General features: G+C 45.2%; 2 protein-coding genes and 1 long non-coding RNA gene across 4 annotated transcripts; 2 read left to right on the forward strand and 1 right to left on the reverse strand.

Annotated features, from left to right (window-relative positions):
• The first annotated feature begins 18,824 nt into the window (after window positions 1-18,824).
• Window positions 18,825-22,377, forward strand: LOC127293724 (protein LOL3). 2 transcript variants are annotated; one of them, XM_051323363.2, is made up of 7 exons: window positions 18,825-18,886; window positions 19,145-19,276; window positions 20,990-21,103; window positions 21,532-21,641; window positions 21,743-21,820; window positions 21,917-21,988; window positions 22,085-22,377. In XM_051323363.2, exons 2-7 carry the CDS (start codon window positions 19,159-19,161, stop codon window positions 22,124-22,126), a joined length of 534 nt encoding a protein of 177 aa, XP_051179323.1. In that variant the 5' UTR covers window positions 18,825-18,886; window positions 19,145-19,158; the 3' UTR covers window positions 22,127-22,377. The 2 variants fall into 2 exon arrangements, with proteins under 2 accessions (XP_051179323.1, XP_051179324.1); XM_051323364.2 differs by having other exon boundaries at window positions 20,993-21,103.
• A 10,195-nt stretch (window positions 22,378-32,572) lies between these two features.
• LOC127347131 (uncharacterized) lies at window positions 32,573-33,808 on the forward strand. The gene has a single exon (XM_051373355.1). The coding sequence runs from the start codon at window positions 32,573-32,575 to the stop codon at window positions 33,806-33,808; it is 1,236 nt and encodes a 411-aa protein (XP_051229315.1).
• An 18,271-nt stretch (window positions 33,809-52,079) lies between these two features.
• Window positions 52,080-52,643, reverse strand: LOC139830901 (uncharacterized). Its single transcript, XR_011744418.1, has 3 exons — window positions 52,430-52,643; window positions 52,216-52,350; window positions 52,080-52,142 (listed from the first exon to the last, which is right to left on the reverse strand). It is a non-coding gene; the product is annotated as an uncharacterized lncRNA (long non-coding RNA).
• Between the last annotated feature and the right edge of the window lie 19,446 nt (window positions 52,644-72,089).

Genomic DNA, 72,089 nt, shown 5'->3' on the forward strand with positions numbered 1-72,089 from the left:
TCCGCAACTACAAGAAAGTAATTAAGAATAAATCTAACCACAGCCTTAAGCTCTGAGATCCTGCGATCCCTCCTGCATCGATATACCAACGGGGGTTTAGGTTTCTGTCACTCCGGCAACCCCGCAATTAGCAAACGAATACAAGATGCATTCCCCTAGGCCCATAAATGGTGAAGTGTCATGTAGTCGACGTTCACATGACACCACTAGAAGAATAACACCACAACTTAAATATCACACCATTGAATATTACTCAACCATAATTCACTACTAACATTTAGACTTCACCCATGTCCTCAAGAACTAAACGAACTACTCACGAGACATCATATGGAACATGATCAGAGGTGATATGATGATGAATAACAATCTGAACATAAACTTGGTTCAATGGTTTCACTCAATAGCATCAACAACAAGTATAGATCGATACCGGGAGAGTTTCCCCTATCAAACAATCAAGATCAAACCCAGATTGCTACGGTGGTGACGGTGTCCAGCGGTGATGACGGCGGTGATGATGGTGGAGATGATGATGATGGTAATGGTGATGATGTCCAGCTTCACGTCGGTGACGATGGCGTCGATTTCCCCCTCCCGGAGGGAATTTCCCCGGCGGATTCCTGCCCGCCGGAGAGCTCTTTTCTCTCTGGTGTTCTCCGCCCCGCAGAGGCGGCTGTAACTCTTCGTGAGGTACCCCTTCTGGCTTCCTCCGTCATCTTGAAAAATAGGATTTTTGGTATAATTTCCTTCCACAGGTGATCTTCCGAAATATTGCCTTCTGACGGTGCTTTTTCCAGCAGAATCCTGGCTCCGGTGCTTGATCCTCCAATAATGATGAAACATGCAAAATAGATGAAATAACATAAGTATTGTGTCCCAATATGAAATATATCAATGAATAACAGCAAATTATGATATAAAATAGTGATGCAAATTGGACGTATCAACTCCCCCCAAGCTTAGACTTCGCTTGTCCCCAAGCGAAACTGAACTCGATAGACATGACCACATGTTTATGGAGTGAAGAGTCGATAACCAAAATACGGACAAGAAACATCATATTCATTCACACAGGACATTATAGTAAACAATCTCTTATAACTCATATTGAAACAAGTATAAGGTAATCACAAATAAAGGTGCACAAGAAATCATCATTGGTGATGGCAAACTTCGTTCTTGGTCAGAGAACAATTAACAGATTATATTTATCTCATTGAGCAGCGCTCTCATGTTAAAGTTTATAAGGCACAACTTGCATACTCAATCATAATGGTCTCTTCATAATCATTGGCAACTTACAAAGCTATATTCATTCAGATAAAACTTGTACTAAACAAGGAAGAATAAAAGACATGATGTAGCAAATCACAATATATTGGTTTGATCACAACTACTCAAATGCTTGCTTGAGATGGAGAGAAATAGGTTTACTGACTCAACATAAAGTAAAAGACAGGCCCTTCGCAGAGGGAAGCAGGGATTAAATCATGTGCTAGAGCTCTTTCAGTTTTGAAATCATATAGAGATAATAAAAGTAACATTTTGAGAGGTGTTTGTTGTTGTCAACGACTGGTAGCGGGTACTCTAACCCCCTTGCCAGACAACCTCCTAAGAGCGGCTCCCATAATATTTTCATTTTGTGTGGCACTCCTTCCAACCTTTCTTTCACAAACCATGGCTAACCGAATCCTCGGGTGCCTGCCAACAATCTCATACCATGAAGGAGTGCCTTTTTATTTTAGCTTTATGATGATGATGACACTCCTCCCAACCTTTGCTTACACAAGCCATGGCTAACCGAATCTTCGGGTGCCGTCCATCAATCACATACCATGGAGGAGTGTCTATTTAGTTTAATTAACTTGGGACTGGGAATCCCATTGCCAGCTCTTTTTGCAAAATTATTGGATAAGCGGATGAAGCCACTAGTCCATTGGTGGAAATTGCCCAACAAGATTGAAAGATAAAACACCACACACTTCCTCATGAGCTATGAAACATTGACACAAATAAGAGATACTAAGTTTTGAATTGTTTAAAGGTAGCACATGAAATATTTACTTGGAATGGCAGAAAATACCATGTAGTAGGTAGGTATGGTGGACACAAATGACATAGGTTTGGGCTAAGGTTTGGATGCACGAGAAGTATTCCCTCTCAGTACAGGTCTTTGGCTAGCAAGGTTAATTAGCAAGCATGAGAGTCGAGGGAAACAAACAAATATACATATGATAGAAACAATCATGCATCTTCCTTGTAACACAAACAATCTTAACTTCAGAATAATAAGCTATGAGCTAACAAGAAAGACAATGAAACATCTACATGTATTTCTCTTTTCTATTTAAACTTCAAAGTGTTGTTGCTATTGACCAATGCTAAGTTTGCCAAAACCAAATAGATTTATTCAATGCTCCCAAAGTGATACCAATACTAACAACAAGATAAATCATAGAGGTTGCAAACTAAAATAAGATGTGCAATATGTAAATGATAAGACTTCTCATTAATATTCCATATCGATAACTCACACCAAGGGATACATAGACAACTAAAGGGGAGATACTTCCAAACGCAACCCATCTTATACGATAACTTCCCTACTCATGATATGACACTACTTGACAATAAAAGTAAAAGGTAGTGATAATGTGATACCGCGGCACTCCCCCAAGCTTGGAACAAACCAAGGGGATGCCAATACCGATGATGAATTACTCCTGCGGAGATGGTGGTGATGAACTTCTCCCGCGCTTCTTAATAAGCTCCTTCAACTTCAGTTTCTCAGCTTGACAATTCTGCACTAAGATTCGAAGAGATTCATTGTTATCTGAAGTTGGCGATGACGACCTTGTGATGCGAATCGAGTGGTATTCAATCAATCTTCGGAGACGGCAATTCTCCTCCTGGAGTATCTCCACTTCTCTTCTCAGAGCCCGATATTGATCACAAAACTCATCGGTGATCCGTAGAACTTCTTCCATCATGGGGAAGGAGTCGAGGCTAAGAGCGGGTGGTAAAGGTCCCTGCAGGTTATGAGAAAAAGAACGTCGAGTGTCAACAGATCCCACCAAGATTTGCTTGCTCCCTCCGGCTCGCTGCTCTTGTCTTGATGACACCTCCTTCACTTCTTCCTCCGAAAGCCCCTTGCCCTTGTTGTTGGAGGCCATGGTGCTTCTAGACTAAAAACAGATCCTGGCAGAAACAGCTCGAAACAAAACACGTCGAAAACACGATATACGGACCTCCAGGGGTCCAGGGGATTATATAGCAAAACATTTCTCGACAAAAGGAAAGTACCAGATCGAACCAGAGTCGGAAAGGGGCGACGGGGTGGCCAAACCCTAGGTCGGCGCGGGCCCTGGCTAGGCCGCGCCGGCCTATGGTGCCACGCCCTCGTGCGTCCTTTCCACTCCGTTTCGAACTCGTAATTTCTCATATTTTCCAAAAACAGCGAAAATATTGTTCGGAAAGTAAATTGCGTACTTTTCATTACCAGTACTGTTACCTATTCAAAGTCGAGTTCTGGTGGACTGTCAATTTGTCCTTTGATGAAAGCTTCCGGCGTTTCCACTTGAATAATATCAACATCAACATTATAAGAATCACCCGAGATATAATGCTTGAGTCTTTGTCCATTCACCACTTGCGTAGCATTGCCTTGGAGAGAACTAATCTTGATTGCTCCTGAGCGATACACCTCCTCGACAACATATGGTCCTTCCCATTTCGAGAGTAATTTCCCTGCAAAGAATCTGAGACGAGACCGATACAATAGGACTTTATCCCCAATATTAAACTCTCTTTTGATGATCCTCCTATCATGCCATTTTTTAACTTTTTCTTTAAAGAGTTTAGCATTTTCATAAGCTTCACTTCTCCATTCATCTAGAGAACTTAATTGTAGCAACCTCTTATCACCGGCAAGTTTAGGATCTTTATTTAATTCTCTAACAGCCCTATAAGCTTTGTGTTCTAGCTCTAAAGGTAAATGACAAGCTTTTCCGTAAACCATTTTATAAGGTGACATTCCCATGGGGTTTTTATAAGCAGTTCTATAAGCCCATAGTGCATCCTTCAATTTACTAGCCCAATTCTTTCTGGTTTTATTAACGGTCTTTTGCAAAATAGATTTAATCTCTCTATTTGATAATTCTACTTGACCACTAGTTTGAGGGTGATAAGCGGAAGCAATTCTATGATTAATACCATACCTAGCAAGAGTTTTTCTGAAACCTCCATGAATAAAATGAGAACCTCCATCAGTCATAATATATCTAGGTACTCCAAATCTAGGAAAAATAATATCTAAAAGCATTTTTAAAGAGGTCTCACCATCAGCACTTTTTGTAGGTATGGCTTCTACCCATTTAGTAACATAATCAACAGCAACAAGTATATGCGTGTTACCTTCTGAAGAGGGAAAAGGTCCCATGAAGTCAAATCCCCAACAATCAAACGGTTCAATAACAAGAGTATAATTCATAGGCATTTCATTGCGTCTGGAGATATTACCAACCCTTTGGCATTCATCACAAGATAGAATAAACTTTCTCGCATCCTTGAAGAGAGTTGGCCAATAAAAACCTGATTGTAGAACTTTTTGCGCGGTTCTTTCTCCGGCGTGATGTCCTCCATAAGCACTGCCATGACATTTACTCAATATCTCTTGTTGTTCATATTCGGGAACACATCTTCGCATAATACCATCCACTCCTTCTTTATATAAGTGTGGGTCATCCCAGAAATAATGCCTCAAATCATAAAAGAATTTCCTCCTTTGCTGAGCTGAAAAGGTTGGAGGCAAGTACTTGGAAACAATAAAGTTAGCATAATCAGCATACCAAGGACTGTCTCGCGAGCTCACCTTTATCACAGCCAATTGTTCATTTGGAAAACTATCATTAACAGGAACAGGATCATAAGCAATATTTTCCAATCTAGACAAATTATCAGCAACAGGATTATCAGCACCTTTCCTATCTACAATATGTAAATCAAATTCTTGCAAAAGAAGTACCCATCTAATAAGCCTCGGCTTAGCATCTTTCTTTGTCATTAGGTATCTAATTGCAGCATGATCAGTATGAATAGTAACTTTTGAATCAACAATATAAGATCTAAATTTATCACAAGCAAAAACTACAGCTAATAATTCCTTTTCAGTTGTAGCATAATTTCTTTGAGCAGCATCAAGAGTTTTACTAGCATAATGAATAACATTCAGTTTTTTATCTACTCGTTTGTCCAAGAACAGGCGCCTACAAAGAAAATCACTAGCATCACACATAATTTCAAATGGTAAATTCCAATCAGGAGGTTCAACTATAGGAGCAGTTGTTAAGGCTTTCTTAAGAGTTTCAAAAGCTTCCTTACAATCATCATCAAAAACAAATGGTAAATTCCAATCAGGAGGTTCAACTACAGGAGCAGTTGTTAAGGCTTTCTTTAGAGTTTCAAAAGCTTCCTTACAATCATCATCAAAAACAAAAGGTACATCTTTTTGAAGAAGATTAGTAAGAGGCTTTGAAATCTTAGAGAAATCTTTAATAAATCTCCTATAAAATCCAGCATGACCAAGAACACTACGAATACCTTTAACATCCCTCGGATAGGGCATCTTCTCAATTGCTTCAACTTTAGCTCTATCAACTTCAATACCTCTCTCAGAAATTTTATGTCCCAATACAATTCCTTCATTAACCATAAAGTGGCATTTCTCCCAATTAAGAACAAGGTTAGTTTCTTCACATCTCTGCAAAACTTTATCAAGGTTTCGCAAGCAACTATCAAAAGAATTCCCATAAACGGAAAAATCATCCATGAATACCTCTACAATACTTTCACAAAAACCATGAAAAATAGCAGACATGCATCTTTGAAAAGTAGCAGGAGCATTACATAAACCAAAAGGCATACGTCTATAAGCATAAGTTCCATAGGGACAAGTAAAGGTGGTTTTCTCTTGATCTTTAGCTTTAATAGCAATTTGTGAAAATCCAGAATAACCATCAAGAAAGCAAAAATGAGTATTTTTAGACAATCTTTCTAGCATTTGATCAATAAATGGTAAAGGGTAATGATCTTTCTTAGTAACTTTATTAACTTTTCGAAAATCAATGCACATTCTATACCCTACAACCACTCTTTGAGGAATGAGCTCATCATTATCATTAGGCACAACAGTCATACCTCCTTTCTTGGGAACGCAATGTACAGGACTAACCCATCTACTATCAGCAATAGGATATATAATACCAGCTTCAAGAAGTCGTAATACCTCATTCCTTACCACTTCCTTCATCTTCGGAATTAGACGACGCTGAGGTTCAACAACAGGCTTTGCATCATCTTCCATATTAATAGCATGTTGGCAAATAGATGGAGAAATCCCCTTCAAATCATCAAGAGTGTAGCCAATAGCTCCTCGGTGTTTCTTCAATATTTGCAATAATCTTTCTTCTTCAAACTCTGTAAGCTTAGAACTAATAATAACAGGATATATTTTCTTATCATCAATATGAGCATATTTAAGATCATCAGGTAAAGGCTTTAAATCAAAAACAGGATCTTCCTTTGGTGGCGGTGTTGTACCCAAATCTTCCACCGGTAAATCATGCTTGAGAATAGGTTGGCGAAGAAAAATTTCCTCAAGCTCATCTCTTTCTTTCCTAAAAATTTCGCTCTCACTATCCTCCAAATGTTGCTGCAAAGGATTGTTAGGAACAAGAACAATAGATGCACACTGCTCCATTTTAAAATCATTACTAGGCAAATCAGCTTTATAAGGAGTTTTAGTAAATTTAGAGAAGTTAAAATCATAAGATTCACCAGCAAATTTAGTCAAAATTTTCTCTTTCTTGCAATCTATAATAGCTCCACAAGTATTTAGAAAAGATCTACCAAAAATAATAGGACAATAATCACTAGCAGCAGAACCAAGTACCAAAAAGTCAGCAGGATATTTAATCTTACCGCATAAAACTTCCACATCTCGGACAATACCAATTGGTGAAATAGTTTCTCTATTAGTCAGCTGAATAACCACATCAATATCTTCAAGTTCACAAGAATCAATTTCGTGCATAATCTCCGTGTAAAGCTCATATGGAATAGCACTAACACTTGCACCAATATCACATAATCCATAATAGCAATGATCACCAATTTTAACAGATAGCATAGGAACACTAGCTTGTTTGGGTTTATTAGGATGTGAAACAATATTAGAAGCATCTTCACAGAAAATAATATGACCATCCTCGACATTTTCAGTCACAAGATCTTTAACAATTGCAACAGCAGGTTCAACTTTTATTTGTTCTGCAGGTTCTCTAGGTTTCTTTTCACTTTTATGAACCGCACTATTTATAACAGAGTACTCTTTCATTTTAGCAGGGAAAGGAGTTTTTTCAATATAAGCTTCGGGAATAACACGATCAGCAGTTTCAATTACAACACACTTATTAATAGATGAATCTATTTTATCTTTATATGGTTCATGATACTTATCAAAATTCTTCTTAGGCAATTCATAATGAGAGGCAAAAGCTTTATAAAGATTTACAGCAACTTGGGAATCAAGACCATATGTAGCACTCATATTACGAAATAAATCAGTATCCATAAAAGCTTCAATGCATTTATAATCATAAATTATACCTGATTCTCTATCCTTGTCGTTCTCCCAACCTTCAGTATTTTCTTGGATTCGATCAAGAAGGTCCCTTTTAAACTCTTCTTTGTTGCGTGTAAATGATCCAGAACAAGAAGTATCCAGCAAAGTCTTGTCTTGAAAAGAAAGTCTTGCATAGAAATTATCAATAATAACATTACCAGGAAGCTCATGAATGGGGCATTTGAGCATTAAAGACTTCAATCTCCCCCAAGCTTGGGCAATACTCTCTCCATCATGAGGCCAAAAATTGTATATGCGATTCCGATCCTTATGAATTTCACTTGGAGGATAGAACTTAGAATAAAACCGGGGCACAATATCATTCCATTCAAGAGAATCCCCATTATCCAGTAATTTATACCAATGCGCCGCCTTACCGGACAGCGATAAAGAGAATAATTTCTTCCTCACTACATCCATAGCAATACCTGCACATTTAAATAACCCGCATAATTCATGCAAAAACAGTAAATGATCACCGGGGTGGACAGTTCCATCCCCTTCATAGCGGTTATCCATAACACGTTCAATAATTTTCATAGGTATTTTATATGGTATCACTTCCTCACCTGGCGCCTCATCTACTACCGTTGCAGTAGTAGTAGATTTCCCAAATAGAAATTGAAGAGAAGAGCTCTCCATAATGACTTATGGCAGCAGGCAGAAATAAAATCAGCACAACAGTAAAGGTTTTCCTTACCAATTCCACTTACCAATAGCGCTTCACTCCCCGGCAACGGCGCCAGAAAATAGTCTTGATGACCCACAAGTATAGGGGGTGTATCGTAGTATCTTCGATAAGTAAGAATGTCGATCCCAACGAGGAGCAGAAGGTGTTGGCAAGCAGTTTCGATGAAGGTTTCACTGTAAATGCTCACAGACAAGTATTCAGGGGGTTTTGATGTAACAGATGAAATAAGTACGAGTAAGTAAAATGCGAGAGAAATAATTGCAGCGAGTGGCCCAATCCTTTGTAGCACAAAGGACAAGCCGGTTTGTTTACTTATAATGACCAAACGTTCTCGAGGACACATGGGATTTTAGTCTAGTGCTTTCGCTTCATACGGCTAAATAATCTTCATTGTTATGATAAGTGTTGTGTGGGTGAACCTATGCTAATGTACCGCCCTTCCTAGGACTAATACATACTTGTGATTATACCCCTTGCAAGCATCCGCAACTACAAGAAAGTAATTAAGAATAAATCTAACCACAGCCTTAAGCTCTGAGATCCTGCGATCCCTTCTGCATCGATATACCAACGGGGGTTTAGGTTTCTGTCACTCCGGCAACCCCGCAATTAGCAAACGAATACAAGATGCATTCCCCTAGGCCCATAAATGGTGAAGTGTCATGTAGTCGACGTTCACATGACACCACTAGAAGAATAACACCACAACTTAAATATCACACCATTGAATATTACTCAACCATAATTCACTACTAACATTTAGACTTCACCCATGTCCTCAAGAACTAAACGAACTACTCACGAGACATCATATGGAACATGATCAGAGGTGATATGATGATGAATAACAATCTGAACATAAACTTGGTTCAATGGTTTCACTCAATAGCATCAACAACAAGTATAGATCGATACCGGGAGAGTTTCCCCTATCAAACAATCAAGATCAAACCCAAATTGCTACGGTGGTGACGGTGTCCAGCGGTGATGACGGCGGTGATGATGGTGGAGATGATGATGATGGTGATGGTGATGATGTCCAGCTTCACGTCGGTGACGATGGCGTCGATTTCCCCCTCCCGGAGGGAATTTCCCCGGCGGATTCCTGCCCGCCGGAGAGCTCTTTTCTCTCTGGTGTTCTCCGCCCCGCAGAGGCGGCTGTAACTCTTCGTGAGGTACCCCTTCCGGCTTCCTCCGTCATCTTGAAAAATAGGATTTTTGGTATAATTTCCTTCCACAGGTGATCTTCCGAAATATTGCCTTCTGACGGTGCTTTTTCCAGCAGAATCCTGGCTCCGGTGCTTGATCCTCCAATAATGATGAAACATGCAAAATAGATGAAATAACATAAGTATTGTGTCCCAATATGAAATATATCAATGAATAACAGCAAATTATGATATAAAATAGTGATGCAAATTGGACGTATCAACTACCGCCCCTTCCTATGAAGCAGTCCATGGCAGGCGGTATAGCACTGAGGGAGTGCAAAATTTCTGACCCTACGCTCCTATGTGCTGAAATGAGCCTTTGGTCATGTAACCTAGCTTACCCCACAAGTTACCCCTTTGGTCTTGGACTATATTTATGCATCTTCCCTTTAGGCAGGATAGAATGGATATATGATCATGCATTAGGCTTAGAGCATCCCCGCTCGTCTCCCCGACGAGGTCCCCGAGCGACGTTTTTTCCATCCGGACGGTGAAATTCGTCCCAGTCGCGGCCCCGGTTCCCCGTTTTCGTCCGGATTTGGCCCTTCATCCATCCGGCGAGCCCACGCCAACCCCGGTCCCCCGGGGATCTATCGGGGAGTCCGGACGAGTGAAAAGCGAGGAAGGGCCCGATCTGTCGGCGACTCGACACACGAACCCTACCGCCACCTCGCTCAAAATCTCCCCCACCCCTCGTATCTCTCTCGCCGCTGGCACCATGATGGCGTGTAACTCACACGTTCGTTGGGAACCCCAAGAGGAAGGTATGATGCGCACAGCAGCAAGTTTTCCCTCAGAAAGAAACCAAGGTTTATCGAACCAGGAGGAGCCAAGAAGCACGTTGAAGGTTGATGGCGGCGGGATGTAGTGCGGCGCAACACCAGAGATCCTGGCGCCAACGTGGAACCTGCACAACAAAACCAAAGTACTTTGCCCCAACGAAACAGTGAGGTTGTCAATCTCACCGGCTTGCTGTAACAAAGGATTAACCGTATTGTGTGGAAGATTATTGTTTGCAGAGAAAACAGTAAAACAAGTATTGCAGCAGATTTGTATTTCAGTATTAAAGAATGGACCGGGGTCCACAGTTCACTAGAGGCGTCTCTCCCATAAGATAAAAGCATGTTGGGTGAACAAATTACAGTCGGGCAATTGACAAATAGAGAGAGCATAATAATGCACATACATGTCATGATAAGTATAGTGAGATTTAATTGGGCATTACGACAAAGTACATAGACCGCCATCCAACTGCATCTATGCCTAAAAAGTCCACCTTCAGGTTATCATCCGAACCCCTTCCAGTATTAAGTTGCAAAGCAACAGACAATTGCATTAAGTATGTTGCGTAATGTAATCAACAACTACATCCTCGGACATAGCATCAATGTTTTATCCCTAGTGGCAACAGCACAACACAACCTTAGAACTTTCTGTCACTGTCCCAGGTGTCAATGCATGCATGAACCCACTATCGAGCATAAATACTCCCTCTTGGAGTTAAGAGCAAAAACTTGGCCAGAGCCTCTACTAATAACGGAGAGCATGCAAGATCATAAACAACACATATGTAATAACTTGATAATTAACATAACATGGTATTCTCTATCCATCGGATCCCGACAAACACAACATAGAGTATTACAGATAGATGATCTTGATCATGTTAGGCAGCTCACAATATCCAACAATGAAGCACAATGAGGATAAGACAACCATCTAGCTACTGCTATGGACCCATAGTCCAGGGGTGAACTACTCACTCATCACTCCGGAGGCGACCATGGCGGTGTAGAGTCCTCCGGGAGATGAATCCCCTCTCCGGCAGGGTGCCGGAGGAGATCTCCAGAATCCCCCGAGATGGGATTGGCGGCGGCGGCGTCTCTGGAAGGTTTTCCGTATCGTGGTTTTTCGCATCAGGGGTTTCGCGACGGAGGCTTTAAGTAGGCGGAAGGGCAGAGTCGGAGGGCTGACGAGGGGCCCACACCATAGGGCGCCGCGGGCCCCCCTTGGCCGCGCGGCCCTATGGTGGCGGCGCCTCGTCGCCCCACTTTGTATCCCTTTCGGTCTTCTGGAAGGTTCGTGGCAAAATAGGACCCTGGGTCTTGATTTCGTCCAATTCCGAGAATATTTCGTTACTAGGATTTCTGAAACAAAAAAAAGCAGAACAAAGAATCGGCACTTCGGCATCTTGTTAATAGGTTAGTTCCAGAAAATGCACGAATATGACATAAAGTGTGCATAAAACATGTAGGTATCATCAATAATATGGCATGGAACATAAGAAATTATCGATACGTCGGAGACGTATCAGCATCCCCAAGCTTAGTTCTGCTCGTTTGGCGAGGTAAAACGATAACAAAGATAATTTCTGAAGTGACATGCCATCATAACCTTGATCATACTATTTGTAAACATATGTAATGAATGCAGCGATCAAAACAATGGTAATGACATGAGTAAACAAGTGAATCATAAAGCAAAGACTTTTCATGAATAGTACTTCAAGACAAGCATCAATAAGTCTTGCATAAGAGTTAACTCATAAAGCAATAAATCAAAGTAAAGGTATTGAAGCAACACAAAGGAAGATTAAGTTTCAGCGGTTGCTTTCAACTTGTAACATGTATATCTCATGGATAATTGTAAACATAGAGTAATATAACAAGTGCAATATGCAAGTATGTAGGAATCAATGCACAGTTCACACAAGTGTTTGCTTCTTGAGGTGGAGAGAGATAGGTGAACTGACTCAACATAAAAGTAAAAAGAATGGTCCTTCAAAGAGGAAAGCATCGATTGCTATATTTGTGCTAGAGCTTTTATTTTGAAAACATGAAACAATTTTGTCAACGGTAGTAATAAAGCATATGAGTTATGTAAATTATATCTTACAAGTTGCAAGCCTCATGCATAGTATACTAATAGTGCCCGCACCTTGTCCTAATTAGCTTGGACTACCGGATCATCACAATACACATGTTTTAACCAAGTGTCACAATGGGGTACCTCCATGCCGCCTGTACAAAGGTCTAAGGAGAAAGCTCGCATTTTAGATTTCTCGCTTTTGATTATTCTCAACTTAGACATCCATACCGGGACAACATGGACAACAGATAATGGACTCCTCTTTAATGCATAAGCATGTGGCAACAATTATTATTCTCATATGAGATTGAGGATATATGTCCAAAACTGAAACTTCCACCATAAATCATGGCTTTAGTTAGCGGCCCAATGTTCTTCTCTAACAATATGCATGCTCCAACCATTAAGGTGGTAGATCTCTCTTACTTCGGACAAGATGGACATGCATAGCAACTCACATGATATTCAACAAAGAATAGTTGATGGCGTCCCCAGAAACATGGTTATCGCACAACAAGCAACTTAATAAGAGATAAAGTGCATAAGTACATATTCAATACCACAATAGTTTTTAAGCTATTTGTCCCATGAGCTATATATTGCAGAGGTGAATGATGGAATTTTAAAGGTAGCACTCAAGCAATTTACTTTGGAATGGCGGATAAATACCATGTAGTAGGTAGGTATGGTGGACACAAATGACATAGTGGTTGGCTCAAGTATTTTGGATGCATGAGAAGTATTCCCTCTCGATACAAAGTTTAGGCTAGCAAGGTTATTTGAAACAAACACAAGGATGAACGGTGCAGCAAAACTTACATAAAAGACATATTGTAAACATTATAAGACTCTACACCGTCTTCCTTGTTGTTCAAAACTCAATACTAGATATTATCTAGACTCTAGAGAAACCAAATATGCAAACCAAATTAGCAAGCTCTAAGTGTTTCTTCATTAATGGGTGCAAGGTATATGATGCAAGAGCTTAAACATGAGCACAACAATTGCCAAGTATCAAATTATTCAAGACATTTTAGAGTTACTACATGTAGCATTTTCCAATTCCAACCATATAACAATTTAACGAAGAAGAAACTTCGCCATGAATACTATGAAGAGCCTAAGGACATACTTGTCCATATGCTACAGCGGAGCGTGTCTCTCTCCCACAAAGTGAATGCTAGGATCCATTTTATTCAAACAAAACAAAAAACAAAAACAAACCGACGCTCCAAGCAAAGTGCATAAGATGTGACGGAATAAAAATATAGTTTCAGGGGAGGAACCTGATAATGTTGTCGATGAAGAAGGGGATGCCTTGGGCATCCCCAAGCTTAGACGCTTGAGTCTTCTTAGAATATGCAGGGGTGAACCACCGGGGCATCCCCAAGCTTAGAGCTTTCACTCTCCTTGATCATATTGTATCATACTCCTCTCTTGATCCTTGAAAACTTCCTCCACACCAAACTCGAAACAACTCATTAGAGGGTTAGTGGACAACAAAAATTAACATGTTCAGAGGTGACATAATCATTCTTAACACTTCTGGACATTGCATAAAGCTACTGGACATTAATGGATCAAAGAAATTCATCCAACATAGCAAAAGAGGCAATGCGAAACAAAAGGCAGAATCTGTCAAAACAGAACAGTCCGTAAAGATGGATTTTATTAGGCCACCAGACTTGCTCAAATGAAAATTCCCAAATTGAATGAAAGTTGCGTACATATCTGAGGATCATGCACGTAAATTGGCTTAATTTTCTGAGCTACCTACAGGGAGGTAGACCCAGATTCGTGACAGCAAAGAAATCTGGAACTGCGCAGTAATCCAAATCTAGTACTTACTTTACTATCAAAAACTTCACTTGGCACAACAAAACTCAAAACTAAGATAAGGAGAGGTTGCTACAGTAGTAAACAACTTCCAAGACTCAAATATAAAACAAAAAATACTGTAGTAAAAAACATGGGTTGTCTCCCATAAGCGCTTTTCTTTAACGCCTTTCAGCTAGGCGCAGAAAGTGTAACTCAAGTGTTATCAAAAGGTGGTGCATCTACAGCGGGGTTTGGAGTTTTCTCAACCATGCATAGTATATTGGATACATAAGTTTCAGCATCTCCCTTCTCATTAGTCTTGGGCTTGCTACTCTCATCAAACAAATTTTCAGGAACAAGCCAAGCATAGTTATTTTCTAGTGCATCATTCATAGCTAGGAGTTTACATGGTATTGGTGCTTTGATCTCCCCACCATCATTAGAATTATTAGTGTACCTTATTCTATTCATGTCCATTTTTTCAAGGAGATTAACAAAATTAGTATGAGAACCAAGCATATTAAATTTAGCGAAGACCTTTCTAGCCTCTCTTGCTAGACCACCAAATTCTCTAAGAAGGGTTTCTAAAATAAAATCTTTCTTTTCCCCTCTTCCAAATCACCAAGTGTAAGAAACATGTGTTGGATTATAGGATTGAGATTAACAAATTTAGTTTACAACATGCGAACTAAAGCAGCAGCAGCAATTTCATAAGTAGGAGCAAGTTCTACCAAATGTCTATCTTCAAAATCTTTAACGGTACTAACATGACTGAAGAATTCTTCTATATTGTTTCTCCCAATGATAGACCCGCGTCCTACCGGTATGTTTTTTGTGGTAAAATTAAAAGGAAACATGATGAATCAAGTAAAGTAAATGCAAGTAACTAATTTTTTTTGTGTTATTGATATAGCGTGCAAGATAGTAATTAAAGTAAAGCTAGCAACTATTTTTTTTGTGTTTTGATATAAGTGCAGCAAACAAAGTAGTAAATAAAATAAAGCAAGACAAAAACAAAGTAAAGAGATTGAGAAGTGGAGACTCCCCTTGCAGCGTGTCTTGATCTCCCCGGCAACGGCGCCAGAAAAAGAGCTTGATGGCGTGTAACTCACACGTTCGTTGGGAACCCCAAGAGGAAGGTATGATGCACACAACAGCAAGTTTTCCCTCAGAAAGAAACCAAGGTTTATCGAACCAGGAGGAGCCAAGAAGCACGTTGAAGGTTGATGGCGGCGGGATGTAGTGCGGCGCAACACCAGAGATCCCGGCGCCAACGTGGAACCTGCACAACACAACCAAAGTACTTTGCCCCAACGAAACAGTGAGGTTGTCAATATCACCGGCTTGCTGTAACAAAGGATTAACCGTATTGTGTGGAAGATGATTGTTTGCAGAGAAAACAGTAAAACAAGGATTGCAGCAGATTTGTATTTCAGTATTAAAGAATGGACCGGGGTCCACAGTTCACTAGAGGTGTCTCTCCCATAAGATAAAAGCATGTTGGGTGAACAAATTACAGTCGGGCAATTGACAAATAGAGAGAGCATAACAATGCACATACATGTCATGATAAGTATAGTGAGATTTAATTGGGCATTACAACAAAGTACATAGACCGCCATCCAACTGCATCTATGCCTAAAAAGTCCACCTTCAGGTTATCATCCGAACCCCTTCCAGTATTAAGTTGCAAAGCAACAGACAATTGCATTAAGTATGGTGCGTAATGTAATCAACAACTACATCCTCGAACATAGCATCAATGTTTTATCCCTAGTGGCAACAGCACAACACAACCTTAGAACTTTCTGTCACTGTCCCAGGTGTCAATGCAGGCATGAACCCACTATCGAGCATAAATACTCCCTCTTGGAGTTAAGAGCAAAAACTTGGCCAGAGCCTCTACTAATAACGGAGAGCATGCAAGATCATAAACAACACATATGTAATAACTTGATAATTAACATAACATGGTATTCTCTATCCATCGGATCCCGACAAACACAACATAGAGTATTACAGATAGATGATCTTGATCATGTTAGGCAGCTCACAAGATCCAACAATGAAGCACAATGAGGAGAAGACAACCATCTAGCTACTGCTATGGATCCATAGTCCAGGGGTGAACTACTCACTCATCACTCCGGAGGCGACCATGGCGGTGTAGAGTCCTCCGGGAGATGAATCCCCTCTCCGGCAGGGTGCCGGAGGAGATCTCCAGAATCCCCCGAGATGGGATTGGCGGCGGCGGCGTCTCTGGAAGGTTTTCCGTATCGTGGTTTTTCGCATCAGGGGTTTCACGACGTAGGCTTTAAGTAGGCGGAAGGGCAGAGTCGGAGGGCTGACGAGGGGCCCACACCATAGGGCGGCGCGGGCCCCCCCTTGGCCGCGCGGCCCTATGGTGGCGGCACCTCGTCGCCCCACTTCGTATCCCTTTCGGTCTTCTGGAAGGTTCGTGGCAAAATAGGACCCTGGGTCTTGATTTCGTCCAATTCCGAGAATATTTCGTTACTAAGATTTCTGAAACCAAAAACAGCAGAAAAAACAAAGAATCGGCACTTCGGCATCTTGTTAATAGGTTAGTTCCAGAAAATGCACGAATATGACATAAAGTGTGCATAAAACATGTAGGTATCATCAATAATATGGCATGGAACATAAGAAATTATCGATACGTCGGAGACGTATCACACCACCCGCCGGTTTGTTGCCCAGATTCCGCCGTCCCTCCTTCCCCACCTGCCTATATTCTGCTGTCTTTCGACGACGGCCTATCTGGCTGCTCCTCCGCCGGCCTGTTTTCCGACGACGGCCTACTCCTTGTCGTTTGCGGCTCGGGTTGCCTCGACCACGCCCGTCAGGTGTTCATCCATTTGCCTCGCCGGCCATGGACTCGGACGAAGAGGAGGAGCAGATGTTCGTCGAGCTTATGCGAGAAGAGATGGCAACCGTCGCCCAAGACGAGGAGCACATGATGATCCTCGGTTGCTTATCAAGCATGTACGCCGGGGTGGCAACTGGTCGACGTGGTGGGTCGGTACCATGTCGCCGGAAGTACAAGCCGAGACGACGAATGTAGGGCTACTGCATGTTGTACGCCGACTATTTCGCCGACAATCCATTGCACGGTGAGACTGTTTTCAGGCGTCGTTTCAGGATGAGCACAAAGCTAATTCTGCAAATTGAGAGAGAGGGTCCTCTTCCACAGCCTAATCACCAGGTGCCGACATCATGGGCCGCCTTCATTGCTATGCGCCAGGAGATTCGAGACTCTACAATGCATCAACAACTGCAAGATGATCTGGTGGAGCACATATGGACGCTCCGAGGCAACGCCAACGCCGACGCCAACTAGTCTGTCTTAATTTGTTTCAAAACTTGTTAAATTGTGTGCTTTATTTGTTTCAGCACTTGTTAAACATTGTACTGATTATCGCCGAATTTGTTTCAGCAATTATCTGACTCTTGTTCGCTGAACTTGTTAAATTTTATGTCGAATTTGTTTGAAATATGTCAAATGGTCGAGGTTGGGGGTTTCCTGCCGGGGGGACGGCTGGAACTTTGGCGCTCCCCAGGCCAAAATTTGCTCCAATCCGAACGAAAATTTCGCTGGATTTGGGCGTGGGAGCGCCAACGAGTGGAGATGCTCTTATGCCTGCCTCTTCTAGGTGGGAACCACTTCTTCTTAGACTACCAAATCTATTGTGTTTTTTTTTTGAGTTGTATAAAGGTCCCTCCATGAGAGTGGATCCGTTTTATCTTTGTCTTCACCCTTCTAGAATTCTGTCAGGCAATCTTTCCACAAGCAAGCCTATCCTTAGTCTGTTGCTTGTGGATTCCGTTGAGTTGATACATCATGGCAACGACCAATGTGTTGTGTTTGCATCTTGGATTACTGTTCGCGTTTTTTCTCAATCCCTTGAATCCGTGAAGATGGAGACAAACGTGAGGTCGGCCCTATGCCCCACCTCACTTCAATGGCATTGATGCCTTTATTTTATCTGTCCAACTTGAAATTCCAAGCTGAAAAATAATGTTTGGCCCACAAAGAACTTGAAATAAAATGGTTTCCAAAAAAAATGATGGGTGAGATGCCATGCCCATTCCCTGAAATTTCTAGTGAAGTGGCGTTCCAGATGCCGGATCAGCAAAAAAGTATCTCATGCCAGATGCCGGACCAGCAGATTTAGCAAAGAGCGCGGTATCACCGTGCGCCCTACCAACACATACCAGATTGAGTCGACCTCCTAACACGGATTTAGCGTGACACGCAGGCAGCGGGAGAGCGCGTTGACTGTTCCCATATACAGGCCGACTTGTAGGAGCACGAAAACAGAGCCGCGTGCGTGACACAACCGAAAGCAGAGCTCAAACCGACGACGCCTTCCTCCCTCGCTTCCTTCACCGCGTCCAGTCTCCCCCCAATCCCTCCGATACCAACTTCTCTCCCGCTCCGCTCCGCTCCGGTCCTCTCCCCTTCCCCTCTGCTTCCGCCGGCGACGAAAAATCGCCGCCGCCGCGCCCCTCGCTAGCAACTACAGTACCTACCTTCACGGGCCCGGCCGTCGCCACCGGAGGCCGGGGACGAGCGGCTAGTTCAACCCGGAGCCGGTAAGCAGCCTTCCTCGCTCTCCTCACCCACCCGCCGCCGCACGATCGGGATCTCGAGCGACCTCAGATCCGCCACGGAGCTGCGGGCGCTGTACTTGTAGTAGTTAGTTGCAGGGTAGCGTACGGCTGGTATCGGTTTTTCCCCAATATTTTGTTCCCACCTTCTGGTCAGCGCATGATCGGATTTTATTTTCGGTAGTTTCTTCGTCGATTATAGTCCTTTGTACTTACGCTGTCGTACCTCCCTTTTCTCCGCAGCTTCGATCGCAGCTATGCAGAGCCAGATCGTGTGCCACCGCTGCCGGAGCGTCCTCGCCTACCCGGCGGGGGCGCCCAGCGTCTGCTGCGCCGTCTGCCGCGCCATCACCGCCGTCCCGCCCCCAGCGCCAGGTAACTGGATGACGCAGACCGATTTCGTTTCAGTTGTTGCTATTGTCGTCATGGCTGGTACAAGCAGCCGTAGCCTCACTTATACCAGCCGAAGTACTAAGCTAAAAGTTTACTATTGCGTTTGCAAATGCTACGATGGTCTGTGTAGCAGGACTTACCGGCAGGGCATGCTATTGCTAGGAAAAGAGTCAGCGTGGCATTTGAATTCGTTCTCTCCGCATACATGGTTCAGTTTTACTTCGGTTCAAGCTTCTGCAGGCCTAGTTTTTACTGTCTGCTGCTTGCGTGGTACTTTGGTATTCCACAACAGAGTTGTTAATATCAGGTCGATGGATAAATCTTAAGTTGAACCCTGGCATTTGTTTGTTCTCAAAAAGGGCCAACTGGCTTTTCCACAAAACGCATAGACAAGTAGTACTGTCAATTCGCTGGAAATAGCAAAACCATTCTAAATTTGGAGAACTGTAAGAATCTATCTGTGTTCGGTCTGTATGTTCAGGTATTGTTAATTCACTGGAAATAACAGATCCATTTTAAATTTGGACGGCACTGTTATTTGTGTTGGATCTGTATATATGTATGCCATTTTCTAAAAACGAAACTACTTTCACAGCTGAATAGTGGGTAGAATTTATTTTTTGTTGGATCTGTATGGCAATTATTTGCGCTGGGTGACTAGTTAGTTTAATGTAAGTGTTCAAATTAGAGTATTCTGTTGATAACTCTTGTGTTCCTAGCATTGCAACTGCAGTGCAACCCAGAACGGTTCCTACTTCCATCCACTGCCTAAATTGTGCATTCTGTGTCCTTTTCACTTAACTTGGTCTGCCATTTGTCCTCTATCCCAATATTCACACCTTTGCTGCCTCCTGCTTACCAGTGTACCAAGGTACCGTTTAGATTGTCCGATTTTCACAGAAATATTGGATTATGATACTTTGGTATTTTTTTTTCCTGCTTGTCATTCAAAAATAGGAATGGAGTTGCCAAATTCCTATGTAATACATTCATGTGCCCTTTAAGGAAATCAACATGGGCTAAAACCTCATTTTATTTTACCTTTCGGAAGTTCATAGTTCAAATATTCTTGTGTGTTGTGGGGTTTCATAGTTCAACGAAATTTCATTGCGATATTTTCTGTTGCTGAGTTCCAAAGAGGCCCAGTTTGAAAATGTTTGTGCCACGTTTTGCACTAACCAGGCAACCATACTCACATTCTGGTGGATAAGTAAAAAAGAACTTCAGTATCTGCACCTTAAAAAGCTCATTCCTCAGGACGACAATAAAACACTTAAACTTGCTATACAAGTCGCACGTACCTCTGAAAATTAGCAACTAGTTGCATTAGTAAAAGCTTCAGGGAAGTAGGAAATTATCTTCTTCACAGGTCACCAGTTGTGTATTCTATGCTTGGACACATTTCTTTGCTCACTGCTTCCCGCCATACTTCGTTCTCCTGTCATATTTATACTACCATGTTGCCCATGCAGTGCTGGGTTAATTGATTGTTTGTCATTGAAAGAAGCAATTCTTGCAATTTTAGTCAATTAGTAACTTCTTATTCTATGTTTCCAGTATCTCCAAAGCTGTTACCGTTTTAGGGTTTATATACTTTGTCCATATTGATTGGTTGTTAATTCATCAATTCAATATACTTGTAGAAGTTCGATATGAAACAAAAATGCTTATATAAGTACGAACTTTGTAATGCAGCAGTGGAAATGGCTCAGCTTATATGTGGTGGCTGCCGAACTTTGCTGATGTACACCCGTAATGCAGACACTGTGAGATGCTCATGTTGCAGTACAGTCAATCTTGTCAGACCAGGTAATGCTAATTCTGCCTCATTTCCTGTTTTTCTTTTTATTTTTTCTTATGAGCTTCACATTATGCTTTTGACACAAAGGCATGGTACATTGTCTGAGGAGTGTGTGTCATCCGTGGAACTTTAGATGTGGTCAATTGCCTTCTGCTAATTAATTTAGCAAGCAGCGATGCAAGACCTAATAGTGGCATGCTTCAGGGTTTAGAATGATAGCATCCTCACATGGAAAAGCATAATTTGACTCTACATTGTTGGTCTAGTACAGCCTAGATTTGCATGCTGAACATTGAATAGAATAACGTTCAGTTAATTGAAAATTTGCTTTGTGCTTTCAGTAGTAGGCTATGTTATACCGCCTCTATGAAATATTGCACTTCAATTTCGTGTGGACCTCCTTTCTTGAGCTATTTCACTTTTGTACGTCATGCAGTCAACAATATAGCCCACGTGAACTGTGGTCGGTGCCGGACAACTTTGATGTATCCACATGGAGCACCTTCTGTCAAATGTGCCATCTGCGAGTATATCACAAATACTGGGGTAAGTTTAGCCTCGCTCTCAACCTTCATGTGATGCAAGTTCATGCAATATATTAGCAGGAATATTTACTGATTTTGAACCATCTGTGTTCTGAATTTCAGATAAATACCATGTCACCAACACCATGTCCAAGGCCTACATCAAATGAATCTGCATATAATGCCCCATCCACTTCTGCTGTATGTCCAATTGTCCATACCCATGTACTTTTATGCTCACAAATTGTTCCTGGTGAGTAGAATTATTTATCTCATTTCTGTTTCATCTTCTTGCAGCCCACATCTCATCCCCAGAATGTAACCGTTGTTGTTGAGAACCCTATGACAGTTGACGAAAAGGGTAAACTGGTAAGCCCCTCGCGTGTATGCTTCAATCCAATGAAGTATCTTTTAGCATGCTAATTGAATTTGGAGTACTTAGCTACCTCTGTTCATTTGACACAGGTTAGCAACGTCGTGGTTGGAATTACACCTGGGAAAAATTGAAGTGTTGTTTGTCACCTGGCGTATACTTATTTTGTGTTCTTTATAAGAACACCTTTTGGTGATTGGTTACTAGGCTGACCTTGAAGAACAAAGGCACAGCAAGTGTTTTTGGAATTTACCAAGGCATGAATGTCAGAAGGTTGAAATTCTGAATCTGTTGATTCTTTTGTATGTAATATGAGCTGTTTTAGACTTCTCTGTGGGAATGATAAAATGGTTTAATGTAGTTATACATGTTTTGAATTGTGATATACGATGTGTCATATAGTGTTTTGGCGCAGGATGTGCATTTTCTAAAGATTTTGCAGCACAAAAGTTAGGAAAATGATTTGACTTACTCTCTACCGAAGTGCTGAGAAATTTCACCTGCCCACTACCTCCTGGTGTTTGATACTCCCTCCATTCCTTGATATAAGGTCTATAGTTTTTTGAAGAAAACTGCAAAATATAGTTTTTTGAAGAAAACTCCAAAATATAGTGTATTGCGTCGAGCCACTCATGTGAACATTTGTTTACGGTTTTGATTGCGTTTTCTTAGCTCATGCAAACTTCTCTATTTTTTCACGTTTATAATAAACTTCTCTATTTTCTCACGTTTATAATTCAGGGTTAATCTTGCCCAAAACTTGTGTAGCTTGTCCTTTAATGTGTGTTTCTTAATTTCCGTGCCAAAAACTATACATGTAAGAAGTGTAACCTCCTTGGCCACTGTCGGCGATATCATGATGGTGGTCGCAAAATAAAATTTAGAATAGTTACCTAAAAATGATTTTTTTTGTTGAGCATGCATTTGCATGTCCTCATACATTTTCAAAGGAACTTTGGCCGAACTTTTATTAGAATGAGAGGCAAAAACGCGTACAAGTCATACATAGAATACCAGACATACTCAAGGGCGTACAACCAAAAAGCTAACTGACAAGGTATCGACTTGTCAATGCCTACAGATTGTAGACTAGGGTTTTCAGGGAAGTAAAGGGCAAGTAGATCTCGAAGATTCAGCCGGAAAGGTACTCGACTGCTAAGAAACTAGGGTTGTGTTGACAATAAAATCGATCCTCTCTTTGTCCCTCGACTCCCCCTTATATAGGAGGCGGAGCCGAGGGTATCGTGATGCACAAGTTACAAAGTCCAGGAGACTCTTTGAGTTCGTCCCGTAATAGTTACAAGTCAGTATTCCTAATACAACTCTATCTTTCCAAACTATCTCTTGACTGGGCTTCCGGGCTTCATAAACTTCGGGTCGTGGGTCTTCAGTAAATCCCGGGTACCATCTTCGGCACGCCCATTGGGGACGCCTATGTCAGTAGCCCCCGAGATTTTGCTTGAATCGAAGAATCAGGGAAAATCTCCATCTTTACAATTACCATATGATTTCTTCGAATCAATAAATAACCTTCATAAAGTAATTGTATATTGTACAGGGATAACGGTAGTTGGGGCTGGTTCATCTGACGGATCAGGTACCAGTTAACTGCTCTTGTGGCAATCCGCAAAAACCTACTTCAAGATCACGTCCCTGGACATGATCTCGGGATACTGGCGTAATTCGACATGTGCTGCTTAAGGTCTTACCAGATGCCGAATTCCAGTCATGTTTTATCGGGTACCTAACGCGTCCGTTAGGATTTTTCTTCGTATCTGTTGATACGGAAAAAAGTAGCAGAGCGCAGTCAGAGGCGGTGCCACGCCGCGCAGGACGGATCTTGGGGACTTACCTTCGCAAAGTATTGCGGCATTCAGAGATTAATTCGCTACTGAGGCGCTCTGAGAATATATTGTCGAGTGCCTTTTTCGGCTGCTGGAATAGCACATTTATTCGAGTCAACGGATGACTTGTATATTTTTATTTTGTCTTCCCGATGGGAGTATATGGAGAGTTATTTTATAACTCGAAATATGCTTACCACGACTTCTTGAATTTCATCGGGTGCGCGAACAGCGTTTCCGATGGGAGTAGCCCCCGAGGCTACAGCTAAGTGCTTGTACTTGGTTGTAGGCTCACCTTTTTAGCACATTTGTCGCTATATTGCCATCTCTTCCAATTCTTCCATCTTTATCGGGTGCGCGACCAGCGCTCCCGATGGGAGTGCCCCCGAGGCTACAATCGAGTATTTATACTTGGCTGTAGGCTCAACTTGCTTTATTGTGGAACAACTCTATATTTTATCATCCGCGTTACTCTCTTATCAGAAGTATAAGCAATACTTCTGATAAGAGTAGCCCCCGAGCATATGAATAAATGCTTGTATTTGATCATAAGCTCTCGCCTTTTCCTTGTCAATATCCTTGATGAAAACTACTCGAAGTTCTCTTTTGATGACGTTATTGATAATGGCTGCAGACTAATGCTTTATCCTTCTGAATCAACTCCTTTATCAAACCTATTTAACAATACCCTTTAAAAAGTAGCCCCCGAGCATTTGAACAAAAACTTGTATTTGATCAAAGGCTCCCGAAATTATCACTAATACTCCTCTGTCACCAATCCTCAAAACACCGCAGTCGAAGTTTTTTCCTTAAAGTGACATCAGCGCTGACGATGGCCACGACCACTGTATCGGGAAGACGCGAGCTCTGTCTTGTCACTGACTTGTGGGCCCGAAACTCTGGGGTTTTTGACACGTTACGCAAGTGGGGGGCACACGTCCTCCGCTTTTTCTGGCACGCACTGTAGCGCCTGTTTAGTTACCTCCAAGTAAAAATACTATTTTACCCCTGGAGACACGTGTAGGGCATCAAATCCATTCTCCCACCATCCAACGGCGCGACGCTTCGCTGGCTTGATATAAATAACCATTGTCTTCCTCAGAGAATCCCCTTCGCTGCGCCGCGCTCCTATCCTCTCTCGGTCCAAACGTCGACTGTGGTAATTTTTCATATCCTATTGGTACTTGGTGACCCTTGACAACACCTCGTCTCGAGCTTCGTCGAGTGCATCGACATCATCTTCCAATGCCTTTCTCGAGGTTTCTTCATCAAATTCCGGCACTCTCGGGGAATTGTGTTCTATCTCTATCGGGAACACTGCCTCAGCTCCATGAACCAGAAAGAACGGAGTTTCTTGTGTCGCTGTATTGGGTGTCGTCCGTATACTCCATAGCACGCTAGGCAACTCCTCTGGCCATGTGTGTCGAGCTTTTTCCAATGGTGTTAGCAGACGCTTCTTGATGCCGTTGCAGATGATGCCGTTTGCTTTCTCGACTTGACCATTGGTCTGCGGGTGCGCAACTGAGGCAAATTGTAGTTTGATGCCTACCTCTGCGTAGTACGCCTTGAATTCTCTGGAGGTGAAGTTGCTGCCATTGTGTGTGACAATGGTATGAGGGACTCCAAATCGAAAAACGATATTTTTGATGAACTTGACCGTTGATGCTGCATCGGGTGAGTTTATCGGCTTTGCCTCGATCTACTTAGTAAACTTGTCAACAGCTACGAGCATATACTCGTATCCTCCTGGCCACGCCTTATGCAATTTTCCCACCATATCAAGACCCCATTGAGCGAAAGGCCATGACAGTGGTATTGGCATCAACTCTGCTGCCGGAGAATGAGGTTTTGCGGCAAACCTTTGGCACACATCACAGGTACGCACTATGTCCTTTGCATCTTCGATTGCTGTTAACCAGTAGAATCCTGCTCTAAAAATCTTGGCTGCTATAGCTCGACTGCTTGCGTGGTGTCCACACACTCCTTCGTGCACATCTTTTAAGAGTACTCGTCCTTCTTCTGGTGTAACGCATTACTGCAATACTCCCGATATACTTCGCTTATATAGGTCGCCTTTAACCACGGTGAAATCCTTGGACCGTCGAATAACTCGCCTTACTTCTACTGGATCTTCGGGTATTTCTTTCTTTAAGATATATGCGACGTAAACCTGCATCCAAGGAACTTGTACCACCATCACCTCATGTGATTCCTCTTCGTCTCCCGATGCACTTTCTTCTGATATTGCTGGAGCCCCTGAGCCTTTCTCGACCTTCTCCTTTTTCTTTGTCTGTTTCTTTGCCTTAGTCGACCTTTCACTTATATCCTCCCAAAATACACCAGGTGGTATTGCTAAGCATTGCGATCCAATGTTTGCTAGAACATCGGCTTCATCATTGCTGAGTCTGCTGATATGATTTACTTTGCACCCGTCAAAGAGCTTCTCGAGTTCATTGTATACCTCTTGTATGCTATCATACTGTCGTTGACTGCGTCGCACTGGTTCATCACCTGTTGAGCCACCAATTGGGATTCGCCGAATATTTTTAGTCGAGTTGCACCACAGGCTTTTGCCATCTTCATCCCGTGTATCAGTGCTTCATACTCTGCCTCGTTGTTAGATGCGTTAGGGAACGTCATCCGCAGTACATACTTCTGCTTATCTCCTTGAGGTGATACTAATATCACGCCGGCTCCAACTCCTTCTAACCTTTTGGACCCGTCAAAGTTCATAGTCCAGGTTCTCGACAAATCTGGGGGTCCCGTATTTTGCAGGTCCATCCACTCTGCGACGAAGTCTGATAGAATCTGCGATTTTATTGCTTTTCTTTTTTCATACGTGATGTCCCGAGGGGAAATCTCTATTCCCCAAAGGGAGCACGACCCGTAGCTTCTGGGTTGTTTAATATATTAGACAAAGGCGCTTCGTTGACTACTATTATCGGATGTGCCGAGAAATAGTGTCGCAGTTTTCTTGCGGTTGTGAATACTCCATATGCCAACTTTTGGTACTGCAGGTACCGTTGTTTTGAAGGCGATAAAACTTCGCTGATGAAGTATACCGGCCGCTGGACTCCATGGAGTTTTCCTTCTTCTCGCTCAACCACAAGTACTGTGCTGACCACCTGGGGTGTGGCCGCGATATATAACAGAAGAGGTTCTTTTTCCTTGGGTGCCACCAATATTGGTGGTGTCGAAATTGTGCGTTTGAGATCCTCAAAGGCTCTGTCTGCTTCTTCGTTCCACTTGAATTTTTCTCCCTGTTTGATCAGGGCGTAGAACGGTAACACCTTTTCTCCCAGCCTGGCGACGAATCTGCTCAAAGCTGCGACTCGACCAGTTAGCTGTTGTATTTCCTTTAACTTTGTTGGCTTCCGCATTGTCACGATGGCTTGAATTTTCTCCGGGTTAGCCTCGATTCCTCTGCTGACACCAGAAACCCGAGAAGTTCTCCTGCAGGAAAACCGAAAGAGCACTTCGTCGGGTTCAGCTTGAGGCAGAATTTATCGAGGTTGTCGAAAGTTTCCTTGAGATCATCAATCAAGGTTGACCCTTTCTTTGTTGTTATGACGACATCGTCAATGTACACTTGAACGTTCTTGCCAATCTGAGTGGCAAGGCATTTCTGCATCATCCGCTGATATGTTGCTCCCGCGTTTTTCAACCCGAAGGGCATTGTTCTATAGCAGAACACGCTATAAGGTGTTATAAAAGCTGTTTTGATCTCATCTTCTTCTTTTAATCTGACCTGGTTGTAACCAGAGTATGCGTCCAGGAAGGAAAGACGTTCACAGCCTGCTGTGGAGCGATAATTTGATCGATCCTTGGGAGGGGGAAGTGATCCTTTGGACAATGTTTATTGAGACACGTGAAGTCGACGCCGAAGGACCTCTGTGTTTTTCTTCGGGACCAACACTGGGTTAGCTACCCACGTGGCCTCTGTGTGTAATTCCTTTATAAATCCAGCTTCTCTTAATCGATTAATCTCCGACAGCATAGCTTTGCGGTTTGGTTCCGAAAAACGTCGCAAAGGTTGTTTGATTGGTCTGACCAATGGATCCAAGTTTAAAGGGTGCTCGGCAAGTTCCCTGGGTACTCCTGGCATGTCTGCTGGACACCATGCAAAGATTTCCCATCGCTCACGGAGGAACTTGACGAGCGCGCTTTCCTATGCGAGATCCATATTTGTTGCGATAGCTGTCGTCTTCTTGGGATCTGTCGGGTGGATCTGCACTTCCTTTGAGTTTTTGGTTGTGTCAAAGGTTGGCTCCTTTAGCGGCCTACCTCCATCAGGCAACACGTCATAATTAGTTGTTAGCCTGGACGCCATGTACTCTCCTTGCATCCCGAAGGTTTCTGACAGTCGATGAAAATCTTTGTCGCACTTATCCGCTAGCGCGAAACTGCCTTTTACTGTGATTGGGCCTCTGGGTCCAGGGAGTCTCCACAACAGGTATGTGTAGTGCGGCACCGCCATAAACCTGGCATACGCGGGTCGTCCCAGTAGAGCATGGTACTGTGATGGAAAATCCACGACTTCGAACTCCAGCCTTTATATCCTGTAATTCTCTCGGGTTCCAAACTGAATGTTGAGATTGATCTTTCCCAGTGGATAACTTGGCTTGTCTGGTGTAATACCATGGAAATGCGTGTCGGTTGGTTTTATGTTCGCCAAGGATATATTCATCTTCCTCAATGTATCTGCATACATGAGGTTTAAACTGATGCCTCCATCTATGAATAGTCGTGAAACGTCGAATCCTGCGATCACCGCTGGTAAGATCAAAGCTGATTGCCCTGGTCGAGGGACTTGCTGCGGATGGTCCGCTATAGTGAAGCCAATGTCCTGTCCCGACCAATTCAGGTACTCGATTGTTGGTGGAGACATCTTTTCTGCCATGAAGACTTGTCGCGAAATTACTTTTTGAGCCATGTTGGATGGCCTGGCCTTCTGAATCATCGAGTCCGCACCATTGGTGTCGATATAAGGAGGCAGGTGTGGAGCTGCCACCAATTGCAACTGGTGTCGATTTTCGTCCGTGATTGCGGGAGGAGGTGGAGGGTGGATCTCACTCCTTGGCCCATGAGGGTTTCTATTTGCTGCCTGTGCGTTGGCATGCCCCGCGTACCTGTTCAGCGCCTGGAAAGTTCGGCAATCCTTCTGTAAATGCTCCGACTGCCTCTTCCCGTTGTTGTCGAGATAGAAGTGCATCTGGCATGGTCCGTTCATCATATCTTCGGGAGCTATGTACGGCCTCTGGAACCTTGGTCCATTATTTTTCCTGTTGGGACGTGGACTATCCCTGTAGTCGTGACGCTGTTCACCACTCTTTTGATAATCATCTCGATTATTATTTCCGCTATTTCCTCGGAAGCCAACCAATATTTGGTCGGGACCGTCATAGTCGGAGAATTGACGAGAAAATCGTCGTCTATTTTGAATATTTCGATTACGATCGTCCTCAGGCGACCTATGCCGCTTGTTGTGAACAACATCTTCTCCATCTGCCCATCGACTCGCTATTTCCATCAGTGCCGCTATTGTTTTTGGATTAGTCCTTCCCAAATCCTCGACTAGGTCCTTCCTTCGAATCCCTACGACAAACACATCTATCGCTCTTTCATCAGATATGTTTTCCGCCGAGTTTTTGATAATGTTCCACCTCTGAATGTACATCCTCATCGACTCATCATACTTTTGTCTGCAGGCTCGCACCTGCTCTATTGACGCAGGTTTCTTGCATGTAGATAAGAAATTTTTCCCAAACATGTCCTCGAAAGTTTCCCAACTATCGATAGATCCAGGTGGTAACTTTTTTTTATCCATGACCGCGCTGTTCCACTTAGGTGCACTTGGATGCTCTGCATGGCAGTTGCTTTGGTTCCTCCCGTCAATTTCACCGTTTCCAGATAATCGACTAGCCAATCCTCTGGATCTTGCAGGCCATCGAACTTCTTGTAGTTGTCGGGTAACTTGAAACCAGATGAAACCCACGTTTTGCGAACTCTTCGAGTGAAGCAAGGGATCCCGCACATCTCCTCCTCGTCGACTTCTGGTGACTGCCGACGTTCTCTCCTTTTATTGCCGCGCCCTATCAACTCGCGCCTGTGTCGATGTATCTCTTGCCGCGCTTGTTCTTGGCGGGTCCTGTACTACCACTGTGGGTCATGGACTATTTTGCCTTGGAGCACCTTAGGGAGGTGTACCTGTGTTTGCGAATGCTGTTCCCATGACCCCAACTCCTGCTATAGCCATGTTGTACAATGCTTCCCTCGAATCTCCAGGAGGTGGTCTATTTGCCAGTATGAAGGCCTGAGTCGCCATATATCCAGCTTCCGGTGTTTTGGGAATAATGTTTCCCCTTGTATCTATTGACATAAAGGACATATCGAGATTTTGGATCAGATTGTCCCTCTCGCCCTCGGGCACGTTCTGCAGCCTAGACCTTGCTCTATTACGGGCTGCCCTATGATTAGATTCCGAAGTTCCTGAATGTCGGCTAAGCTCTGCTCTTCTTCGGCTTGACGTAGAAGCTGCGGCTCTCCTCCTATTAAGCTCAGTTGTTTGCTTTTCGAGTTCTCGTCCAGCACGGGCGAGTTTATATTGGTATGCTTGCAATTCTTCGGCCGTGGCAGTTGTAGACATCGGCTCTGTACTGTTCATAGCTCTTGCAGCTCTGTCCCAAGCCGCTTGCGGAAGTTGCACCATCTGTCGCTCCGCAGGCCCGACGTACTTAGTGCCCAAACCTCGCGTAAGATCAGCGGGATCGACGTATGGATTTCTCACATCATCGAAAGCCTCTGATGTCTCCTCCTGCAGGCGACTTGGTTCTCCAATTGCATAAACTTGATGATATTTTGAAGCTTGACTTTCGTCGGAGTTGGTGACACCATCGTATAGATTGGTGAAGACCTCCCGAACAGAAGTAGATCCGTCGATGAAGTTGAAGCTGTCGACGCTGTCTGAGTCGCTGCTTATATTGGAGTCCGCAGACGACTCGAAGGACATGCTGCCGAAGATCTTGACGAGTTCTCCGCTTGCCACGTCCTTGGGAAAGCGTGGCGACGAGATCTCCTCGGCTCCCGTCTCGAACGATGACTACGATTCCGAAAGATCGGAGTTGTGCGCCGATGATCCCGACAAAATCGGAACCTCAAGAAGATGTGATCCCTCTTTTCCGACGTGGAAGTGAAACTTCCCGAACGTCATCTCCATAGGCTCCTCCAGATACGCATATGCATCCAAACGGAAGGGCGAGTGAGAAACAAAATCGACTAGATCATTTTCGATCTGTGTACCTCTATCGATCGCGTTGCTTGCCACCGAAGATGTTAATGATGTTGCGCGTGCCATCGAGATCAGCTCCTTGTCGCCTTCAATTCCCACAGACGGCGCCAATTGACAAGGTATCGACTTGTCAATGCCTACAGATTGTAGACTACGGTTTTCAGGGAAGTAAAGGGCAAGTAGATCTCGAAGGTTTAGCTGGAAAGGTACTCGACTGCTAAGAAATTATGGTTGTGTTGACAATGAAATCGATCCTCTCTTTGTCCCTCGACTCCCCCTTACATAGGAGGCGGAGCCGAGGGTATCGTGATGCACAAGTTACAAAGTCCGATAGACTCTTTGAGTTCGTCCCGTAATAGTTACAAGTCAGTATTCCTAATACAACTCTATCTTTCCAAACTATCTCTTGACTGGACTTCCGGGCTTCATAAACTTCGGATCGTGGGCCTTCAGTAAATCCCGGGTACCATCTTCGGCAGGCCCATTGGGGATGCCTATGTCACTAACACACACAAAGTCACCATGATAGTGAGTGGTGTCTTGCACGTAGTCAGAGTACCCTGCTCCCAGAGCTGTAGAAGGTGGGGAAGTGCTCGTGGCTGTGTCCATCTTGGTGATCCATTCGCGACCCTATCGGCGCTAACTGGGCCTCCCATCGTGGCTGGTGGTCGGCATGCTCCCTTCTACCATCGTTCTCTAGTCGGGCTCCTACTCCCGTGTTGGATTCAAACTTCTGAAACAACCTCGACAACTCGGACGACGATTGGAAGTGAACTCCTCCACCACCAGTGTTGAGCTATCTATCGTAGTGTCAAGTTTTAGTTATCTATTGTAGTTTTATGGTTAAATTGCGGCAATGGTGATGTAAAATACATCATTTGTTGTGAGCAGACTTTTTTCGCGATGTAAATGTTTGGCAATGCGATGTATATGTCATCTTTTAGAGATGCCCTTAGCTAAGATAAGTCAGCCTTCTTTTCCTTAGCTCTCTTTTCTCTAACTAAACAAACATCTAACATGTCAACAATAAGGAAAAGCTAGTCACCCCCAACCCACTCGCCGTACATGCTAGCTGAATTGATCGGTGCTAGGTACAGCCCTGGCCAGGTATATACACGTTTGCACGGAAAAGTCCGAACTCGAATCCATTACGACTCCGAGGCTCTAGTGGAAATCATTTTCAGTGAGATTTCATCGAATTTCATTGAATTTTAGTAATTTCAGTAGACCCTGAAATATTACCTTTCGGTCAAAATATTTTAGACATTTCAGTACTACACACTAATTCGAAAATAATTTCAAATATTTAAATGAATTTCGAGAGAAACTTTCGGTACTTTGGCCGAAAATTTCAGTAGTGGCCGAAATATTTCCGAAACTGAAATTCCAAACCTTTCGCCCCACAGCCCTAAACCTTCCTCCCTTGGACTCATCCAGAAAGTTGTGTGATGGCGGCGTCGACGAAACCTCCGTTCCAGTCGGCATGGCCGAACCTGGCGCTGGATCTCCTGGGGGACGTGCTCTCCCGTCTCCCGTCCCTCGCCGACCGCGTCCGCCTCGGCGCCGTCTGCCGCCCGTGGCGCACTGCCGCCAAGCTCCTGCCCCCGCCCCCGCCGCAGCTCCCCTGGATTGCTCTCCCTGACGGATCCGCCTTGGACGTCGCCAACCAGAGACGGCAGCGTCTGTGTGTTCCAAAAGGCGACGGCCCTTGCTACAGCGCCGGCGAGAACATGTTCTTCATCCACCACGACGACGGGCGGTGCTCCTTGGTCAACGGATTCTCCGGCGCGGTGACGCCTCTCCGCGAGCTGGCCGGCGCTCTCCTGGCGTCTTGCAAGGTAAAAGCCTTCGACGACAAGTTGGAGCGTAAGCTGTACCCGGATATGCAGATCAAGAAGGTGGTGATGTCCTCGGCGGCGCCATCCTCACCGAACCATCAACATCCACTTGTGGCGGTTCTAGTCAGCGACTCCTGTTTGTCCAGAGTCCTTATTTCTACGTGCCGGCCGGCCGGCGAGATCAACTCGTGCGTTGTGACGCGAGCCATCCTCCTCATCGTCGACATCGCCTTCTTTCAAGGGAAGTTGTACGCGCACCTCCGATCGTTCGAAGAGCTTGTCGCCGTCGATCTCGGCAGTGGCTGCCTCGACAAGCCGACGCGGCTAGGCGTCAAGCACGAAGTGAATCTGACCTCATGGATTTGGCCTCCTGGCCTACCGGATCAGGTACAGGATCTTCTCGGCATTTACTCAAATAATTCCCTACGAGATACTATCCAGCAGGATCGATATCTAGTGGAATCCGATGGCAAGCTGCTGATGGTGAGGAGACGTGTCCCCGGAAGGCACCGCCACCTGACTAGTCGGTTTGAGGTGTTCGAGGCTGTCCTCACCGACGGTCCCCGTCGTGGCCGGTGGAAGAAGGCCGAGAGCCTCGACGGCCGAGCGCTCTTCGTGAGCACGCCGTGCTCCAAGTCTGTCCGTGCTAGTGATGGTTATGGAGCTCGAGCAGACTGTATCTACTTCGTGCTCAACTATGGCGACCCCCTTCTTGATTCCGGGGTGTACAACGTGGTAGACAAGACGATCATGCCGTTGATGCCACCGGTGCCAGCGTCGCGGAGGGCAAAGCTAACGTGGCTTAGGCAGGGGTCTCCGGCGTGGTTTTTCCCTGTACAAATTTAGATCGACCTCTTCCGTGTCATCATGGCTGCTAGTGTTTCTTTGGCTAAACTTTTCCCATTACATCTTTGTTTCGTGTTAGCAGTAATAACACTGATAATAACTTGAGCTGAACACTCGTTGAGTAAAACGACATTTCAGTACAAGATGTGTCTCGTGTTGTATATTGGTTCTGCGCCAGTTTTGATTTCAACTCGATCTGACCCATGGATGATTGTTTGTTGGTCCTCTCCTTCAGTCACCAATTTTTTACGGAACTTGTGATATTTATGATTTGTCTGCAGTTTTACGGAACTCAATTTGCTCAGCTGATTTTTGATGGAATCCTGTTTGTGGGAACGGGAATTCACCGGTGTACTGCTGTTATGGATGGCTGGGTGAAGTGTCCCTTTTTCTTTTAAATGATGGTACTGCAATATTCAAGCAACTCTTTTAAATGCAAGTGTTTTCTTGTCTCTCGGACATGCTCACTCTATTTTTTGTGCAACACATATGGATGTATTGGTCTTGGATACTTATAATGAACTTGACATATATATTCTCAAATGATCGACAGGCACGTTTGGAACCTGGGTACGCGCGTACCCAGTTTTCCAAAAAATGAAAAAATGATATTTAAAAGTTTCAAAAAAATGTGAAGTAAAATTTTGCATGTACATATTATATTGATACTTACTCGTGTGCGTTTTCACGAAAAAATATCATTGTATGTGGCCTACACAAAAATGACAAAATGCATGGCATTTTGTCATTTTTGTGTAGGCCACATACAATGGTATTTCTTCGTGAAAACGCACACGGGTAGGTATCAACATAATATGAACATGCAAAATTTTACTTCACATTTTTTTGAAACTTTTAAATAGCATTTTTTTAAATTTTTCATAACTGGGTGCGCGCGTACCCAGGTTCTGTTTGGTATTTTCGCTCAAATGATCCCTTTCTTCCAAGATATGTTGGCACATTTTCGTTCAGCTTTAACTTCCTGTAAGAATCCTTTATGTATTCTAATGTTAGATAATGCTATAGATGCTGCACCGACATATTTATTGGATGCAAACTGCTTGTAGTACATCAAATAAATTCTAGATTGTGATAATCATCACACAATTTCTGCATATTACGTTCACTCATATAAGTGGCATCATATCTTGTGTGAGGTGCACGAGCCCTGTTTGTTGAACTTTAGATGATATCATATGGCGCACGGCAAAGGAAAACTGCACGGCAAAGGCTACGTTGCCGTGCGCGTTGCCGTGCAACTAAGCTGCGCGCACGGCAACGCCCAAATCCTTTGCCGTGCATCGATTCTTTGTCGTGGCGTGTTGGGTCATTGCCGTCCAAGTTTCTTGGCCGTGCGCTTTCTTCAGACTTTGCCGTGCGAGGTTTCTTTGCCGTGCGCTTCGTTCAGATTTTGCCGTGCAAACTTTCTTTACCATGGGTGCTGCTTGGTGCACACGACAAAGAAGTCTTTGCCGTGCATGGGCGCACAACAATGATTTGCTGCACGGCAGCCCATGTTTTTTCCGTAGTGGATGATGCCACACAAACTTCTGATGATTTCAGTCATGTTTGGTATTTTGAGGACTTGGCGTGAGCCTTTGATTTGATCATTAAAACAATGATTATCCAAAGAGTCAAAATAATTAGATTAAGGAGGAGTACTATAAAGGGAAACATCATAGGTGTTCAAAAGCGTGTCATGCCAACCTGAATAACAATATCATTTCTTACCTTTTTGCCATTTTATGTTCTGCAGTGCTAATGTGATCCACTTATGCAGCTCTGGTTGAAATTTGGAAGAAAAGGAACATAAATTTATCTGCTGAAGCCTGGCGATAATGATAAAGCAATGCTGCAACTTTCTTTGTGGTATGACTGTCTCTGGTGATAATGTATTTTAAACCCATATAGATTTATATGATTGAACTCCATAGTTATATATAGGACATGTTAAACACCAAATTTGGTTCCACCTTTGAGTTTGCACTGAAGTTACTTGAATTTTTTTTATCCTATTGTCAAGAGTTCGAAACCTAAATAAAATCGAGTCAACATGCACCTTTTATTGTGATGGCTCTACATCAATCCACTTCGGAGAAATTGGAAAGATCTTTGACACACCTTGGATATCATGGTTCATCTCTCACAAGCACACACAACGACTGAGCACACATACAAATGCCCTATTGTCACATTGGCATTTAAATCATTGTCACCCAATTAAATAAGTATACATAGGTTGTCTTAAAGGAGACCACTCTGCCTTTATATTGAAATAGGAACCAAGAAGTGTAGATGCAGCTGACAACATGTTATTGATCTTTTCTTTGGGAGATCACTCTTATTACTACCTCCATCCTTCCATGTACATTTGTGTCCACCAAGGTTTTACCATTGTGTTCCTAATTCAGGGGGCACAAGAAACAAAATTTTAAATGGTAGATAGAGGAAAGCAATAAGCTAGACTATAAAAGAAATCTTACGAGTTAAAGAGTCATAGATATTGATTTTTTGAACTGATAGTCGCACAAAGAGTTAACCCGCCGCCTCCCTCTCCCCCCCCCCCGGGCAGTGGCGGAGGCTCCTCCTCCCCCCGCGCCCCACAGCCACCCGTCGCCCTCAGCCGATGCCGCGGCCGGCCGTGGCCCCGACCCCAGGCCCGGCCTCGGCCCTGGACCCCGTGCTTTGGCCCCGGTCCCGGCCTGGCTCTGGCAGTGCTGGCGGCACCCCCTCCGTCGAATCGACGATGGGGGGGGGGAAGAGGGTTTCCGCGGTGGCGCTCCATGGGAGGTGATGTAGCGCCGGTGGAGGAAGCCGTGCGGCACGGCTACTTGGCCGGGGCCTGAGGCTCTCCGTCGGTAGCCATGGAGGATTCAGTGGAGCGGTGGCAGCCTCCGCCCCCGGTAACGGTTCGAAGACGGTCCTCTTCCTTGGTGATCCAGCAGGAGGGATTGGCGGCGTGGGGGCTACTGATCTTGCTTTGTTTTTTGTGGCGGACATCGGGTTTCTCGCATGCGAGGATGAAGATCTTCCGGAGGTCAGTTTGCTTTGATCTGGCTGGAGAGATGAGTTCCAGAAAGCTCCACTGCCGAATGGAACAGTGCATCTTTTGACTGCAGTTTGCTGGATCGGGTGGTATTCGGTCGCGCGCACCCATGTTTTTATTCCGACCGTTTGGTTCCGGAGGGAGCAGCGTGAAGCTCTATTCTGTGTTGACATCAGGTGACTTTTTGGTCCATGGTGAAGTCAGAAGAAGGAATATCATGAAGGCCGGACTGGTGGACTGGCTAAAGGAGGTTCGAGACTCCGTGATGCAGAGGGATCTTCTTGGCGTTCCGGGCTCTGCATAAGTGGTATGCATGTGGGGGCGGAAGCATAGGGAAAGTTCAGAGTCTTACCTCTCAGGGTGAAAACCCAAGGTCTGGCCTTAACTGGTTGTGCCTAGCAATATTCTTGTTGGAGGCATTGTTTTGAGAGTGAGGACTATCTTCAGGGTGAAAACCTAAGACCTTTGGTCGGGCGGCAATGTCGCTGGTGCACTGTTCCCTTCTTGGAGGCATCGCTTTTGGAGTCTTTGTTCCCTTCTTGGAGGCGTCGCTTTTGGAGAGTCTGTACTTCAGGTGTTGTCATGGTGGTGGTTATATTGCTATTGCTAGGTCTAGAAGATTGTAGCGAAACTTTTATTTCTTAGTTTCTTTACTCTTTTTTGGATGTGTGCATCCGTACTGCCATTAGGGTGGGGCGTTGTTGCAGAGGCTGGGTGTAATTGGTATCTTTTGATATTAATATATTCCCTTTATCTAAAAAAGATATTGATTTTTATGCATAGTTAGTACATGTATGTGTAAAAGACAGGAACATTTGCGCCATCTCACTCGCTCGAACTTTCGAGCAAATTTACTTAAAAATTTGGTAGATTTCGAGAACTACTTGCTAATACTTCATAGTTCAGAGGTTGTAGGATGCTACTAGGACGGGGCCATAACTTTAGACCATGCCAGTTGGACTTGAACTTTATTTCACCAGTCCACTCCACCCCCATCGAACGACGGTGATCGACGGGTCTTCTTCTTCCTCCATCTACTATTCCCCTTTGGCCATCTTCATCCATTGCTCCACTCACCATTGATTTTGATATCTTAATTCATTCCTTCTCGTTCAGATAAGCAATGACTAGTGCTAGTACGTCTCCATCAAACAGACCTTCGATTGGGAGCTCGAGCATGTACAACGGTAACAACAACATGAAATGCAGCCCAATTACTAGCCATTGATCTTGTGATTTATAGAGATGAATTTTAATTCTTTAATTGTTGAAATATCTATGTTGGATGTGGAGGAGAATATCCACATCCATGTTAATCCTATGTAATTTACCTATTTTTAAAAATATTTAGATATATATGAAATGTATCTCTGTATCTGCGTTTAAAAAAAATTGTCGTATTGTGGTATCCCTGTATCGCGTATCGGATACGTATCCAAGTATCGGTGCTTCCTTTTTTTAGATAAAGGAGCATAACCCCAGCCTCTGCATCCAAGGGATGCACACAGCTCTATGCTTTATTAAATTATTCGCAATGCTTTACAAGGGGAATCCAAAGATCAACTTGAAGCCACCTTCTTAGCGACAACTTGCTATACCTACGATGAAGGGAGTGACCAAGTACAAGGCCATACTCTCTGACGGTACACCAACACACATCATCTAAAAAGCAAAACCCCGAGGGTGTGCCATTGCACACGTCGTAGAGTTCGCAACCGCCATCTATCTCGAACCCATCTCCAAGTGAGATCAACGCATTGACCGCGCCAGGACTGTCATCGATGTCACCATGACGCCAGACAGCTCCACCATCCTGCACACGTCCAGCAGTCCTCGCCCGTCTTCGATACCACGCAGCTCCACGCCGCTGAGAATCATCGACGACAACGTGGTGGATGAACACCACTCCACCAAGATCCACCTCTATCCAACCGCTGCTCTAAAAACGATGCCCCAAGAGGTAGCGCGATGCAGGGAGCGCCGTCATCGTCCAATCCAGGCTGGATCTTGGGTTTCCACCGGAGCAGCACGAGTGAGTAACCGCAGACTGCAACGACGATGTCTTCAAGAAGGAAGCGACGCTTAACGCCGCCATCGCCCGCCAATCGTGGCACGGTTTTCACCGACAATCGCGAGTCCCCAACTCGGCGAGGGAAAGCGGAGAGGCCAGCAAAGATGATGCCTCCGCAAAGGAACGACGCCAATAGCCGCCGCCATCGCCAAGAACGAAGTCAGGGCGCAGTTTTCACCGGTGGCCCCTTCACCGCTGGCTCGTCGTCGACTAGATCTTCATCGCCGGAGTCGACGGATCATGTGATCCGCCACCCCAGCACCGAGCCGACCTCCTTCGGCGAAGAAACAAGCCACCACCACCAAACCCGGATCATCCCGGGCATCCTCGGAGAAGCAGAGGTGGCCTGAGGAAGATTCCCCGTAGGAGCACCCCACTCCGGTCGCCGCCACTCTGCTCCACCGCCACTTGAAATGGGGGAACGGGTCGCCGCCACGCCCCGATCTCCTGGCCAAGGGAAACCGCCGCCTCCGCGCCACACGGGCTTTGCCCGGTGACAACGAGGGCGACGACGGAGGGAGGGTTAGGGGTGTTGAGGAGGCCGAGGGGAGGAGAGGGGTGGGCGCCCCGGTGCGGCGCGGCGCGGCGGCCGCCTGATACGTCCAATTTGCATCACTATTTTATATCATAATTTGCTGTTATTCATTGATATATTTCATATTGGGGCACAATACTTATGTTATTTCATCTATTTTGCATGTTTCATCATTATTGGAGGATCGAACACCGGAGCCAGGATTCTGCTGGAAAAAGCACCGTCAGAACGCAATATTTCGGAAGATCAACTGTGGAAGGAAATTATACCAAAAATCCTATTTTTCAAGATGACGAAGGAAGCCAGAAGGAGGAGCCAGGAGGAGCCAGGGTGGGCCCACACCCTAGGGCGGCGCGGCCCAGGCCCTGGCCGCGCCGCCATGTGGTGTGAGGGGCCCACGACCCCTTTCGCCTCCTTTTCTTCGCCAAACCCTTCGTCCCGAAGACCTAAGCCAGAAGGGGTACCTCACGAAGAGTTACAGCCGCCTCTGCGGGGCGGAGAACACCAGAGAGAAAAGAGCTCTCTGGCGGGCAGGAATCCGCCGGGGAAATTCCCTCCGGGAGGGGGAAATCGACGCCATCGTCACCGACATCGAGCTGGACATCATCACCACCACCATCATCATCATCTCCACCATCATCACCGCCGTCATCACCGCTGGACACCGTCACCGCCGTAGCAATTTGGGTTTGATCTTGATTGTTTGATAGGGGAAACTCTCCCGGTATCGATCTATACTTGTTGTTGATGCTATTGAGTGAAACCATTGAACCAAGTTTATGTTCAGATTGTTATTCATCATCATATCACCTCTGATCATGTTCCATATGATGTCTCGTGAGTAGTTCGTTTAGTTCTTGAGGACCTGGGTGAAGTCTAAATGTTAGTAGTGAACTATGGTTGAGTAATATTCAATGGTGTGATATTTAAGTTGTGGTGTTATTCTTCTAGTGGTGTCATGTGAACGTCGACTACATGACACTTCACCATTTATGGGCCTAGGGGAATGCATCTTGTATTCGTTTGCTAATTGCGGGGTTGCCGGAGTGACAGAAACCTAAACCCCCGTTGGTATATCGATGCAGGAGGGATCGCAGGATCTCAGAGTTTAAGGCTGTGGTTAGATTTATTCTTAATTACTTTCTTGTAGTTGCGGATGCTTGCAAGGGGTATAATCACAAGTATGTATTTAGTCCTAGGAAGGGCGGTATATTAGCATAGGTTCACCCACACAACACTTATCATAACAATGAAGATTATTTAGCCATATGTAGCGAAAGCACTAGACTAAAATCCCATGTGTCCTCGAGAACGTTTGGTCATTATAAGTAAACAAACCGGCTTGTCCTTTGTGCTAAAAAGGATTGGGCCACTCGCTGCAATTGTTACTCTCGCACTTTACATACTCGTACTTTATTCAACTGTTACATCAAAACCCCCTGAATACTTGTCTGTGAGCATTTACAGTGAATCCTTCATCGAAACTGCTTGTCAACACCTTCTGCTCCTCGTTGGGATCGACATTCTTACTTATCGAAGATACTACGATACACCCCCTATACTTGTGGGTCATCAAGACTATTTTCTGGCGCCGTTGCCGGGGAGCTAAGCGCTATTGGTAAGTGGAATTGGTAAGGAAAACCTTTACTGTTGTGCTGATTTTATTTCTGCCTGCTGCCATAAGTCATTATGGAGAGCTCTTCTCTTCAATTTCTATTTGGGAAATCTACTACTACTGCAACGGTAGTAGATGAGGCGCCAGGTGAGGAAGTGATACCATATAAAATACCTATGAAAATTATTGAACGTGTTATGGATAACCGCTATGAAGGGGATGGAACTGTCCATCCCGGTGATCATTTACTGTTTTTGCATGAATTATGCGGGTTATTCAAATGTGCAGGTATTGCTATGGATGAAGTGAGGAAGAAATTATTCTCTTTATCGCTGTCCGGTAAGGCGGCGCATTGGTATAAATTACTGGATAATGGGGATTCTCTTGAATGGAATGATATTGTGCCCCGGTTTTATTCTAAGTTCTATCCTCCAAGTGAAATTCATAAGGATCGGAATCGCATATATAATTTTTGGCCTCATGATGGAGAGAGTATTGCCCAAGCTTGGGGGAGATTGAAGTCTTTAATGCTCAAATGCCCCATTCATGAGCTTCCTGGTAATGTTATTATTGATAATTTCTATGCAAGACTTTCTTTTCAAGACAAGACCTTGCTGGATACTTCTTGTTCTGGATCATTTACACGCAACAAAGAAGAGTTTAAAAGGGACCTTCTTGATCGAATCCAAGAAAATACTGAAGGTTGGGAGAACGACAAGGATAGAGAATCAGGTATAATTTATGATTATAAATGCATTGAAGCTTTTATGGATACTGATTTATTTCGTAATATGAGTGCTACATATGGTCTTGATTCCCAAGTTGCTGTAAATCTTTATAAAGCTTTTGCCTCTCATTATGAATTGCCTAAGAAGAATTTTGATAAGTATCATGAACCATATAAAGATAAAATTGATTCATCTATTAATAAATGTGTTGTAATTGAAACTGCTGATCGTGTTATTCCTGAAGCTTATATTGAAAAAACTCCTTTCCCTGCTAAAATGAAAGAGTACTCTGTTATAAATAGTGCGGTTCATAAAAGTGAAAAGAAACCTAGAGAACCTGAAGAACAAATAAAAATTGAACCTGCTGTTGCAATAGTTAAAGATCTTGTGACTGAAAATGTTGAGGATGGTCATATTATTTTCTGTGAAGATGCTTCTAATATTGTTTCACATCCCAATAAACCCAAACAAGCTAGTGTTCCTATGCTATCTGTTAAAATTGGTGATCATTGCTATTATGGATTATGTGATATTGGTGCAAGTGTTAGTGCTATTCCGTATGAGCTTTACACGGAGATTATGCACGAAATTGATTCTTGTGAACTTGAAGATATTGATGTGGTTATTCAGCTGGCTAATAGAGAAACTATTTCACCAATTGGTATTGTCCGAGATGTGGAAGTTTTATGCGGTAAGATTAAATATCCGGCTGACTTTTTGGTACTTGGTTCTGCTGCTAGTGATTATTGTCCTATTATTTTTGGTAGACCTTTTCTAAATACTTGTGGAGCTATTATAGATTGCAAGAAAGAGAAAATTTTGACTAAATTTGCTGGTGAATCTTATGAGTTTAACTTCTCTAAATTTACTAAAACCCCTTATAAAGCTGATTTGCCTAGTAATGATTTTAAAATGGAGCAATGTGCATCTATTGTTCTTGTTCCTAACAATCCTTTGCAGCAACATTTGGAGGATAGTGAGAGTGAAATTTTTAGGAAAGAAAGATATGAACTTGAGGAAATCTTTCTTCTCCAACCTATTCTCAAGCACGATTTACCGGTGGAAGATTTGGGTACAACACCGCCACCCAAGGAAGATCCTGTTTTTGATTTAAAGCCTTTACCTGATAATCTTAAATATGCTCATATTGATGATAAGAAAATATATCCTGTTATTATTAGTTCTAAGCTTACAGAGTTTGAAGAAGAAAGATTATTGCAAATATTGAAGAAGCATCGAGGCGCTATTGGCTATACTCTTGATGATTTGAAGGGGATTTCTCCATCTATTTGCCAACATGCTATTAATATGGAAGATGATGCAAAGCCTGTTGTTGAACCTCAGCGTCGTCTAATTCCGAAGATGAAGGAAGTGGTAAGGAATGAGGTATTACGACTTCTTGAAGCTGGTATTATATATCCTATTGCTGATAGTAGATGGGTTAGTCCTGTACATTGCGTTCCCAAGAAAGGAGGTATGACTGTTGTGCCTAATGATAATGATGAGCTCATTCCTCAAAGAGTGGTTGTAGGGTATAGAATGTGCATTGATTTTCGAAAAGTTAATAAAGTTACTAAGAAAGATCATTACCCTTTACCATTTATTGATCAAATGCTAGAAAGATTGTCTAAAAATACTCATTTTTGTTTTCTTGATGGTTATTCTGGATTTTCACAAATTGCTGTTAAAGCTAAAGATCAAGAGAAAACCACCTTTACTTGTCCCTATGGAACTTATGCTTATAGACGTATGCCTTTTGGTTTATGTAATGCTCCTGCTACTTTTCAAAGATGCATGTCTGCTATTTTTCATGGATTTTGTGAAAGTATTGTAGAGGTATTCATGGATGATTTTTCCGTTTATGGGAATTCTTTTGATAGTTGTTTGCGAAACCTTGATAAAGTTTTGCAGAGATGTGAAGAAACTAACCTTGTTCTTAATTGGGAGAAATGCCACTTTATGGTTAATGAAGGAATTGTATTGGGACATAAAATTTCTGAGAGAGGTATTGAAGTTGATAGAGCTAAAGTTGAAGCAATTGAGAAGATGCCCTATCCAAGGGATGTTAAAGGTATTCGTAGTGTTCTTGGTCATGCTGGGTTTTATAGGAGGTTTATTAAAGATTTCTCCAAGATTTCAAAGCCTCTTACTAATCTTCTTCAAAAATATGTACCATTTGTTTTTGATGATGATTGTAAGGAAGCTTTTGAAACTCTTAAGAAAGCCTTAACAACTGCTCCTATAGTTGAACCTCCTGATTGGAATTTACCATTTGAAATTATGTGTGATGCTAGTGATTTTGCTGTAGGCGCTGTTCTTGGACAGCGAGTAGATAAAAAACTGAATGTTATTCATTATGCTAGTAAAACTCTTGATGCTGCTCAAAGAAATTATGCTACAACTGAAAAGGAATTATTAGCTGTAGTCTTTGCTTGTGATAAATTTAGATCTTATATTGTTGATTCAAAAGTTACTATTCATACCGATCATGCTGCAATTAGATACCTAATGACAAAGAAAGATGCTAAGCCGAGGCTTATTAGATGGGTACTTCTTTTACAAGAATTTGATTTACATATTGTAGATAGGAAAGGTGCTGATAATCCGGTTGCTGATAATTTGTCTAGATTGGAAAATATTGCTTATGATCCTGTTCCTGTTAATGATAGTTTTCCAAATGAACAATTGGCTGTGATAAAGGTGAGCTCGCGAGACAGTCCTTGGTATGCTGATTATGCTAACTTTATTGTTTCCAAGTACTTGCCTCCAACCTTTTCAGCTCAGCAAAGGAGGAAATTCTTTTATGATTTGAGGCATTATTTCTGGGATGACCCACACTTATATAAAGAAGGAGTGGATGGTATTATGCGAAGATGTGTTCCCGAATATGAACAACAAGAGATATTGAGTAAATGTCATGGCAGTGCTTATGGAGGACATCACGCCGGAGAAAGAACCGCGCAAAAAGTTCTACAATCAGGTTTTTATTGGCCAACTCTCTTCAAGGATGCAAGAAAGTTTATTTTATCTTGTGATGAATGCCAAAGGGCTGGTAATATCTCCAGACGCAATGAAATGCCTATGAATTATACTCTTGTTATTGAACCATTTGATTGTTGGGGATTTGACTTCATGGGACCTTTTCCGTCTTCAGAAGGTAACACTCACATACTTGTTGCTGTTGATTATGTTACTAAATGGGTGGAAGCTATACCTACAAAAAGTGCTGATGGTGAGACCTCTTTAAGAATGCTTTTGGATATTATTTTTCCTAGATTTGGAGTGCCTAGATATATTATGACTGATGGAGGTTCTCATTTTATTCATGGAGGTTTTAGAAAAACTCTTGCTAAGTATGGTATTAATCATAGAATTGCTTCCGCTTATCACCCTCAAACTAGTGGTCAAGTAGAATTATCAAATAGAGAGATTAAATCTATTTTGGGAAAGACCGTTAATAAAACTAGAAAGAATTGGGCTAGTAAATTGAAGGATGCACTATGGGCTTATAGAACTGCTTACAAAAACCCCATGGGAATGTCACCATATAAAATGGTTTACGGAAAAGCTTGTCATTTACCTTTAGAGCTAGAACACAAAGCTTATAGGGCTGTTAGAGAATTAAATAAAGATCCTAAACTTGCCGGTGATAAGAGGTTGCTACAATTAAGTTCTCTAGATGAATGGAGAAGTGAAGCTTATGAAAATGCTAAACTCTTTAAAGAAAAAGTTAAAAAATGGCATGATAGGAGGATCATCAAAAGAGAGTTTAATATTGGGGATAAAGTCCTATTGTATCGGTCTCGTCTCAGATTCTTTGCAGGGAAATTACTCTCGAAATGGGAAGGACCATATGTTGTCGAGGAGGTGTATCGTTCAAGAGCAATCAAAATTAGCTCTCTCCAAGGCAATGCTACGCAGGTGGTGAATGGACAAAGACTCAAGCATTATATCTCAGGTGATTCATATAATGTTGATGTTGATATTATTCAAGTGGAAACACCGGAAGCTTTCATCAAAGGACAAATTGACAGTCCGCCAGAACTCGACTTTGAATAGGTAACAGTACTGGTAATGAAAAGTACGCAATTTACTTTCCGAACAATATTTTCGCTGTTTTTGGAAAATATGAGAAATTACGAGTTCGAAACGGAGTGGAAAGGACACACGAGGGGGTGCCACCATAGGGCGGCGCGGCCTGACCTGGGCCCGCGCCGACCTATGGTCTGGCCGCCACGTCGCCCCTTTCCGACTCTGGTTCGATCTGGTGCTTTCCGTTTATCGTGAAATTTTTTGCTATATAATCCCCTGGACCCCTGGAGGTCCGTATATCGTGTTCTCGACGTGTTTTGTTTCGAGTTGTTTCTGCCAGGATTTGCTTCGGATCTAGAGCCACCATGTCTTCGTCGGAAGCTCCGAAGGACAACTCCAGCAAGGAGGCTGGCAACTTGTACATGGAGGAGCTGAAGATGCACCCCAAGGAGTTGCTGCTCGTTGAAGGAGAACTGCAGGTCAAGGATGTCCAGGGTCCTAAAGGAGAAGGAAGCCTGGAAGACAGGATGGAGAAGCTAGAACAAGAGGTTTTCAAGTACAAGAAGATGGCTGAGCGTGAGGTGGATATCTTCCACAGGATTGTGTCCGAACTCATTGCTGAACATGAGAAGGAAACTGGAAAGCTTTGGAGCGACATCCTCTCACTTCACGACACCACCAACAAGCTCCAAGCGCAACTCTATGACGTTCAGAATCAAAACTGTGAGTATGAAAACAGGTTTAAATACATAAGCCATGCTGCCAGTTTCAGGATTCCCGAGACCAAAATGTCGTTTCTTGATGGAGAGCCTCTTCCTTGGAAGTCTGATGACGGGAATTCATCACCACCATCTCCTCAGGAGTAATTCATCATCGGTATTGGCATCCCCTTGGTTTGTTCCAAGCTTGGGGGAATGCCGCGGTATCACATTATCACTACCTTTTACTTTTATTGTCAAGTAGTGTCATATCATGAATAGGGAAGTTATCGTATAAGATGGGTTGCGTTTGGAAGTATCTCTCCTTTAGTTGTCTATGTATCCCTTGGTGTGAGTTATCGATATTGAATATTAATGAGAAGTCTTATCATTTACATATTGCACATCTTATTTTAGTTTGCAATCTCTATGATTCATCTTGTTGTTAGTATTGGTATCACTTTGGGAGCATTGAATAAATCTATTTGGTTTTGGCAAACTTAGCATTGGTCGATAGCAACAACACTTTGAGGTTTAAATAGAAAAGAGAAATACATGTAGATGTTTCATTGTCTTTCTTGTTAGCTCATAGTTCATTATTCTGAAGTTAAAATTGTTTGTGCTTACAAGGAAGGTGCATGATTGTTTCTATCATATGTATATTTGTTTGTTTCCCTCGACTCTTATGCTTGCTAATTAACCTTGCTAGCCAAAGACCTGTATTGAGAGGGAATACTTCTCGTGCATCCAAACCTTCAACCAAACCTATGTCATTTGTGTCCACCATACCTACCTATTACATGGTATTTTCTGCCATTCCAAGTAAATACTTCATGTGCTACCTTTAAATAATTCAAAACTTAGTATCTCTTATTTGTGTCAATGTTTCATAGCTCATGAGGAAGTATGTGGTGTTTTATCTTTCAATCTTGTTGGGCAATTTCCACCAATGGACTAGTGGCTTCATCCGCTTATCCAATAATTTTGCAAAAAGAGCTGGCAATGGGATTCCCAGTCCCAAATTAATTAAACTAAATAGACACTCCTCCATGGTATGTGATTGACGGACGGCACCCGAAGGATTCGGTTAGCCATGGCTTGTGTAAGCAAAGGTTGGGGGGAGTGTCATCATCATCATAAAGCTAAAATAGAAAGGCACTCCTTCATGGTATGAGATTGTTGGCAGGCACCCGAGGATTCGGTTAGCCATGGTTTGTGAAAGAAAGGTTGGAAGGAGTGCCACACAAAATGAAAATATTATGGGAGCCGCTCTTAGGAGGTTGTCTGGCAAGGGGGTTAGAGTACCCGCTGCCAGTCGTTGACAACAACAAACACCTCTCAAAATGTTACTTTTATTCTCTTTATATGATTGCAAAACTGAAAAAGCTCTAGCACATGATTTAATCCCTGCTTCCCTCTGCGAAGGGCCTGTCTTTTACTTTATGTTGAGTCAGTAAACCTATTTCTCTCCATCTCAAGCAAGCATTTGAGTAGTTGTGATCAAACCATTATATTGTGATTTGCTACATCATGTCTCTTATTCTTCCTTGTTTAGTACAAGTTTTATCTGAATGAATATAGCTTTGCAAGTTATCAATGATTATGAAGAGACCATTATGATTGAGTATGCAAGTTGTGCATTATAAACTGTAACATGAGAGAGCTGCTCAATAAGATAAATATAATCTATTAATTGTTCTCTGACCAAGAACGGAGTTTGCCATCACCAATTATGATTTCTCATGCACCTTTACTTGTGATTACCTTGTACTTGTTTCAATATGAGTTATAAGAGGTTGTCTACTATAATGTCCTGTGTGAATGAATATGATGCTTCTTGTCCGTATTTTATTTATCGACTCTTCACTCCATAAACATGTGGTCATGTCTATCGAGTTCAGTTTCGCTTGGGGACAAGCGAAGTCTAAGCTTGGGGGGAGTTGATACGTCCAATTTGCATCACTATTTTATATCATAATTTGCTGTTATTCATTGATATATTTCATATTGGGGCACAATACTTATGTTATTTCATCTATTTTGCATGTTTCATCATTATTGGAGGATCGAACACCGGAGCCGTGGATTCTGTTTGGAAAAAGCACCGTCAGAACGCAATATTTCGGAAGATCAACTGTGGAAGGAAATTATACCAAAAATCCTATTTTTCAAGATGACGAAGGAAGCCAGAAGGAGGAGCCAGGAGGAGCCAGGGTGGGCCCACACCCTAGGGCGGCGCGGCCCAGGCCCTGGCCGCGCCGCCATGTGGTGTGAGGGGCCCACGACCCCTTTCGCCTCCTTTTCTTCGCCAAACCCTTCGTCCCGAAGACCTAAGCCAGAAGGGGTACCTCACGAAGAGTTACAGCCGCCTCTGCGGGGCGGAGAACACCAGAGAGAAAAGAGCTCTCCGGCGGGCAGGAATCCACCGGGGAAATTCCCTCCGGGAGGGGGAAATCGACGCCATCGTCACCGACATCGAGCTGGACATCATCACCACCACCATCATCCTCATCTCCACCATCATCACCGCCGTCATCACCGCTGGACACCGTCACCGCCGTAGCAATTTGGGTTTGATCTTGATTGTTTGATAGGGGAAACTCTCCCGGTATCGATCTATACTTGTTGTTGATGCTATTGAGTGAAACCATTGAACCAAGTTTATGTTCAGATTGTTATTCATCATCATATCACCTCTGATCATGTTCCATATGATGTCTCGTGAGTAGTTCGTTTAGTTCTTGAGGACCTGGGTGAAGTCTAAATGTTAGTAGTGAACTATGGTTGAGTAATATTCAATGGTGTGATATTTAAGTTGTGGTGTTATTCTTCTAGTGGTGTCATGTGAACGTCGACTACATGACACTTCACCATTTATGGGCCTAGGGGAATGCATCTTGTATTCGTTTGCTAATTGCGGGGTTGCCGGAGTGACAGAAACCTAAACCCCCGTTGGTATATCGATGCAGGAGGGATCGCAGGATCTCAGAGTTTAAGGCTGTGGTTAGATTTATTCTTAATTACTTTCTTGTAGTTGCGGATGCTTGCAAGGGGTATAATCACAAGTATGTATTTAGTCCTAGGAAGGGCGGTTTATTAGCATAGGTTCACCCACACAACACTTATCATAACAATGAAGATTATTTAGCCATATGTAGCGAAAGCACTAGACTAAAATCCCATGTGTCCTCGAGAACGTTTGGTCATTATAAGTAAACAAACCGGCTTGTCCTTTGTGCTAAAAAGGATTGGGCCACTCGCTGCAATTGTTACTCTTGCACTTTACATACTCGTACTTTATTCAACTGTTACATCAAAACCCCCTGAATACTTGTCTGTGAGCATTTACAGTGAATCCTTCATCGAAACTGCTTGTCAACACCTTCTGCTCCTCGTTGGGATCGACATTCTTACTTATCGAAGATACTACGATACACCCCCTATACTTGTGGGTCATCACCGCCGCGCGGAGGCGGTAGGGTAGGGTTAGTATCGGTGCTTCCTAGCTTGCAAATAAACAAACTTCAGTTTTCCGCTTATGTTATGTGGTTTTCATGAGTTGTTGGCTTCGATCGACATGTTCTTATAATAACTTGGAGGTGTTATGGCCTTTAAACTATTTAGATTTCGTTTGGTATAATGTCTTTACTTGGTACACACAGAAGGCTTGATTTTATACTTTGTTCCTCCGGTTATCAAGTACTTTGTTTTTTTATGTTCATTATAACTTGAACTGTATGAATGTAAACTCATGTAGAAGGAAGGAGAGTGTCTCCTCGACTGGATAGATGTCGGATGCCCGAATGATGGTAAAGCTGAGCCTTCTACAGGGATCTCACCAATTACGCTATTTCTTAACACAGTACATGAAGGCAAGAACATCGGACCAAGTAGAAAGAATCAAGTTGATTGCCTTGTTCTACCGTGTTTTTAGTCTATGGTTATTACCAAGTGTGCCTCCTGTTTTAAATTAAACTAGAACAATACCCCACGTGTTGCAGCGGGTATCTCTCTAAGAAATCGAATAAAACACATAAAATTTGGTTTATAGAATATATAATATTTAGTTGGCCTTAGTAGCTAAGACACTAAATTTAATAGTCATAAAATGGATAAGTATTTGAAAAATTCAAGATTATTATATTTCAGAGGTCTACGTGGTTGATTTAGATAAGGTGAAATCAACCGATTGTAGAATTAAATGATATGGATGACTTGCATGAAAAATACATGCACATTGCGGCATTACGTTTTTTTAAAAACGAGCTCATAATTAACACTGTGTTTAATTCACAAAGAATTTATTTGGTTGCCAAAACTATTTGGTGTTCAAGTTGGACATGACTTAACTATGTAATGATATAGCATGAGGGTGCGATAATATCAATCGAGCGGCAGATAAAAGAATGACATTGCTAGTTTAATGGTTAAAAATAGATAATCTAAATATATTGCATGTAGAGATAGATAATAAATAAGAACTACAATTAGTGGGATGATGTGGATAAATGATTGGCTAAGGAAGTAGGTGATGTGGATAGCTTGCATGTTGAGATAGACAAATATTAATTGCACTTAGTGGGGTTTTGTTTTATAAGAAGTATAGATTGTACTGTTTCACTTATTGGTATCCGACGTTGTAACGAAATTTGTGATGAGATACTTGATAATATATCACTACGGGGACGAACAGCTACACCGACGGCCCCGCACCGTCGGCACAACCATGATCACCGTCGGCACAGTCTCTGCCGACGGTCACCGTCGGCGTCTCCCCGTCGGCACAGTCGGCGTCGGGGTCTGCGCGCGCACCGTCGGCACAGAACTTCACCGTCGGCACAGCCGTACGCCGACGGCTGGACGGTGGCCGTCGGCCGCCTCATCGTCGGCACAGCCAACCAGCCGTCACGCCGGCGCCGTCAACGTCCCAAGCTGTGCCGACGGTTACACCGTCGGCACAATTTTCTTTTTTTTTTCCCAGAATGGCGGCAAAACGGTGGCTGTTCAAACTGGAAAATCGCGCGAAACTGGGCCTGGCTGTGCCGACGGTGTCACCGTCGGCACAGACCCTGCCATTTGGCACAGCTACGGGCCTGTGCCGACGGTGACACCGTCGGCACAGCCAGGCCCAGATTTTTTCTGTTTTTTGCCAATTTGGCCTCATTTGCTCAGGAAAATCGCACAAAATGCACATATTATAGGATTGAATATGCAGTAACATATATAGCACCATATAGCACAAAGATATCACCGTATAGCACCAAATCTCACAAATATAGCATCAAATCTCACAAATAGCACAAATATAGCATACAAGACCATGATACATACACCGGATCCACTACAAAGATGGAGCGTGTCATCATGTGCTAGTACAATGTAGAAACTATGGTGGTGCACCACCCGAGTGACGATCTAGCTACAGTGACGAGCTAGCTCCGAGTCGGTGAAGTGAGGCCGCTGTATCTCGACGGTGCTCGGGGAGGTAGAACCACGACGAGAGCCACCGGAACAGAAAAAATGCCGAGGTTCGGCGAAGCACCAGGAGAATGGCGACCGGGGTGCATCGGCGTACCACAAGGAGTGTCGTTCCCGGATTCTCCCAATCCCTACATGTTGGAGGGAGTTAGCAACTTAGCCATGTCACACCAAGTTAGCAACTTAGCCAAGTTAGCAACTTACCGGGGTCAACTGACGCTGACGCTTGTACATGATATAGAACTCCTCCTTGGACGGGAACACTGGCGTCGGCCCCGGATGAGGTGGCTCTGGGAGTGGTTCCTCTCGCACTCCAGTCATCATGAACCGAGTGAAACTCTGCAAGAAACGGGAGAGATAGCTCAGATTCAAACATGGGGACTTATGATGTTTTGCAACCATAGAGATTGAAACTTACCGCCATCTGGTTGCTCGTCCACTGGACATAGGCATCTTTCACAAGGTCATGCTCCTTAACCTTCTCGAGATACTCCTCGTAAGCTACTGCATAGGCCTCCTCGAGCTGAGTCTACAATTTCAGAAATAATGCGTCTCATCAACATAGCCATTCAGGAACAAGAGTCAAAACAGAGGATGAAAGTGTGGATGACTTACATCTACCTCTACCCGAGAACGGCCTGTAGTCCGCGAGGAGGTAGCGTAGCTGCCGGAGGGGAGGGTAGCCTTGATCTGCGTGAAGTTCCTCTGAGGCTTGAAACTGACAAGGCAGCGGGACGTCCATGCGGCTGGCCGTACCCGCCAAAGATCATCGCCACCTCGTCGACCGGCTCGGTCATCGGGTCCTCCACCTCTGGATGGAGCTTGGCGTACTCCTCGCGATATCTTTCCTTGCTCTCTTTGGCCTTGCCGTAGTACCTCTCAGGCGCGGGCCGAGGCTCGTTCGGACTGGGCGTCACCAGCTTCATGTGCGTCCACGCTTCCATCTCACCAACTTCCCTCCCGAGCTTCTTCCCCTGCATCACAAAACAAATGTTATGCATATCATCGAAAATCAAAAAAATGCAGCTTGTTCCATTTTTATATGTACCAGACGCTCCCGATAGCGATCGGTGCTGCTGCTCCCCGCACTGTGTGTTCCCTGGTTCCCACGGTTGGCCTTGTTCCGGTCGCTCACGGCCTTGAAATCGGGGTTTTCGCCGACCCAATTCTTGACCAACTCCATGAAGGCGGCCCTCTTATTATTATCAGCCCAATGTGGTACAACCTGCAAAATCAAAACTCATTTGAAGAACAAACAATATAGTTGCAAGTTAGCCGCAGTACATAGAATCGCATTGACAATTACTTACCGACATGAATTGCTCTATCGTCATAGCCGGGGCGAGTCCCTGCACAATCTCAGGCTTTGTGTACCTTACGCCCTGCTCAGCATAGAAGTGGCCGATGCACGTGATCCTCTGGTTGTACCACTGCTGCCGTGTCAACTTCCGACACATGCTACGGAGGATCACGTCCGCCCTCTCCTTATGCTCAGTCGCCACCCTATAATTGCGCTGCAATCAAGCATAACAGAAAGTGTGAGAGGCATGAGTTATCACGGTGGGGTTATCAACTACATATGAACGAAACCCAAAGAGTATGCATTACGTACCCAAAACTTCTTGATCACGGCGTCGGCGGCGGAAGTAAAGCCAGGGTAAGGCGCTATCTCAAAGTCTTCCCAAGTGTAGGCTAGCTTGGACTCGCACCCAAGGACCGGAGTGTACATCCCCGGCCAGTACTTCCTAATAGCAGCTCCAATCAGACTCCCTGGCACGCGGACATTCCCCGTGTATGTGAAATTCCTGCACAATTATCAAACATTAGAAAATGCTAAGTGTCATAACGAAAATGAAATCACCTTACTACTTACTCTGTCTTTCCTGGGACAAGGAGCCACTTCTCATCCTCCGTAGCAGGTTCCTTACTCTCATCGGGAACCTGCGCTTCCCCACGAATCCGCAACTTCTTCGGAGCCATCTCCGTCGAAGCCTCCTCGTCCCTAGACTCCTCCTCCTCCTCCCTAGTGTCCTCCTCCTCCTCCCTAGTGTCCTCCTCCTCGTCCAGCGACTGTGAAGCCACTGAGCCAGAAGCAGAGGGAATGTCAGCTAGAAGGAGCTGTGCATTCCCCCCTCGTCCTCCAGCTCGTCCTCCCCCTCGTCCTCCAGCTCGTCCTCCCCCTCGTCCTCCAGCTCGTCCTCCCCCTCGTCCTCCCCGTCCTCCGTCTGCGTCTTCGTAACGCCGGGTGGGAATAATGGGTCTTGCACTCCGTCTGGAAGCACCCGGCCCTGGCTTCCGCTGATGCATCTGATCAAGCAAGGAGCTCGATGATGCCTTCCGTCCGCTCATATTGGGCAATTACCTGCATAAGAAAAAGAGAAAATAATTAATAAGCATGTTGAAAATTAATAAGCATAATGACAAATATAGGTACTAAGCATAATGAAAAATGTAGGTATTAAGCATAATGAGAAATGTATGTATTAAGCATAATGATAATGTAGGTACTAAGCATAATGACAAATGTATGTATTAAGCATAATGATAATGTAGGTACTAAGCATAAAAGACCCTCACCATTCATCACCACTATCATCTCTAGGCATTGGGTTCTCAGCCTCACTATCAAAATCAGTATCATATGAGTATTCATGGTCGGCATTGGGTTCCGGTTGAGTCTCGACAATGTTGTCTTTGCTCGCATGGCGCTTGGTGAGCATAGCTATGTCCTTCAGGTCCACCACGGTCTCACCACGCATTTGTACATCGTTGTGGAGATCCTGAAGACCTATGTCTATTTGAAGAGCCCCGAACTGCTCTTCCTCTTGATAGAAAATTCCCTCATATGTTACCGGGTCATGTTGCAGCAGGTGTTAAGGAATGCCTCCCCACAATTCTTTTCGGTGTGCATCATATCGATATTATGGGGAAGTTCAAGGTCCTTGTAATACTCGAGCTCTGTTATGCCTGCTATGTGAGTCCAGTTGTGCGTTTTACCATATCCCTCAAATTGGTGGCCGGGTTCCTTACTAGGCTGGAGAGCACGTAGCTCAGCATCAACAGTTGCACCATTGAACTTTGGTATTTCTTTATGTTCAAGCACAACTACGCCTTTCGTGAAGTTTTTCTTGTCAGATCTGAACCGATGCCCTGGACTGAGGAACTTGCGGTGTTTGTCAAAGGCAACATATTTGTGTCCAGCTTTTAGGTGCCTGAATTCTAGTTCGTGCTCGCACACTTTGGGCATGGAAACTTACCAGCTGTACTATGCCCACAGAATAGGGCGTACCCGGGTAGGTCATGCATCGAATAGTGGAACCAAACTTTCATGATGAAGTTTCTCTTTGATGCTCGGTCGTATGTCAATGTACCGTGATGCCACGAGTGGTGCAAATCATCCACAAGTGGTTGCATTAAGACACTCAATTTCTTCCCTGGATATTCAGGCCCTGGAAGGATCATCGACAAGAATATGTTCTTCCTTTGCATTACGACTCCGGGAGGGAGATTGAGCGGAATAACAAACACGGGCCAGCAGCTGTACGCGGCAGTCGACATACCATATGGGTTGAATCCATCGGTTGCTATCGCAATTCTAACATTCCGAGCCTCACTTGCCTCATTTGGGTGCTTTTGATCGAAGCGCTTCCATGATTGACCATCAGATGGATGTACCATGGGTACCCGTTTCTGCTCGTCTTGCAATCTTATCCCGGTCTTATGCCATGTCATCTGCTTGGCAGTCTCCTCGAACATGTAAAGCCGCTGGATTCTTTTGATGAATGGGAGATAACGAAGAATCTTTATGGCTACTTTTGTCCGCCTCTTCGACCATTGCCTACATCTACCTCATGATACCTAGAGTGACCACACTTGGCACAGATTTGTCATCCGCATAGTCTTTCCAAAACAAAAGGCAAAGTTTTGGACAGACATCATATGTTACATAATCCATTTTCAATGCTTTCAAGATTTTCTTCGTTTCGTACATGGTCTTGGGCAAGCAATGACCTTCGTGCAACATGTTACCTACTGTGCTCGTAGTCTTTTCAAAGGATGCTCGAGTACTCTCAAACATGCACTTGTCGGCTAGCAATCGCGTGATGCCATCAAGTTGAGACATTTTTGCACCCGGGTATAGAGGCCTCCTAGCTGAGGCCATCATATCAATGAAGGCCCTCGCGGTTGGCTCAGGTTCCTCCTCCGGAAGTTCCTCCGGTTGTGGCGGTCCCTCCGGTTCAGTGCGGTTCCTCCGGTTCAGACTGTTCGTCCCATGGTAACTCTGGCATGTCAGCATCCCGAAGATCATCTAGCAAGTTTAAGATGCCATCGTTCTCATTGCCATCGATCCGCTGCCGCATCACCTCACCTCTATCACGTTCGTGCCGAGAAAAGTCGACCGGCGGGTCGTAGTCACGCATATACCCATTCCACCAAAGGTGTTTAGTCATCTCTAGAATATCCTTAGGATGACGCCTCCTGCAGACATTGCAAGGGCAACGGGGACGAACAATCCCCTTCGAACCACGAGCTAACTCCTTCACTAACAAATCGGTCTTCCATTTCCATTCATCTGTCACTTGAGTCGAACTAACACGGCCACTGTACATCCACTCATTATCAGCCATCCTGCTTTATTGCGTGACAAACAACAAATAGTAGCATGAAATTGAATGCATCATATTTTTACTTTTCTACCGGCGAAACGCGTGCATCAACCTACATCTCTACTAGGTGGGCTCCTAGCAGCCCCGAACTCGTAGTTGGGCACGTTCTCCACGTTGCTCGGGTGCGAGACAGAAGACCTCCCTCGCTGCTCTCCCGATACACGTCTCGGCAAAAAGCCGAGAGGATGTGCATCCGGAGAACAACAGGGAGGCGCTGACGAAATCCTGTCTCGCACCCGAGCAGAACATGGAAAACGTACCCAACTACGGGTCCGGCGACTGTCCCGTAAATGCCACAAGCGTTACGGTTCAAAATATGCTGACCACTAATGCATATTTATCCGCGTAACGCTTGCAGACGGGAATTGACACCTAGGTTACGCGACTTGACGGAGAAATTAAATCTAATGACATAAAAAATGCGAAGGGGGAGTCGGCAATTCAGCTCACCCTCGGCTGTAGAGGAAGTAGTCGAACAACCGGCGATGTCGACGGCCGTAGAGATGCGCCGCAAGATCCGGGATCGTCAAGCGTGATGCTCACTATGGGACCTAGTTAAAATAATAAAAGTTTGTCAATGACAGATGAATAAACCTAATTGCATTAACATTTATAATTCAATTTTCATTTCAATTTCATTAACATTTCTAATAAAACGCGGGGTGCTCAATATGGATGCATTTCTAATTCAATTTTTTTTCAATTTAATTAATATTTCGATTTACAAATACATAAACCTAATTCCTACAACTTTCGATTTACAAAATTCGATTTACAAAAAAAGGAGCAAGGAGGGGCTTACCATGGTGGGAGGAGGAGGGCCGGCCGAGGGCGAGGGGGCCGGCGGGTGAGGGGAGCCGGGGCTGCTGTGGGTGAGGGAGGCAAGGGCGACACCGGCTGTCGCGGGAGCTCGGCGCGGCGGCTGGCAGCGGGTCGGGGCAGGGCAGCGGCGGGAGGTGCGGGGGCAGTGGCGGAGGCGGAGGCGCGAGGTGCGGGGGCAGGGCGGCGGCGGGATCCGGCGTGGCGGTGGGCTGCGACGCCGTGAAGCGGGGTAGCGCGGCGGCGGGATCTGGCGGCGGCGCGGGTGGCGGCGGGTGGTGGCGACGCGGCGGTCGGGAGGGCGATGGCGGCGGCGCGGGGGCAGGGCTTGGGCGCGGGGGCAGGGCAGGGGAGCGGTTGAGCACGTGGCCGTGTCGACCAGGCAGTGATGCCGCGCGGGCTGTGCCGACGGCCAGGTTGTGCCGACGGTCACCGTCGGCACAAGTATTTTTTATTATTTTTTATTTTTTATTTTTCATTTTCATTTTTTTACAGAAATAATAAAATAGATTATCACACATGGCAATATTTTTTAAATTTTTATATTCCCCCCTTTCCCACTAACCCTTTCCGGCTACGTCTCTCCCGCCCACCCTTTCCCGCTTCATCTCTCCCGCCTGTCCGAGAAGCCGGGCACACCCGGAGGGGGTAGCATTGGATATAGAACCATCTCAAATCACTTTTGAGCATGCCATGTGGACACACACAAATTTTGGGGCCATTCCCTAGGTCCGATGCTCGATTTCTGACGAAACCCTAGTTCTGTTGACCGCGCCGTCTACCCCTTTGACTGCATCCCATCGGGGTTCCCCCGGTGGGCGTATGCCTACGTTTGAGCTTGGTTAGGTCATAGGTACATGTGGAAACAAGGATCATACCATATGATCCCAAGGTTCTCTCCGGTTCACCTCCGAGGGAGTTCCCCCCTATACATGCAGAATCTGCCTAAGTGTAGGAACCCCATGTCCGAGAAGCCGGGCACACCCGGAGGGGGTAGCATTGGATATAGAACCATCTCAAATCACTTTTGTGCATGCCATGTGGACACACACAAATTTTGGGGCCATTCCCTAGGTCCGATGCTCGATTTCTGACGAAACCCTAGTTCTGTTGACCGCGCCGTCTACCCCTTTGACTGCATCCCATCGGGGTTCCCCCGGTGGGCGTATGCCTACGTTTGAGCTTGCTTAGGTCATAGGTACATGTGGAGACAAGTACCATCCCATATGATCCCAAGGTTCTCTCCGGTTCACCTCCGAGGGAGTTCCCCCTGGCCTATACATGCAGAATCTGCCTAAGTGTAGGAACCCCATGTCCGAGAAGCCGGGCACACCCGGAGGGGGTAGCATTGGATATAGAACCATCTCAAATCACTTTTGTGCATGCCATGTGGACACACACAAATTTTGGGGCCATTCCCTAGGTCCGATGCTCGATTTCTGACGAAACCCTAGTTCTGTTGACCGCGCCGTCTACCCCTTTGACTGCATCCCATCGGGGTTCCCCCGGTGGGCGTATGCCTACGTTTTAGCTTGCTTAGGTCATAGGTACATGTGGAAACAAGTACCATCCCATATGATCCCAAGGTTCTCTCCGGTTCACCTCCGAGGGAGTTCCCCCTGGCCTATACATGCAGAATCTGCCTAAGTGTAGGAACCCCATGTCCGAGAAGCTGGGCACACCCGGAGGGGATAGCATTGGATATAGAACCATCTCAAATCACTTTTGTGCATGCCGTGTGGACACACACAAATTTTGGGGCCATTCCCTAGGTCCGATGCTCGATTTCTGACGAAACCCTAGTTCTGTTGACCGCGCCGTCTACCCCTTTGACTGCATCCCATCGGGGTTCCCCCGGTGGGCGTATGCCTACGTTTGAGCTTGCTTAGGTCATAGGTACATGTGGAAACAAGGACCATCCCATATGATCCCAAGGTTCTCTCCGGTTCACCTCCGAGGGAGTTCCCCCCTATACATGCAGAATCTGCCTAAGTGTAGGAACCCCATGTCCGAGAAGCCGGGCACACCCGGAGGGGGTAGCATTGGATATAGAACCATCTCAAATCACTTTTGTGCATGCCATGTGGACACACACAAATTTTGGGGCCATTCCCTAGGTCCGATGCTCGATTTCTGACGAAACCCTAGTTCTGTTGACCGCGCCGTCTACCCCTTTGACTGCATCCCATCGGGGGTCCCCCAGTGGGCGTATGCCTACGTTTGAGCTTGCTTAGGTCATAGGTACATGTGGAAACAAGTATCATACCCTATGATCCCAAGGTTCTCTACGGTTCACCTCCGAGGGAGTTCCCCCCTATACATGCAGAATCTGCCTAAGTGTAGGAACCCCATGTCCGAGAAGCCGGGCACACCCGGAGGGGGTAGCATTGGATATAGAACCATCTCAAATCACTTTTGAGCATGCCATGTGGACACACACAAATTTTGGGGCCATTCCCTAGGTCCGATGCTCGATTTCTGACGAAACCCTAGTTCTGTTGACCGCGCCGTCTACCCCTTTGACTGCATCCCATCGGGGTTCCCCCGGTGGGCGTATGCCTACGTTTGAGCTTGCTTAGGTCATAGGTACATGTGGAAACAAGGATCATACCATATGATCCCAAGGTTCTCTCCGGTTCACCTCCGAGGGAGTTCCCCCCTATACATGCAGAATCTGCCTAAGTGTAGGAACCCCATGTCCGAGAAGCCGGGCACACCCGGAGGGGGTAGCATTGGATATAGAACCATCTCAAATCACTTTTGTGCATGCCATGTGGACACACACAACTTTTGGGGCCATTCCCTAGGTCCGATGCTCGATTTCTGACGAAACCCTAGATATCTTGACCGCGTCGTCTACCCCTTTGATCGCATCCCATCGGGGTCCCCGGTGGGCGTATGCCTACGTTTGAGCTTGGTTAGGTCATAGGTACATGTGGAAACAAGTACCATCCCCTATGATCCCAAGGTTCTCTCCGGTTCACCTCCGAGGGAGTTCCCCCTATACATGCGAATCCGCCTAAGTGTAGGAACCCCATGTCCGAGAAGCCGGGCACACCCGGAGGGGGTAGCATTGGATATAGAACCATCTCAAATCACTTTTGTGCATGCCATGTGGACACACACAACTTTTGGGGCCATTCCCTAGGTCCGATGCTCGATTTCTGACGAAACCCTAGTTCTGTTGACCGCGCCGTCTACCCCTTTGATCGCATCCCATCGGGGTCCCCGGTGGGCGTATGCCTACGTTTGAGCTTGCTTAGGTCATAGGTACATGTGGAAACAAGTACCATCCCCTATGATCCCAAGGTTCTCTCCGGTTCACCTCCGAGGGAGTTCCCCCTATACATGCGTAATCCGCACAAGTGTAGGAACCCCATGTCCGAGAAGCCGGCACACCCGGAGGGTAGCATTGGATATAGAACCATCTTAAATCACTTTTGTGCATGCCATGTGGACACACACAACTTTTGGGGCCATTCCCTAGGTCCGATGCTCGATTTACGACGAAACCCTAGTTCCGTTGACCGCGCCGTCTACCCTTTGATCGCATCCCATCGGGGTCCCCCGGTGGGCGTATGCCTACGTTTGAGCTTGCTTAGGTCATAGGTACATGTGGAAACAAGTACCATCCCCTATGATCCCAAGGTTCTCTCCGGTTCACCTCCGAGGAGTTCCCCCTATACATGCAGACCGCCTAAGTGTAGGAACCCCATGTCCGAGAAGCCGGGCACACCCGGGGGGTAGCATTGGATATAGAACCATCTTAAATCACTTTTGTGCATGCCATGTGGACACACACAACTTTTGGGGCCATTCCCTAGGTCCGATGCTCGATTTCTGACGAAACCCTAGTTCTGTTGACCGCGCCGTCTACCCCTTTGACTGCATCCCATCGGGGGTCCCCCGGTGGGCGTATGCCTTCGTTTGAGCTTGGTTAGGTCATAGGTACATGTGGAAACAAGTACCATCCCCTATGATCCCAAGGTTCTCTCCGGTTCACCTCCGAGGGAGTTCCCCCCTATACATGCAGAATCTGCCTAAGTGTAGGAACCCCATGTCCGAGAAGCCGGCACACCCGGAGGGTAGCATTGGATATAGAACCATCTTAAATCACTTTTGTGCATGCCATGTGGACACACACAACTTTTGGGGCCATTCCCTAGGTCCGATGCTCGATTTCTGACGAAACCCTAGTTCTGTTGACCGCGTCGTCTACCCCTTTGACTGCATCCCATCGGGGGTCCCCCGGTGGGCGTATGCCTACGTTTGAGCTTTCTTAGGTCATAGGTACATGTGGAAACAAGTACCATCCCCTATGATCCCAAGGTTCTCTCCAGGTTCACCTCCGAGGGAGTTCCCCCTATACATGCGAGACCTGCCTAAGTGTAGGAACCCCAGGTCCGAGTAGCCTGGCACACCCGGGGGGGTAGCATTGGATATAGAACCATCTTAAATCACTTTTGTGCATGCCATGTGGACACACACAACTTTTGGGGCCATTCCCTAGGTCCGATGCTCGATTTCTGACGAAACCCTAGTTACGTTGACCGCGTCGTCTACCCCTTTGATCGCATCCCATCGGGGGTCCCCGGTGGGCGTATGCCTACGTTTGAGCTTGCTTAGGTCATAGGTACATGTGGAAACAAGTACCATCCCCTATGATCCCAAGGTTCTCTCCGGTTCACCTCAGGGAGTTCCCCCTATACATGCAGACCGCCTAAGTGTAGGAACCCCATGTCCGAGAAGCCGGGCACACCCGAGGGGGTAGCATTGGATATAGAACCATCTCAAATCACTTTTGTGCATGCCATGTGGACACACACAACTTTTGGGGCCATTCCCTAGGTCCGATGCTCGATTTACGACGAAACCCTAGTTACGTTGACCGCGTCGTCTACCCCTTTGATCGCATCCCATCGGGGTCCCCGGTGGGCGTATGCCTACATTTGAGCTTGGTTAGGTCATAGGTACATGTGGAAACAAGTACCATCCCCTATGATCCCAAGGTTCTCTCCGGTTCACCTCCGAGGGAGTTCCCCTATACATGCGAGACCGCCTAAGTGTAGGAACCCCATGTCCGAGAAGCCGGCACACCCGGAGGGGGTAGCATTGGATATAGAACCATCTTAAATCACTTTTGTGCATGCCATGTGGACACACACAACTTTTGGGGCCATTCCCTAGGTCCGATGCTCGATTTCGACGAAACCCTAGTTACGTTGACCGCGTCGTCTACCCCTTTGATCGCATCCCATCGGGGTCCCCGGTGGGCGTATGCCTACGTTTGAGCTTGGTTAGGTCATAGGTACATGTGGAAACAAGTACCATCCCCTATGATCCCAAGGTTCTCTCCGGTTCACCTCCGAGGGAGTTCCCCCTATACATGCAGAATCCGCCTAAGTGTAGGAACCCCATGTCCGAGAAGCCGGCACACCCGGAGGGGGTAGCATTGGATATAGAACCATCTCAAATCACTTTTGTGCATGCCATGTGGACACACACAACTTTTGGGGCCATTCCCTAGGTCCGATGCTCGATTTCGACGAAACCCTAGTTCCGTTGACCGCGCCGTCTACCCCTTTGATCGCATCCCATCGGGGGTCCCCGGTGGGCGTATGCCTACGTTTGAGCTTGCTTAGGTCATAGGTACATGTGGAAACAAGTACCATCCCCTATGATCCCAAGGTTCTCTCCGGTTCACCTCAGGGAGTTCCCCCTATACATGCAGACCGCCTAAGTGTAGGAACCCCATGTCCGAGAAGCCGGCACACCCGGAGGGGGTAGCATTGGATATAGAACCATCTTAAATCACTTTTGTGCATGCCATGTGGACACACACAACTTTTGGGGCCATTCCCTAGGTCCGATGCTCGATTTACGACGAAACCCTAGTTACGTTGACCGCGCCGTCTACCCCTTTGATCGCATCCCATCGGGGTCCCCGGTGGGCGTATGCCTACGTTTGAGCTTGGTTAGGTCATAGGTACATGTGGAAACAAGTACCATCCCCTATGATCCCAAGGTTCTCTCCGGTTCACCTCCGAGGGAGTTCCCCCCTATACATGCAGAATCTCTCCTGCCCTTTTTTTCCCCCCCACCCATTTCCCGCAGGGTCTCTCCCCCCCGTTTTTTCCCCCCCCCCCTTTCCCGCTCCTTCTCTCCCGCCCATTTTTCCCGCCCACCCTTTCCCGCTGCTTCTCTCCCGCCCTTTTTTCCCGCCCACCCTTTCCCGCCCATTCTCTCCCGCCATGTTTTCCCGCCGTTTCAGCCCCTCGTCGGCCTATATATAGCCATGGCTTCTCCACTAACAGCACCAGCAACATTTCTCCCTTCATCACTTCTCTCATCCAATAGAACCACAAAATCCTCTGAGCTGAGCTGCCGCTGAGATGGCTCCTCGTCGCCGTAGCAACACGGGCTTCATCGGCGTTCGCCTGCGGCCTGCGGGACATTTCGCGGCTGAAATCACCGCCGGTGGTACGCGTGTGTGGCTCGGCACCTTCTACACGAAGGAGGCTGCTGCCCGCGCATACGACGTTGCGGCTTGGAGGTTTGGCCGGCCGCGCCACGAAATGAACTTCCCGGAGGTCAGGTCTCTGACGGAAGCTCGAGTCTCTCATCGAGCCACTACTTCGCTCACAGGGTGAAGCGCGGCGGTACAGGGCTGGCCAGCGGCGGATTGATACCACCGAGGCAGACGAGCAGTTCATGGCACAGTGGCGCAGAGACCATCCCGGAGACGTCGAGGCAACGCGCGCATTCTGGAAGGAGAAGCAGACGTACAGGAGAGAGAGGAGGGCGGGAAAGCGGCAGAGGAAGGCCGAGGTTGAAGCAGAGTACGCCAAAGGAGAGGCGTCGACATGGGGGGAGAATGATGAACGGTGGTTGTTGTGGAACCTCACAACCACCGCTTCAGAGGACACCCCCAGCGAGGATGAAGATTTCGACTTCTCTGATTAATATGTGTGTGTCGAGTCCGTGTGTCTAGCGGGTCATGTGTCGACCCAGTGTTCTTTAAATGCTTTGGTTTGTGTGTGGGTCTAGTTCTTTAAGTGTTTTGGTTCATGTGTGTGGGTGTAGTTTCTTTAAGTGTTTTGCTTCCTCTGTGTGGGTGTAGTTCTTTGTACTGTTTCAGTTCGTGTGTGGGTCTAGTTCTGTAAGCGCTTTGGTATGTGTGTGAGATTAGTTATTTAAGTATTTTGTATCGTGTGTGGGTCTTAAGTATTTTGTATCGTGTGTGGGCCATTCACCCCCTCCGAGGTTCGATTTCTGGCGAAGGGGTTCTATACCGCCCTTATACATATATATAGGTTTCCCGCAAAGGGGTTCGCCAAAATAGCAGTGAGAAATAAATAAACAAAAAAAATGATTGGGATTAATAATTATCTCTTTGGTGCAAAAAAAAATGGAAAAACAAAAAAAATAGCTGTGCCGACGGCCTTGTTTGTGCCGTGGGTGACCGTCGGCACAGAAGAAGGGGGACCCAGTTTTCAGTCCCTGTGCCGTTGCGCCGTGGGCTACCGTCGGCACACTGTAGACGGCGCCGTCACAGCCTAACGGCTGGGCCCGCCTGTCTGCGCGTGTACCGACGGTCGTGGCTGTGCCGACGGTGACCTTCGGTCGCCACCTTTCTGTGCTGACGGTCCGATTTGCGCCGACGGTGACCGTCGGTGTAGCCAGCAGTGTGCCGACGGCCGGCCTGTGCCGACGGTCAGCTCCGTCGCCGGTCGACCAGGGCCTCTGTGCCGACGGCCCCGACATTTGGCCGTCGGCACATCGGCTGGCCGTCGGCACATGCCGTCTCTCCCGTAGTTTCTATCACAACCACTTTGAATATATGCATGTTAATACACCAATGCGTCCTCGTGGTTTCTATCACAACCACTTTGAATATTAGCGGAAGTGACAACTAGCATTCTTGTAGAGGTATGCAACACGTTCTAAAAAAGACCATTGTTTATTCTAAGCCACATTCGGCAAGGTGTGTCCCCGTGACAGATCTTGCTAGTTATTTTCATCTCTCAACAACTTGATGTCTAAGATAACACTAACTTCTCTAAGATCTTTCATCTTGAAACACCAAGATAGGAGTGTTTTGGCCTCCACGATCATTTTGATACTTATCCCAAAAACTAGTATACCATACACATACAAACATAGGACACTCCCTTACCCGCACCATGATAGTAGTACACACATTTGCTGGTTTAATTAGCAACAAAGCCATAGATGTCAAAGTTCTTTTAAACTTTCCATTCCATTATCTCGGAGCTTGTTCGAGGCACACAAAGATTTCTTTTAATTTACACACCTTTATTTCTTGACCTTCTAGCACATAACTATTAGGCTTCCATGTAAATTTTCTCGCCCAATTCTCAATTTAGGAAAGTTGTCTTAATGTTCATTTGATGAACGAGAATGCAGTATGAGTCAGCCAATGACAGTAGTACACGAATTGTGATCAATCTCGCCACATGTGAGTATGTATCGAAGATATTGTCGTCTTCCTTTTAGGTATAACCTTTAACTACAAGCCAAACCTTTTACTTCTCAATAGTACCATCAACTTGAATCTTCTTCTTAAACACATAGTTACATCCTACAGGGTTTTACGCATACAGAGGTTCTGTCAACTCCTAGGTTTCATTAGCTAACATAGAATTCATCTCATTGTGAACCACTTCCTTCCAGTAGCCCGCGTTCGGAGATGCAATGGCTCCTAAAATGGTTGTGGAGTGTTATCCACCAGATACATAATGAAGTCATTACCAAAAGACTTTGCAGTCTTTCACATCTTTCTGCTTGTGAGGGCTACATTGTGATCCTCACAGAATCTGAACTCTCATCGTTAGATTTTTCACCAAACTCCATAGGATTTTCAGGAATTGGAACAAATATTTAACTAAACATGTCACACATGAATATACCCTTAAAGAATGTTAGCATCTGGACTCACGGATGGTACCGACATTCATGTCATCCATTCCAGATTTCACCACAAGAAATCTATTAGAGAAAATATAAATCTAAACAATGTCAAGTCAATCTTACTAGATATATAATGCAATGTACTTGCATACTATGACTATATAATATCATAGTTTTTGATATTTTTTCTATAAACTTAAGCAAACTTTCCACAATTTGACTTTTGATAAAATTTACTTCCTCCATTCCAATAATTAAGACGTATAACTTTCCACGTTAATCTTCTGACAAGTATTTTCATAGTTGTTGATAATTATTTCTATAAAGTCAATCAAACTTTGTACTCCCTCCCTCCAAAAATAAGGGTCTCAATTTTTTCCAGATACGAATGTATCAACTAAAATGTGTCTAGATATGTTTATATCTGGACAAAACTAAGACATTTATTTTTGGACGAAGGGAGTACCGAGACTTGATCAAATTTAGGTTTACGGAACGGATTTAGTACTCTACTAGGTAAGGGACAGGCACACTAACGATACAAAAGATTCATTGATCAAGAGGAGGCACACCTAAGCTAGCTTTGGATTATTGATGTGGCCCTCGCAAAAAATGCTACGAGGATGCTTCCTTCACTGTACTGTACCTGCATTTTGGGACTCGTTTGGGCTGCGTTTGGTTGTTTGGGTCGGATTCCTGCATGCTTGGTGCAGCGAGATGAGAGACATTGCGCGTTGAGAACGGACCATGGGCCACTTTCGGCGGGTAGTTTGGTAACCTGTGCGGCCTTTTGCGCACCGGAGAAGGAACCCATGCCCCATCGTTTGGTTGCCCGTTTTCAGCCCATTCTTCTCAGGTCGTGCAGCCCACAGCCTGTTTGGTTGCACATAGCTCAGTGTTGTGGTAACCCCTTCACTTTGAGTGGTGAGGTTACCCAGTACTGAATAACAACACATATCAGATTCAGTTCATCAGAAAAGATGCTGGTACTACACAACAACTAGTACTTAGTAGGCGATGCATCACGAACGAAGCAACTACTTCGTGATGCATCACAGGTTCGTCACGAGGGGTTAGTATATACCACCTCAAACAAGTTCATCATTACAAACCGGGGATCAGGATGTAGCAAGTCCTAGCTAATGGAGGGATACAAGATCAACTCCTAAAATCAGTGGATCATGAGAAGGAAGCAGACGCACTAAGCAGGAAACTGGTTGCAGAGACAGGTCCTAAGCCAGCTCCTCCTCTCCGGTGGCTGCAGCTTACGGTAATACTCGGCTTCATTGTCTGCAATGAAGTCGATAGCCCTGACCAGCAAGTTAGGCTGGAACAGCTGCGCCTTGCAGACGAACCGGGGAGTGAAGATCGTCTTCATCTGAGCGTAGTTGGTGATCGGGGTGCCGACGTACTGACGGTGCTTCGGGTACCGCTGCAATCGACAAAGAACACCTGTTAGTGTGGACAACATTGACATGTATATACTTTCAGATCGATGAGGATTCGTACCTGGATGTACTCGTCCGCCGCCCCTTCGTCACCGCCGTAGAAGCAGCAGCCATCTTCACTCCAGTCGAGAATGCGATCGGATTTCATCTTCGTGATGACGCTCCACTTCGTCCTCCAGTTTCTGATGTGGTTGTACATCTGAAGAGTGATGACATGTACGCCGGTGAATGCAAGAACATGCGCGGCTACCTTCTTCATCTGCTCCTCCTTGAATCTCATGTTGAAGCAGACGCCGGTACGGACGAGCTGAACAAACCTGTTTAGCACGAACTCTGATAGCTCATGTTTCCAAACCATGGCTGGTTTGCTTGCTATCAGAGATGGCTGAGCATTCACACTTGCGGCAGACAAATCAGGGGAGCCCAAAGGTATGATAGCCTACATAACAAACACTATAAGATCAATGAACTACCACATGGAAATCCTTAAGCACTATCAGATCTATGAACTACCACATGGAAATCCTTAAGTACTAGCAGATCTATATATGAACTACCAGTACCACATGAAAGAACAACGAGGTAGGTAAGATCGGTCTTACAGTCAAAGGAGCCACACTCAGCACCGAGGTAGGGTAAGCAGGAGATCCTGGCGGAGATGCAGCAAGCAGCACCATCCCAATGGAAGATGCAGGCAACACCACCGTCCCGGTCGTAGAGTCAGATGGAACCTGGAAAACCTCGACAACCTCCAGCGCCGACGAAGGAACGTCCTAGAATGGATTCGTTCAGACCCTGGATGTGTACACATAAGATCTAGATCTAAGGCTAGGGTTTGCAGAAGCTTACCACAACCGAAGTCATCGACGCACACGAAGAAGACGACCATCCTCGGCGGCCAGTAGCCGCCGCCACAGCCGCCGTCGCTGCCGCAAGCCTCGCCGACCGTGCGGGTGAGGTAGAGCCGACCATGTCGCTAGATCGGGGATGCTGGATGAGCTCGAAATGGGGGATTTGGATTTGCCGGTGAGAGAGCCGCCCCTATATACGGTGGCGAAAATTCAAGCGCGGTGACCGAATTCATGGCGCCGAGATTTCGCCGTCCCGCGCGAGCTCCCGCCATCTCCCGTGGTGGCTCTGCGAGGACGCCACGTTCTCCACTTCTGCGGAAACGGGGGTGGCTCGCTAGAAATGGCCGAACCGGGCGTTCCTCCAGGACTTGACCCAAGTGTGCTTTGAGAACCGGTTCCATCAACAGCGCGGCGTGGACCAGACATCCAAACGGGTCGAAATTTGCTCCCTCATACGAACCAACGGGGCTGCAGGCTACCAAACGCGCCCTCCGTGCATCGCCGTCGTGGCACTGCGTGTTTGCATCCACAACCTTATGTTTCCTCGCTACACGGTCGGGACTTCTGAATCCTCAAGTTCAGGTATGTACGTGGATAGCATTATAACCCCACTCATGGTTGTTTTCCGCCGTAGCATGGAGCAGCAGACACTACACACAGGCGCCCGACTCGGGCTTTTGTCCCGTTTGAGTTTGGAGAGGGCGAGATATTTGCTCAGCTGTTTTCTGTGCAAACTCTCATCAAATTGGTGCGAAATAGCTGCATTTCAAATGGTGCCTAACAAGGAAAGGAGATGGAAACAATCTCATCAGTCTGAAGTCCGAACTCCGAACCACTACGTAACCTGTCGTTGATCCATTGATATAACAACCGTTCTGATCTTAATTTCTCACCAGTCTGCAAGAATTCAGGAACTAGGATCTACACGATAATAGGCGCAGCAAACCTGAAACTCCAATTGTGTACCTTCACGGGCTGAGAATTCCCGGTCATCACTCTAGTTGTGTATAAAACTATAAATAACGAAAAGTTGCAGAAAACTGCTGATAAGTCAATAACGCAAACTGTCAAGAGAACAATGCAAACCTGAACAAGGAATCGAGAATTAAGCTATCTACTCATCTAGTAACAAACTATAACGATACGGTGGTAGAACTAGATGAGAGCACGGCCTGTCATGTAGGGGCAATGTAGCACCTTGGCTTGGTCGAGGGTAGATTCAGCTAGCTCCTGCCACTTTTGTTTATACACTGAGCAAACCTTGTGCCTGGCCAGCATGGCCAAAACTTATGGATCAGAAGTTCCAACCGCGAACCGGGAAGATCCATAAGAGAAAAACATCCAGCCGCCAGAGTACATGGAGAAAGAGTTTTAATCAATGGCGCACGTTGTCCCACGTACTTGTTGTGTGGGTCATGCACATCTAGCAATCGTCCAGCAGCTTTTTTTTTTTTTTTTTTTTTGCCCAGACCCCTACCTAAGGACTAAGGTGAAGCTCGATCTTGTCTTCTTCTTCGCGTCGCCGTTCGGAAATTAGAAGTCTCCAGAACATTGACAGCCGAACCCCACGTCAATGATTGTGTGCTAGCTAGCTCTGTCATGCTACATATATATGGAGGGACATGAGGGTTTACGTTACGATGCACGGCCGGCGCCGGATAGAGCTGGCTTTACATTGGAAATGGAACGGGGATTCTGTCAGCCCAGTCATGCAATCAACCAGCTGGATTTCTATCCTGCGTCGAGGGCAAAAGCTTAGTGGGAAGTCACCACTCACCGTACCAGCGCCCACAACATGTAGCTCTTCACCCTGGCACAAAGTACACGACTAAGAGGGAGCTTGCTTGTCGAAAATACAGAATGGACGACGTGAGTTTAGCTCACTGATTGGGGTCGCAGTGGCGCACCCCAACGACCGGAGTTCGATCTCGGCCAGGAACGAATTTTCGGAATTGTCACATCAAATCCCGCTTCTATTATATCACTAGTGTCTAGTTCCTCTTAAACAATGAAACCTAGGTTTATTGAAACCCGTTTTACTATAGCCGCCAAATTTTTTTACTCGTAGAGCTTCAATAATTCAAAAAAAAAAAATTACATGTAGAGGATGAACATATCTATGTGCGTGCCATTTTTTATACCGAAATTCAAAAGTATGTAGCCTGAAGAAAAATGACAAGTTTCAGATGGAAAGCATGAAGAAAACTCATCCGCACAATAATATTTGTAACTTAGGGGTAGGGGCAATTATGTAACTTAGTTTCGGACTAAGTTTAATCAGGTTTAGGAGTACCCAGTTTCCAAAATGCTTCCGTGCTTATTTTGTCACTCACCAGCGGACAACAGTGTCAGGCTAAATGCGGATACTGTGCAGGCAGGCAGGCATGTCCAAGATCCCGGCGCAGGAACACGGCGCATGGGTCCTAGGTTAGCTACAATAATTCAGTAAGATATGTGACTTTTTAGTTAGAAAAACAGAAGCTGCATGGCCGGATTGCTCCCAATCATTTGTATGCGCACCTTTACGGGGAAGCTAGGCTAGCTGCACTGAAATCAGCAGATTCTCTCCATACATCAGGTCGCGCTCATGCAGACAGCTTGCGGCGATAAGACGATGACATGATTCCATGTCCCTTCTCCACCGGTTTGGAACAATGCTCCATTCATGGTGGCGCGAAACAGCTCTAGCAGGATCTGCTTACTGTTGCATGTCGTGGTACCACCTTAGCCAGCTGGTTCGAAACTGATCCTTTGGCTATCGAGGAATCTTGCAAACACTTTCTGAAGGAGCGTGCTTTCAGAACCCGGCCTTGGGGGAGAGTTTCACAAAGAAAAGAATACAACAAGACAGTCAGCGGCTTTCCGGCTGGCACTAGCTAGGGATGACGGAATAATCGAGTTCGATCCTCAACTTGGTCTTGAGGAACAATACTGTTGTATTATTGGCTTCCTTAATATCTACCACCATTATGGAAGGAACTGGTACTGAATATTTAGAGAAGTCACTTTCGAGTCTCGATTCAGATCGACGCGATATTTGTAAGACTGCTCATAGTGGGAGTAACATAGCTAGTAATATCACACATCTCAAGGCATTTTGATGACATGGCATGTCAATAAATGAAGAAAGAGAGTGAGGTGGTAACTAGCTATGTTACCATAACATCACACACCCCAAGGCAAAATGAGTCTACAACATAATAAATGACACAATGCATGACACCACATATAAGTTACTACCCACTATGAAGGTAGTAACCTAGACTAGTAACATGGCATATGTTACTAGTCTAAGTTACTCCCCACTATGACCAACCTAACATTGGTTTGCTCAAGTCCTTGGAAAAGACATTAGATTCATC

This window comes from Lolium perenne, chromosome 4, assembly GCF_019359855.2.
Source record: "Lolium perenne isolate Kyuss_39 chromosome 4, Kyuss_2.0, whole genome shotgun sequence".
NCBI classification, from domain to species: domain Eukaryota; kingdom Viridiplantae; phylum Streptophyta; class Magnoliopsida; order Poales; family Poaceae; genus Lolium; species Lolium perenne.

Coding starts and splice junctions, on each gene's coding strand:
- LOC127347131 (XM_051373355.1), top strand. CDS start 32,573: ATGGCGGCGTCGACGAAACCTCCGTTCCAGTCGGCATGGCCGAACCTG.
- LOC127293724 (XM_051323363.2), top strand. CDS start 19,159: ATGCAGAGCCAGATCGTGTGCCACCGCTGCCGGAGCGTCCTCGCCTAC. Junction 19,277..20,989: donor CGTCCCGCCCCCAGCGCCAG/GTAACTGGATGA, acceptor TTTGTAATGCAG/CAGTGGAAATGGCTCAGCTT. Junction 21,642..21,742: donor AGTATATCACAAATACTGGG/GTAAGTTTAGCC, acceptor TCTGAATTTCAG/ATAAATACCATGTCACCAAC.